Below are 72,089 nucleotides of genomic sequence, written 5' to 3'. Positions count from 1 at the left end.
AACAGTTCCTTCCTCACACGAAGGGGCACTGTATTCAGAGGGGCACGGGCAGGCAGGTAGGTTCTGGCAGCTGGGATATCACAAGGAGTGGGTTTGGGGCCAGGGCTGGGAGTCTAGTCCTGCCTTTGACAGGGAATTTGTCTGGAACCTCCAGAAACCAAATTAGGGCAAAATTAAGCCTAGCTGATGTCACTGGCATTGTACTAACAGCATGAGGAGGAGCACGCTCACCCACCAGGGAAATATATAGAATCACAGAATGGTAGGACTGGAAGGGACCTTGAGAGGTCATCTAGTCCAGTCCCCTGCACTCATGGCAGTACTGAGTATTATCTAGACCATCCCTGACAGGTGTTTGTCCAACCTGCTCTTAAAAATCTCCAATGACAGAGATTCCACAACCTCCCTGGGAAATTTATTCCAGTGCTTAACCACCCTGACAGTGAGGAAAATTTTCCTAATGTCCAAACTAAACTGCCCTTGCTGCAATTTAAGCCCATTGCTTCTTGTCCTAGCCTCAGAGGTTAAGGAGAAGAATTTTACTCCTCCCTCCTTGTAACAACTTTTTATGTACTTGAAAACTGTTCTCATGTCCCCTCTCAGTCTTCTCTTCTCCAGACTAAACAACCCAGTTTTTTCAATCTTCCCTCCTAGGTCATGTTCTCTAGACCTTGAATCATTTTTGTTGCTCTTCTCTGGCCTTTCTCCAATTTGTCCACATCTTTCCTGAAATGCGGCACCCAGAACTGGACACAATACTCCAGTTGAGTCCTAAACAGTGCAGAGTAGAGCGGAAGAATTACTTCTCGTGTCTTGCTTACAACACTCCTGCTTATACATTGCAAAATGATGTTTGCTTTTTTTGCCACAGCGTTACACTGCTGACTTATATTTAGTCTGTGATCCACTGTGACCCCCAGATCCCTTTCCGCAGTACTCCTTCCTAGGCAGTCATTTCCCATTTTGTATGTGTGGAAAATGCAAAATGGGAAATATAGATTGGAATAACAAACAGTCCCCTGTACAAAGCTGTACGCTTCTGGGCATTAATTAATTAATATGAACATAAAGCTACAGTCAATTAAAAATGATGAATTATTAAAATGAATCATGTCTGATTACATGTATAATAATCATTAATAAAATTCAGCCAGGAGCTCTGTCAGTCAGCCAGCCAGAAAAAGGCAACCTCCCACCCCTTCCTTATTCTGAGAAGCACCCCCCAGCCCTTTCAGACAGGTGGCTTTTGCAGTGTGCCCGGCATACCAGATCTTGACTATTTCAGACTGGGGGGAGGGGTTGGGGGGGACACAACTGTGCTTCTTCACTAGCTCCCAGACCAGAGATACAGGTTTGCTGTGGCTGCTTTGTGTGGCGAGAGCAGCCAAAAGCAATCACTGCACCCCAGTGCATCAGATCCAATGGTCCTTCATGGGCAGATGCCAAGTGGGGTTATTACAGCGACCTGTTAGCACCTTGGCACCCACTAGAGCAACTGCTGATGCCCATCTGGTGGGACACAGCTGATCAGACACAGACACCCTCTGCTAACTCCAGCTGATGGCTACACTGGAAGACTCTGACCTCCAGGTGAGGTGGCTTCCCAAACTGTTTCTCAGAGATTACAATCTCCAGCCAGGCTCTGGAAATAACACCTGTCAGTGATGGTCACTGGGCAAGATCCTCACTTGGTGCAAACCAGCATCAACTACAATGAGCCGCACCGATTGACACTGGCTGGGAATCCTGGCCCAGTCTCTGCCCTGTGGGAGCATGCTCCAAAGGCACCACTCAGGATCGGGGCCCCACTGTGCCAGGCGCTGTGCAAACACACACGCTGAGAGACAGTCACTGCGTGGAAATGTTCCCAATCTCCCGCTTTCAACCCAGAGGTGCCATTTCACACTGGCATTCAATTCTTAGCCGGGGGCCCGATGCTGCTGCCGACACCCTGTGGTTTCTCACCTTCTCCCTGTCTATTTCCCTCTCTCCCCCGGGACCGAAGAGCTGTCATACTCACAGGACAGCATCAAGCGGCCTCTTGGGGAGCAGGCCGGGGATCCCCCAGTTAAAATAGGCAGCTAGCCGCACAGCCCCGGCCACGGGTCACTGATTTCCAGAAGTAGTGATAGGCTGTTAATGGGTGGGGGCGGAGGAGGGGAGCGGGTAGAGTGGACAGCCTGTGAGTGTCCCTGGGCGTTTCCACGAGGCACGCTGCTCTCCGTCCAGGGCGAATGATGCCTGCCGGCAGCAGGAGTTTGTGGCACGGCCCCTTCCATCCTAGGACCCTCTGACACGCTCATGGGAACAGCTCAGCTGTTTGCCAGGTCTCTCCCTGCTGCCTGCCAGCTACAGCCCGGGGGGCAGCAGGTATCAGGGCTTTGCCTCAGGCGTGTGATTGTGTAGCATGGTGACACACGATGCTGCAGCATCGTGCTTTGGAGCCCTGGAGCGAACTGCTAACGATGGGGACGTACTGTGCTCGGTGTGGGGGAGGATGTGCATGCAATGAGCTGCGGGGTCTATGACTGGAGGGCGCGGGTGTCTGTGTGGCTTGAGAGAAGAGACCACCTGTGCAAGAGTGAGAGACAGGGCTAAAATCCTCCTCGGAGTTAGTGAGCTGCTGATTGATCTTGGCGCATCAGTCTCTCTTGGGTGCCCATCACCATGGCCTCCAGCTGCCATGCTGGGTTCATGCTATTCAGTTTGCATCAATATCATCAGCCCCTGTTGTCCCCTAAACCGATTCACCGCTTCCCTCGCAAAGCCTGATTAGCCAGAACTACTTTCCTGCTGGGCGTGTTCTCCACACCCGTCCCCCAGCTGCCACGCTTTCTCTGGTGCTGCTCCCACTTTACTGCACACCTGGCAGACTTGGGGGTGGGGGGTTGCAGCGCGGAGAATTGAGGGAAAATGCTCACGAAATAGAGCTGGAAAAATCCCTCCCTTGCACAAAAGCCCCCCGCGCTCATATCATAGAGTGGCTGCTTGTTAGTCTAGTTATGAGCCAGGACCTTGCTGGTTGGACTTCAGGATCCTGCCCTGTTGCGAAGCATTTATAATGGTCCCCTGGGTGGGCCAGGGCCCAGGACTGACCTAGGGACCTGAGGATAAGCCTCCACTGCCTGAGCTAACAGGTCAGCTCCATCAGCTGGGAGCAGTAGTGGCTCCGCTCTGTGGACCTGCCATTAGGTGGCAAGCAACTCCAACACTGTTGCTGCTTATTCTCAATCCCCAACCCTGCCCGGCGCCGGGCCCACATCTCTCCCACTGCAGTCAGCACTGGGTAGCAATACAAGTCCCCCAGTCAGTCAGTCACTCATGTGGTCCTTCGGCCACCCTTGGTACAACCCCTGGGTGTAGAGGGTGCCCAGATTGGCGGCCACCTCCGAGCCACCCATCTCGTCCGCCCTTTCCCAGAACTTGATGACTTGCGGGTAGTTGTGCTCAAAGATCTGGTAATACCAGCCCAGGGCGGTGACGGCAGGCACGAAACTCTGGGCCAAGTGAAGGATGGGAGGGAAAGGAATGGCAGAGATGAGGGGGTGAGCAGCGAGCTGCTAAGAACCACTTTCAGGCTACTCTTTGGGAAGATCCCCCACCCCTGGTTACTTTCGGCACCAATGACGAGATTCCCGAGCCAAAGCCAGCATGGGGCAGGTCAGAGGTGTCAAGGGGGAGCATAAATTACCAAGGGCAAAATCGGGCCTATTTATGCTCCACCAAACTAGCCCCCAGCCTGCAGAGGGGCCAGCGACCATCTTGTCTGGAGTCTGCTGCTTGGTGCATAGCTGGGCTTTCCCAGCCCGCAGCACACCATCTCAACCCCTTGTGTCTTCTCATTACTGGGATTTGGGACAGGTGCTGCCCATCCAGCACCCAGCACCATGGGGACATGATCAGCCCCCTGGAGGATACTGTGGCATGTGGTCACTTTATAGTGGAGCTGTCTGTGTTCATTAGATGCTTCAGGGATAGTGCCAGGGGTGACCCAGATGGGAACAGAAGTCCTGAAGCAACTTTCACTGGTTCTTGGTCTAGTCCTGACCCAAATCTAGTCCCCGGGACTCCCCATCCCACTCCTCCCCGGCCCTCCCCACTTTCCTGGGTCTTCAGACTGCCCCGTAGATTTGATCTACCTGCTATTCTGAGCTCCTGCCCTCCTTGCTTGCCTCTCCCTGCTCTGTCCCAGTTCTATAGAGGTCTCTCACTCTCCCCCACTCTGCTCCATCTATCTGGTGCTCTCTCCTGTGTGAGACAGTGATTCGTTTCTTGTCTCTAAATTTCACCTTAAAAGCACTTTTCTCCTCTTCAGCCCATGATGGGCTCTGTCTCTGCAGCATTGGATGTGCTAAGAACGATGCTATCTATGAATATAAAACACCACCATGAACGGTGTGCATATTTCACCGCTGCCCTCTACTGGCTGGAATCTGAACTGCTCCCCACATGTCACAGGCCCTACACTGCTAACTGGAGAGTCTCCTTCACTCAAGCAGCCTGTGTTTCTGGAGGAGGAGGAGCTGAGTGTTCCCCTTGCTGATACCGCGAAGTTCTCGCTGCACTGTGACAACTGCAAAATTTGCTCCATTTCTGACACTGCACTGAGCCATGCTGGTACCAGTGAAATGATGCCCGGTTGGCTCAAACACTTACTCCCCTGCTGCAGCGTCTGGTACCTGCTCAGCAGCCTTGCTCAGGAACTCCAGGGCTTTGGGATATCCTGCTTCACTCCTTGGCCCTTCCAACAGTACACAGACTGTCACCAGATGAATCCCACCTGCAGCTGCCCTGCGCGCTAAGCGACCTCACCAGTATCAGGGAACGTAGACCCCACTTTGCTGACAGCTCTCCTGCTGCTGCTGCTCCCAGGCAAGGAACAGCCAGGGCTTTTGGGAACCCAAAATGCATTTTCTGCTCGGGAGAAACAGCAGCCGGGGCAAATAAGGCCTCAACAGCAGCCATAATAAAAATGTGTATAGCATCTTCCACTCCAAAGAGGTTCAATAAGTAGCCCAGACCACCCAAGGATCAGCTTTCCGTGCAGCTACTTCTGATGTGGAACACAGCTGCCATTTGGAAACCCTGACTACACACAGTTGGGTTGGGAGGGTTCAGGTGGCTGGACTGGAACTTGGCTGGGACACTGCAGCAAACAGCCAGATATACGTGCAAGAGCACAGGGATCTAAGGGTCACACAGTGACCCTGGCACCTCCGCTTCACACAGCCTGCCAGCAGCAGGCTAGGGCACAGGTCAGCTCAGATATGGGGGCAGGGGTCCCATGATGACAGAGGCAGTGTGGCCTAGTGGATAGAGCACTGGGCAGGGACTCAGAAGATCTGGGGTCTGTTCCTGGCTCTGCTGCTGGGTGAACCCTAGGCAAATCCCTGCTTCAGTTTCCCCATCTGTAAAATGGGGCTAGCGATACTGACCTCCTCTGTAAAGTGGACTGTGGATGTGAGTGAGTGGGGTTATTATTGCCATCGGTACCTAACTCCTCTCTCTCTCAGTCCTCTCTCACATGGCGTACTGGACAGCTGGTTTTATTTTAGCTGTCACATTCTTCCTGGTCGGACTCTTCCCTGAATATATGCTGATCGACGAGCATCTGGCCTCACCTGAGCATCCCAGAAACAGGAGCACGAGGTGCCCAGGCCAAGAGAACTCTCCCTTCCTGTCCCAGACTGTGGGCAGTCACATCAGAGGTGGCTGCATGTCAGTGGTGATCCCTAGATGTCTATTTGGTAACCAGCCTGCAAAGCACGACGGGGTGGGAGGTAAGTGGGAAGCCATTGTCCTCACTAGCATGGGCTAGTGACCTCTGACCCACAATGCACCTATGCCCCCTGTCTTGGGCGCCGGGGGGGTGGGTCTGGGGACCCCATCGTGGGCTGGCTCGACTCAGCGCCCATGCGACCAAGGGGCAGCGAGGAGATGCCTGGCTCTCACCCGGAGAGGCACCACCATGCTCTGGGGACTGGTGGGCCGCGCACACTGGCCATGGGTTACAAATGTTCTCCACGATGATGGTCCTGGCCCCGGGCAGCTCCAGCCTGGGGTCCTACCTGAGCCTCCGCCATGCCTTGCCGTGCCTGGAACCTCAGGAAGATGTTGTCGTTGTCCTTGGCCTGCACTTTGAGGGCATCCTCATCGAACAGCCAGACGGGCTCCACAAAGGCCTGTGGGGGAGGGGGAACAGGGAGGGACACCTGGAGCATGGGGCTGCGTCCCTGACCATCTTGGCTAATAGCCATTGGTGGACCTATCCTCCATGGACTTACCTAGTTGTTTTTTAAACCCACTTGTACTTTTTCCCTTCACAACATTTCCTGGCAAGGAGTTCCACAGGTTGACAGTGTGCTGTGTGAAGAAGTACTTCCTCATGTTTGTTTTAAACCTTCTCACCAGAGAAGCTTGGGGCTCATCTGCCTGCCCCACCTTCTCCCTTTGTGGCTTCCCTGACTATCGGCGCCCCTGTCCCCCCCCACAAACCTCACTCCAGGATGGGAAAGCAGGCCCTGTGCTAGGCCAGCCCAACCTGTGTGGAGGGGGTGCGGAGCGGGCAGGGCAGTGACCCACGCCGTGGCTCTGAGCAGTCCTGCTGCCCCATACGAGGTCACCCACCTCCCCCTCCAGCAGACAGACCCCAGAGGAATTGTGGCCATCACACTGGGCTCCTCCCTCCCCCCTCCAGTGGATCTCTGCCCTTCCTGTAGTGTCCGTAGGCCATAACACAGGGACGGGGATGCTGACCAGCTCCTCCCAGGGCTGTTCCCGATCGGCCAAGGTTTGCACAGCGACATTAGTGTAATAGGCATAGGAGAGGCCGTGATCCACCGGGAACCCATCCACCTCCAGGTGGTGCTTGTGGCCCAGCAGCATCCCTGAAAGACACCCGTCCTGCTGGCCCAAGATGAGGCTGAACTTCAGGGCCTGCGGGGCGAGCTCAGAGAGTGACCGCAGTGCCAGGGGCCACGTCGGGCCTCCCACGCGCCCCTGTCGCTCCCGCTAGCCTCAGGCAGTCTGAATTCAGATCAGGGTAGCCCGATGGGCTCCCTCCTTAGTCCCCAGTTTTCGAAGTAGAATGGTCCCTTTAATTTCCCCCATGTGTGGAGGGACCAGGCCAGAAGGCATGCTTACCCAGAGGCCATGCCTGCACCTTCTCTCAGGATTATGTGCCTGGTCCAGATCCTGCTTGGAGTAACCTGGTGTAAACTCGCTTTCTTGATTTCAGTGGAGTGACTCCAGATTCACACTGGTGTAACTCAGAGCAGACTCCCCCCCCCACCCCCTCATTGGACTGTGTGCCTCTCCGGAACGGGGCTGAGCACAGGGGCACAGCAGAATCCGTAGCCTTCCCCAGCGAGCCCATCACAGCTCACCCCAGTGAGATCACAGCCCCTTGGCCAAGGCACTCAGCCTGGATCCACAGAATGGGAATCGTGTGTGTGTGTGTGAGAGAGAGAGAGAGAGAGAGAGAGAGAGGACCTATGCATGTGTGGAGGGGGTGCTGGGTAAACGTGCATGTATGCATGTGGGCAGGTATGTAATACAACTAAACTGTGTGCTACTCCCCCCTTTAGTGGCTGGTTCATATAAAGGGTAACAGCCCACTACTCCTGCCAGCAAGTCCTTTAACTATAGGTCTGTGCTCTGGTGCTGAGGTCCTAGGCTCATCCCCTGTGGCGGGGGCCATTACGGGTGCCCAAGAATATTGTAGGGAGGGGAAGAACATAGCTTCTCTCCAAACCAACTGCTTCATGACCTCAGTTTCTCTTGTTAGAAACATCTGATAGAGCAGAGAGGAGAGATGGGGAGCCGTGATTCTGCTCCAGAGCCTGCCTGACCTATACCAGCTTAGGATCAAGGTCAGGGGCTTGGTACCTGACCCTTTGGCCCCCATAAGTGCACGTGCTCTGGGCCACACATGGCAGCTGTCTCTAAAACCCAAGGCACTCTGATCGGTAGGAAGATAATAGAATCATACAATCGTAGGACTGGAAGGGATCTCGAGAACTCATCTAGTCCAATCTCCTGCACTCATGGAAGGACCCCTAAGCAATTTATTCCAGTGCTTAACCACCCTGTCAGTTAGGAATTTTTTCCTAATGTCGAACCTAAACAGTCCTTGCTGCAATTTAAGCCCATTGCTTCTTGTCCTATCCTCAGAGGTTAAAGAAAACAAATTTCCTCCCTCTTCCTTGTAACAACCTTTTAGGTACTTGAAAACTGTTATGTCCCCTCTCAGTCTTCTCTTTTCCAGACTAAACAAACCCAGTTTTTTCAATCTTCCCTCACAGATCATGTTTTCTAGACCTTTCATCATTTTTGTTACTCTTCTCTTGACTTTCTCCAATTTGTCCACATCTTTCCTTAAATGTAGCATCCAGAACTGGACACAACTATTGACTCATATTTAGCTTGCGATCCACTATGACCCCCAGATCCCTTTCCGCAGTACTCCTTCCTAGGCAGTCATTTCCCATTTTGTATGTATGCAACTGATTGTTCCTTCCTAAGTGGAGTACTTTGCATTTGTCCTTATTGAACTTCATCCTATTTACTTCAGACCATTTCTCCAGTTTGCCCAGATCATTTTGAATCTTAATCCTATCCTCCAAAGCACTTGAAACCCCTCCCAGCTTGGTATCATCCACAAACTTTATCAGTGTACTCTCTAGGCCATTATCTAAATCATTGATAAAGATGTGGAAGTAGGACGTGAGAGAAAGAGATTTAAGTGTAGCCACCTTGGTTCTGTTAGAAACAGAGCAAAAGTTAGGCTAACTATGACCCTAATAACTCTAATAACGTGAGACTTGCAAAGGCAGGACTGGGGAAAGCGTATGGAAAATTGCTGAGTTGTCTGATCTTGTTTTTAGACAAAATAGAATGTAGTGGTAGCAGAAAATGATTAATAATAATTAGATATCAGGAAGGAAAATGTATGAACAAAGTGCAATTGCTATTCATCAATGCATGTAACGAAAACTATAAATATTTGTGATAAACCACTTGTTGTTCGGAGACTTGTCTAAGGCCAGGGTAACTCCTGCCTTGCAGTCTCCCCCTGCAATTGCTTGAAATAAAAATTGTCTCTGACATACTGCATCCAAACAGAGAGAGAGGATTTGATTTCTTCCACAAAGATGTTGAACAGAACTGGAACCAGGACTGATCCTTTCTGCACCCACCTTGTAGTAGCTCCATCTAGGTTGTATTTCCCTAGTTTGTTTATGAGAAGGTCATGCGAGACATATCAAAAGCCTTAGTAAAGTCAAGATATATCATGTCTACCACGTCCCCCCATTCACAAGGCTTGTTACCCTGTCAAAGAAAGCAAAGAAAGATAAAGAGAGTTGGAACACTAGAACCTTGCTGGGGTGTGACTTCATCCCCAATCCAGTCTGGTGGAGGCCAGAGGCCAGGTAGAGAGCACGGGGACAACCCAGGCAGCCAGCCTGCAGCAGCAGGGGCAACTAATGCCTGAGGCTGGAGAGGCCTCCTGTCATAACCATAAGGGTAGCCTAAAATTCCTTCTTACCTGTAATGGGTTAGGAAGCTCAAATAACCTGGTTGGCACCTGACCAAAGGAACCAATGGGGACAAAAGATACTTTCAAATCTGGTGGTGGGGGGAGAAGAGGCTTTGTTTTGGATTCTTTGTTTCTGTGTTCGTTCGCTCTTGGGACTAAGAGGGACCAGACATCAATCCATGTCCTCCAAACCATTCTGAACCAGTCTCTCATATTACAGAAATTGTAAGTACAGCCAGGCAAGGTGTATTAGTTTATCTTTGTCTTCTCAACTTGTGAATTTTCCTTTTGCTGGAGGGAGGTTTATCCCTGTTTTGTTGTAACTTTGAAACTAAGGCTAGAGGGGGTTCCTCTGTGTTTTCTGCATCTTTTGTTACCCTGTAAAGTTACAGAGTTACAGATTTTACAGAGGGGATTTTTACCTTTTCTTTCTTTTTTTAATAAAATTGTTCTTTTAAGAACCGATTGATTTTTTTTTCAGTGTCCAAAGATCCAGGGATTTGAGTCTGTGTTCACTTTGTAACCAATTGGTGAGGATGTTATTCTCAAGCATCCCCAGGAAAGGGGGTGTAAGGGCTTGGGGGGATATTTTAGGGAACAGGAACTCCAAGTGGTCCTTTCCCTGATTCTTTGTCTAAATCACTTGGTGGTGGCAGCATACAGTTCAAGGACAAGGTGGAATTTGTGCCTTGGGAAAGTTTTTAACCTAAGCTGGTAAAAATAAGCTTAGGGGGTCTTGCATGTGGGTCCACATATCTCTACCCTAGAGTTCAGAGTGGGTAAGGAACCCTGACAGCATTCATCAAGGCCTGCAGCCTGGGGTTTTGCCAGGCTGTAGCTTCCCAGCTCTCTTGCCCCTGCCCCTTGCCCCTGCCCCTTGCCCTGCTCTAGATACCTCACTCTCAGGCAACTAGCCCTTCCCTCTTTAGGGCTAGAGTGATACTCCCCTTCTCCTCCTGGCTCACAGTCATCTTATAAAGGCCAGCTGGGCCCTGATTGAGCTATCCACAGCTTTGGTCAGCTACATAGTCAGCTTCCCCCAGCTGTTCTTAATCTCTTTTCCAAGCCACAACCCTCTCCAGGGCTGCTTTTACTATTGGCTCCCCCAAGCAGCCCTCTTCCAGGGCTGTTTTAATTCTTTCAGAGCCGGAGAGGGGTGACCATACAAGCAATTTCCTCAGATACTCCAGTTTCCTTGTAACACCACCAGTGCCATTCCTTATGGGGACGAATGGTTATGAAAACTAATACCCCAGTAAAAGAAAAAAGGTTCTCCTGATCCCAAAGGACCAAGCGCCAGACCCAGGTAAATATACATGTTAGATCTTACCCACAAATAACGCTGTTGTCAATCCTTTAGAATCTAAAATCTAAAGGTTTATTTATAAAAAGAAAGAAATCTAGATGAGAGTTAAAATTGGTTAAATAGAATCAAATACATACAACAATTACAAAGTTCTTAGTTCAAGCTTGCATCAGACTTGATGAGATTACTGCTGATTTAAACCAATCAAGTTTCTGTAGTACAAACATCCCATCCTGGATGGGTTGTTCAGTCCTTTGTTCAGAGCTTCAGTTTCAAGCACAGTTCCTCCAGAGGACAGAGCAGGATTGAAGACAAAATGGAGGTGATTCCAGGGCCTTTTTATATCCTCCACCATGTGGAAGTACCCCTTTGTCCTTACTGTGGAAAATCACAGCAGCAAGATGGAGTTTGGAGTCAAATGGGCAAGTCACATGTCCATGAATGACTCAATTTGCAGGCGGCAGCCATTGCTCATATGCCGTCTTGAACGTTCCCAGGAAGGCTCCTCAGATGTGGATTGGAGTCTCCCAAGCTCCATTGTCAGTTAAGTGTTTCTTCATTGGGCACTTACTTAGAATAGTCCTTTCTCAAGAAGCTGACCAAATGCTTCACTGAAGCTACTTAGAATCAAACACATTGAGATACAAGTACATAGCCAATATTCATAACTTCAAATACAAAAATGATACACACATACAGACAGCATAATCATAACCAGCAAATAACAACCTTTTCATAGACACCTTACTTGACCTTTGTTCAAGGTTTGGTGCCACTAGAGGATTTTGGCTGCAACAATGATCTATACAGTCACAAGTTCATGTCAATAACGTCACCCTCCTTCAGTAGAGATCTCAGTCTAAGGCGATATTTGGGGTCTTGGTATACCCAATGAGGTAAGGAAGTAAGAGGGATTTATATGTTGGCCAGCCCTCTGCGGAGCTGCTTCCCAACTCCAGGGTTATGCCCATGGAAATAATCCACCACTCACCTTGGACTTTCCCTGTGATCCCCTCTCCCAGCACTGGGACCTTCCCCTCCTCCTTTCCAAGAAGATTTTGATCTGTGCTCTCTGGGCTAAGAGGTGTGTCATTTCACAGCTGCTTTCTGTGTCTTCCCATCCCTGGGAATTTCCTCCTCTCCTCTGTCAGTTGGGTCATTAGCATTTCCACAGACAACCATTGATTCAGTTGGAGCTACATCCTGTCTTCAAGAGACAGAGTTAGTTTTCACAAGCAATGTCAGGAACAAAGTCCTGAAAAATCAGGACCTGGATTGGGGTTCCCTCCATCACCCCTCTTTGTATCCCCAAGAGGTCAGTTGTGTGACTGCTCCCCTCCGGCAGGTGAGTTACACAGTTCCCTCTCACAGCTTGAGCCACAGCTTGGGTGCCTGGGAGCACAAATGCTGAATCATCCATTCTGTCCTGTACATCCTCCCTCATGTGATCAGAGAGGAGACATTCCTGTACTCCCACTATTCCTCCCCCAGTTTCCTCTTCTGAGCCCCACCTAGGACACGTACCCCTATGCTCTCTAGAGTGGGATCTATCCCCTCTGCAGCTGTGAAGAGCTCACAGCTAACAGCCTGGACAATTGTCTCAGTGGCAGGCTCTATACCCCCCTTTCTTCCTGAGGTGGTGTTGCATCCTGCTGCAGTGTTAAAGGAACCCAAACCCACCTCCTCAGTGGTTTCTATGATTCTATCACCCTTCTCTGGGTTCCCCTCTGGGACACATCTCCCTGTGCTCCCTAGCATTGGGTTTGTCCGTGTTTAGCTGCAACATGGACATTTTTCTCCATGAGGTGATGCTGCCTTCAGCTGCAGGGCAGGAGCTGGTCTCAACGAGTCCCATCCCTGGAAGCATGCAGATTCCCACTGCTGCAGGGAATCAAGGAGACACTCATTCCTTCAGCAGATCCTAGCACTTTCCTCTTTCCCTCTCAGGTCCCAGCAGAACACTCCTTCTTGCTGCAGGCAGACACTTTCACAGCCTGAGCTACATGGAAGAAATCATTGCCAATTAGCATATCAATAGGGTTATCATCTACTATTTCCACTGATAAGACATATTCCAAACCCTCGATTTCTATGTGCACTTTAGCCAGAGGCAGAAGGATTTTGTAACCACCAAATAATAAAAGCTCTGCCATCTGTCCTGTCAGTATGTTACCTTGTTGCACTATACTCCTCCTAACCAACTGAAATTTCTGCTCCTGTATCTTCCCACCTGAGGTGTTCCCCGCCATTCAGTGCTTCATGCCTAGTTGTGCAGAGGCTAATTTTACAAACCTAGTATGATAAGTGACAGGTGCCTGAGGGGCTTCTGTGCTCAGAATCGCAGTATTCATATGGGCTATCTGTTGCCTGCTTCCTCTGAGCACAGGGCCTTTATTCCTCAGGTGATCAGTGGAATTACAATGATAGCACCTCCTGGACTCTTCTGTTTTTACAGGAGATTAGGGTTGTGGATTAGAGGAATGTGGTAAAATAGGACTATCCTTCCCACCAACTGTAAACCCTTCCGTCTGTAGTTTATTCACCATAGATGCTTTTGTCTGCTCAAAATCATCAGTTAGAGAAGCCATCTCGTCCACAGTTTTCACCTTTTTGTCCCATAGACACTGTTTCACATCATCTTTACCTATGTTTAAGAAGCGCTCCTGAGAAACAAGGTGAAACATTGCTTCAAAGCTTGTAAAACCTGTGCCCCTTGCCCACTTTCCCATCAGCTTTCTCATTTTGTTTACATATTCCATGTTACATACCAGTACCCCTCTTAAGATTCCTAAATTTCACTCTATATGTTTCGGGGGTAATCTGAAATTGTTTTAAAACCATTTCTTTGAATTTACAATAATCTAAAAAGCACCATCAATTGGCATTTTATTGACTATATCCAGAGCTTTACCAGTTAAACTACCAACTACAGTGGGCAACTTCTGGTCATCAGGAATCTTTTGAATCACACACAGCCTCTCAAAGGTAGTGAAGCATTCAGCAATATCCCCTGCCTCTTTGTATGCAGGACACAGCTTTTCCCATTTGAGGATTTTTGGAGAGGTGGGAATCAGTGGAGTGGGAAGGTTCTGGTTCTGCTTTTCTAGAAAGTCCAATTGGTGACTCCGCTCTCTCTCTTTCTCCTCAGTTTCTTGTTGTTTTAACTCCATAGCCCTTCTGTGTTCAACCCTCTCTCTGGCAGCCTCTGCCTGCTTTAGCTGCAAAATTCTCCTATGTTCTTTATCTTTTTCTACTTCCTGCAGTCTGAACAACTCCAATTTCACACTAATTTCACTGTTTGCACTTATCTTGCTACTTTTCTGTCCCTACTTCCCTTTCCTGAAATAAGCAAACAGAAAATAACAAACTGGTAACCTCTTTGACTGATCTCCTGCCATCACACTTAAAATCTTACTTAAAATATCTAATCAGTGTATGAAGTGCAAATCTCACTCAGAACAGTCACACATTTTAACCTGCTCGCTGTGCCACTGTAATGGACTTCCCCGGGTGCAACACACTCACACAAACATTCACAGGAAAGGACACACCCGGCTGAGTTACATGCTTTCACCAGCCACTCATGAACCAACAATAGAGAGGCTCCAGCCAATTCCCCCCAGCTCCCCAGCCTAGGACCCCAGAGCTGTACCGTCTTGCCCTGGTCAGAAGCCCGACCAGTGTAAGTTTATTACCCAGTCCGCCCCTCCCTCAGTGTGGGGAGGACAATGCACCAGCCCCTTTTCCTGAGCAGATTTCCCTTTACAGTTCAAACAGAACACTGTTTTAGGTAAAAAACATAAATCAGATTTATTAACTACAGAAAGATAGATGTTAAGTGATTATAACTAATAAGCGTACTGATCAAAGTAGATTAACTAAAATTTCTCCTTTCCAGCCTGGGAACACCTCCCCAGTCAAAATCTTTCTCCTCTACCCGTGTTTTGAGGTTTTGAGTTGTGGGGGGAGTGAGGCCAAGTGATGATGTCACTTCCCCCCATTTATAGCTTCTGCCATGTGCAGAGAACTTCATTGTCACAAATGAAACCCACAGCACAGTTAGTGGGAAAGTACAGGCACAAGATGGAGTCCAGTGTCACATGAGCTGGTCACATGCCCTTGCATGCTTCAGTGAGTCATAGCAGGGGCCATTTCCCATGTTCTGGCAACAATGTCTACAGTAAAGTCCATCAGATGGGGATACGCTTCTTCCATGGCCCATTGTGCTCATTGATGTGTCAACAACTTGAGTAATCCATTCACAAAGTGCTGGATCGACTGGATGTAAACTACCTTGTGGGAATTACCACAGAAGCAAATACATTTGAAATACAGGTACATAGTCAATATTGATAACTTCAGATACAAAAATGAGAAATGCATACAAATAGGATAGATCATTTTCAGCAAAACATAGCTTCTCCAGTAACACCTCACATGACATAGTTTGTACAAGATTTGTGGCAACTATATAACAGTGGTGAATATAGGGGTGCAAGAGTGTTGCTTTGGGGTACAGCATGTTACAGCAATATATCTATCAAACTAGAGCTCTCTAAGATCTAATTTTGTGTTTTTATATAAGACATACATCCATGTCCTGAAGAAGACTACATTCTGGTCTGTACCACAAGAGAAAAGCAAGCTGAGGTACAGAGCAAAGGAAAATGAAATAGTGTTTTCCCCACTACCCATCACACATGCAATATGTGACCAACTGCAAATGTCCCTCTCACTTTCATTGTTCAGCGAGTGTCACCTGCACTTTCTGTTTGTCAGACCTCAGTCTCACACACATTACTCGATCAACAGATCTTTTGCCACAGTATCTGGGGAGCCATTCGTCCATCAGGCATCATCATCAACTTCATGGCAAATCTCAAAGGAACGTAGGCTTCTTGCAAACCGAGTGCTGCCTGGATTAATATCTGGGAAGGTGTTTAAGGGGTCAATTTGTATATTCACACAGCGACTGGTCAGTTGTGCCACCAAAGCTTTTGGCACCCAGGTGATCACTGGCCAAATCGTGGCATTCCTCGGTATGCCCACTTCAGAATTAGCTGGTCTTTCATTCTAGCAGTGTGTCCTGAGCAAGAAAGCTGCCAAAACTGACACAGTGCTGATGGGGGCAGTTGTGGGTTCAAAATATCCTCACTCCTGATCTTGTGCTGCTGATCTCAATATGGAGAAGCTGCTGGAGACAACGAGCACTGAAAACGTCAGCCTGAAGTTCCTCAGCCCCCCACATTTCACTTCCATCCACTGGAGCTGGGGTACCCATTGTTCTATTGATCTGCAGCTTTGTAGCCGTGTGCAGCCATGACATCCCCACAAGGGCTGCACTGTATGAGTGGAGCGTCCACATCTTTCAAGCAGCTTCTAACCCTGTCTGTGAAGCTGCCATCTGCCCAGCAATCCCTCTAGACAGGTTAATATTGAGCTAGTTTCAGTTTGCAGTTGCATTCTGGCTTAAGAATTCTATTCCTAGCCCAATGTATAGTTATGTCCGGTTACTGCAGGATGGAGGGAGGCATCGGGTCATTAACCGGGGCCGCCTCCTACCCGCAGGCAGGCTCCTTGTCAGGCTGCAGCAGCTCCCGTCCCAGCTCCGGAGCAGAGGTAGCCCAGCTGAGGGGGCTGGCTGGGAGATAGAGTTTGTGACGGGATATACCCCCAGAGTGAAGCCTGGAAGCTATTGGAACCGCTGTGCCCCCAAACCATTCAGCTGGGTTGGCCTCTTCCCCCTGCTCTGCTGGTGATACACAGCCAGCCCAGCTGGGCCCTGTTATCACCCAACTTAGTTACCTGAGTTCTTTACTTAAGCCACTCATGGACCAACAATGGAGGCATCAGCCAATTTCCCAGCTCCCCAGCCTTGCACCCCTGCAAGCAGTATCTCACCCTGATGGTATAAACAGTTCATCAATCTTCCGTACATGGGCTGGGATTTCTCCTTTTTAGCCTGGGACCAGCTCCCCAGTTAAAATCTTTTTCCTCTAGCTGTGTTTTGAGGTGTTGAGTTGTGGGGGGGAGTGAGGCCAAGTGATGATGTCACTTCCTCCCATTTATAGCTTCTGCCATGTTCAGGGAACTTCACTGTCACAAACGAAGCCCCCAGCACAGTTAGTGGGAAAGTACAGGCACAAGATGGAGTCCAGTGTCACATGAGCTGGTCACATGCCCTTTCATGCTTCAGTGAAGCATGCTTCATGCTTTAGCCATTACCCATATTCTGGCTAAAACGTCTACAGGAAAGTCCATCAGGTGGGGATAAGCTTCTCCCATGGCCCGTTATGCTCACTAATGGGCCATCAACTTGAATAGTCCATTCACAAAGTGCTGGCTCGACTGGATGTAAACTACCTTGTGGGCGTTACTACAGGAGGAAACACATTTGAAATACAGGTACATAGTCAATATTAATAACTTCAGATACAAAAATGAGACATGCATACAAATAGGATAGATCATGTTCAGCAAACCATAGCTTCTCCAGCAATACCTCACACGACATAGTTTGTACAAGATTTGTGGCAACTATATAACAGTTGTGAATATGGGGGTACCAGGGTGTTGTTTCGGGGTACAAACTAGAAGCTGTTGGAAGTGCTGTTCCCCAAACCATGCAGCTGGGTTGGCTTTTCCCCCTTCTCTGCTGGTGACACACAGCCATCCCCTCTGGGCCCTCTTATCACCCAACAAAACAGAAGGTGGCACCACATCCCCAATGGTGTTACCTGAGTGCTTTACCTGAACCACTCATTGACCAACAATGGAGGCACCAGACAATTTCCCAGCTCCCCAGCCCGGCACCCCTACTGGATCATAAACCCAGAATTAGACCGTCTTTCACTGCACAGGGATGTGTATAGCATGAACTCAATTAGTTTGCTGCACCCTTGACGGGGGAAGATATGCACCAGCCTTTATTAACAGAGCTAAGATTCTCACACACTCCACTCAAAAACACACTGGTTAAGATAAAACATAAATCAGGTTTATTAACTACAGAAGGATAGGTGTTACATAATTATAAGTGATAGTAAACAGATCAAAGAAAGTTACTTAGGAAATCAAACAAACTTGCAATCTAAGACTTGTGCACACTAGGTAGGAGTTGAATCAGAATATCTCACCCTGACTGATGATATAAGTAGGCTTACAGATTCTTGAGGCACACGCTGTATCTGCTTTGCAGCCTGGGGTCCCCTCCCCCATTCAAAGTCCTTGGTCTTCCTGAGCTTCTTGCAGGTGTTGAGTTGCGGGGGAGTGAAGACAAAAGATGATTTCACTCCCCATGCTTTATAGTTTCTTCCAGCTTGCTGGAAAGTCTATGTATGTGACATGGGGAGTCCACCCCCATTGGCCAAACATTCTCCATTGTCTCTGCACTCCCTCCAAGGAGGCTTCCTCATACAGAGTCCCTGTGTTAGTGGATACTTCCCTGGATGGGTGTTGACAATAGCAATTAACAGAGTCTGGCTACTACTTTGACATACTTGAAAGGCTGGTTTTGGGTGTTTCCAGCCTCACAACACAATTTAGTAACTTACACATAGCAAGATTTCATAACTTCACACACAACTCAAGGAGATATTAATGTTTAGCAGATTGAGACTTTTAGAATACCTCAGAGGGCATACTTTGTACAAAAAATACCATAATTACATTAAAATGGTAAATATGGGGTGCTTTGTAGTGCAGAGTATTATAGGGATGATCCAGAGAGTAACAGGGGGTGTGGAGGAGAGGAGAGAGTGAGGGGCGTGGCCTTGAGGTGAAGAGGGAGAGCAGGGGTAGAACCTGGGGGAAGAGGCAGGGCCTCAGGCTTCCAGTTACCAGCAATTAGAAAGGTGTCAACCCTATGAGTTGTACATAGACAGATTCCCCAGTTTGTCACGCTGAAACAGCACAGTAAGGTCAGGAAAGGATTTAATGTCTCTTTGACTGGCTAATCAGTGATTCAGGGAAGAGGGCCCAGCACCATGTCAGCAGCCACCTCTGCATGGAGCGCGGTCTGAGAACCAGAGCACCAAGAGAAAATTTTAGGTCCCTTTCTGAGTAAAGAGCTGGAGCAGCCTATCCCAGATCTGCTGGGTCTTTGCCCCATAGATGATGGGGTTTAGCATGGGGGGCACCAGGAGGTACATGTTGGACATGAGAACACGCAAATGTAGGGCCACATTGTGCCCAAACCGTTGCGTGAGGGCGGCGAAGAGATGTGGCATGTAAAAGGTTAAGATGACACAGAGGTGGGAGCCACAGGTCCCAAAAGTCTTCAGGCGGGCGTCCTTTGTTGGGAGGCTGAAGATGGCCCTGAGGATCTGGGTGTAGGATACGGCAATAAAAAACACATCCATACCGATCACCAAGAATGCCACAGAGAGGCTGTAATAACTACTGACGTTGATGTCGGTGCAGGCCAGCTTCACCACAGCTATGTGCTCACAGTACGTGTTTGGAATGATGTTAGTTCTGCAATATGGCCACCTCCTTGCCAGGAAGGGATAGGGCAGTATGAGCATGACGCCGCGCAGCACCACGGCCAGGCCAATTTTGGCGACCACAGGGTTTGTCAGAGTGGTTGAATGTCTCAGGGGATGACAGATGGCCACGTAGCGATCAAAAGCCATGGCCACGAGGATCCCAGACCCTATCAAAAAGAAGCTGAGAATGAAGTACATCTGGGTGAGGCAGGCACTGAAATTGATCTCCCTGGAATTGAACCAGAAGATGCTCAGCATTTTGGGCAGAATGGATGTAGACAGGACCAGGTCGGTGATGGCCAGCATGCAGAGGAAATAGTACATGGGTCCATGGAGTCTCGGCTCCATCTTTATGATGAACAGGATGGTGAAGTTCCCCAAGATGGCTATGATGTACATGGTGCAGAAAGGGATGGAGATCCAGACATGGGCTTCTTCCAGGCCAGGAATGCCCAGCAGCATGAAGGTGGAGGGGTTGGTGAAGTCAGTTGAGTTGGAATCTGACACGGAGTAGGAGAGAAGATGTCCAACGCTGAGGTACAACGGTGTCTCCTGCATGTACCGAACGTTCCCCTGACTTCCTATATGTGCCCACGGTCTAGGGTGATGGTCGCAGGACAAATACCTGGATTTAGAGACAATGTTAATATGAGACACTTTATGCACTACTGGAGGCTGTTCTCACGGATGAAACAGATTGGTCACTCTTCACAGACTGAAATATTGCATTTTCTTTATTCAGATAAATTAATTATGAACAACTGACCCTACTAATGCCAATTCCATATTTTATGGTGCTCCCTGCGTCAATAATTCTTACACATCGTGGTGTGGGAATCCTTAATAGGCACCAGCAGGAAACACCAGTGGATACCGGTTATCCTTTATTGTTCCCTAGGCCTTCTCTAGACTGCCACATTTTTTTGCCAAAAGGCAGCATTTGTTGAAGAAACAGTAGAGGTTTAAATACTGCAAACCCAGTTTCGATGGCAGAACTCCTCATTTCAGTGACGTAATAAAGTTGCAAGAGTTGTAAGGTTTTTACACAACATTTTTGTCACCAAAGTGCCAGTGTAGACATCGTGCTTGATTTTATCACTGTAATTAGCCCATTGCTTTTCTCCCACATCCAACATCTCCCACCCCTGGGAACACTCACCATGCTTTTAATGTTCATCAGCATGTGTGCTTGTCAAGGGTCAGCGGGAAAGGGATAGGTGTGTTACCAGCAGTGTATTTTAATGTATCATTTGAATGCTTTACATATAGTTAACAATAATGCTTTTGTTTATTGTTACTTGTGCTTCATCAGATATGTCCTTGAAAGGAGGCACCCCTTCCACTCCAGCCGAGTGTCTCCGCCGGATAAGAAAGCACCCAAGATGGAGCAAGGAAGGTTCTGGGAGGTGCTGCAGTACTCTGATTCAGACTGGACAGAATTCAGGCAGTGGAGGGAAAGCGAGAAGCAGAAAAGAAAAGAAAATGAGGCATACACTAGGGATGCAATGGAGAGGCTGATAAAAGTTTTGGAGTGGCAAACCATCATGCTGCAGCCCTCCTGATGCTCCAGACTGAGCCGATGGGTGCCCGCCCTTCCCTTCAGCACATTCAGAACTCTTTCCCATGTCCTCCCCAAGCTCCACTCACACATTCCTTTCCGTTTTCTGGGACGTCTCACTTTACAGTTCACTGCACCTCCACAGACGCTTTTTAAAATGAAAGCTGGACTTATGCTCAGCTGTGTGTGTGTGTGCATGGTGTTGTGGGGTTTTTGGCAATAAAAGCAAAGTTATTTGAATAAGAACCACTCTTTATTTGTTTCCATTGACGTTATGATAGCAGATGGCATCAGCAAACAAGCAAGCAGTTTTATCATATCCTTACATTGAACCCTGGGCCTGAACAATCACAACTGCTTCCTACCCTACCAAAACTCATCTTCATTATCCATTACAATCCCAAGCATAGCAATAAACATTACTCATTCTCATTTTCAAAGTGTTGCCGCAAAATCTTCCTGATTCGAATTGCCCCCATTCTGTCCTCTAATAGCCTTGGTATCTGGCTGCTTAAAATCAGCAGTCACATGTTCTATCTCAGCAGAGCACCCCTGAGCAAACTTTTTGCCCTTATCTTCACAAATATTATACAAGGTGCAACACATGGCTACAACCATGAGAATATTTTCCTCATTGAGGTCTAACCTGTCAAAAAGGCATCACCAGTGCACTGGTGCATTTGGTAATCACCAAATGCACATTCCACGGTCATCCTGCTTCTACTCAGCCTATTGTTGAAATGCTCCTTACTGCTATCCAGGTTTCCCATGTACGACTTGATGAGCCCTGGGATTGGGGGGTATGCCAGGTCTCGTACTGGTCTGGAAAGGAAGCTCCAGCTTTTAGGTTTCTGTAAAGGCTGGTGTTCCTAAAGATTCATGCATCATGCACTTTTCTGGACCACTCTGCACTGATGTCAATGAAACGCCCATGGTGATCCTCGAGTGCCTGCAACACCATGGAGAAGTACTCCTGCCGATTGATATATTCCATTGCAAGGCATCCAGTGCCAAAATTGGAATATGCGTGCCATCTATCGCCCCTCCTCAGTTGGAGAAACCCATTCTGCAAAGCAATGGCCACTACGTCCCTCGACCCGCACAGCTTTCAGCAGCTCCCATTGGCCTGGAGCAGCGAACCGCAGCCACTGGGAGCCGTGATCAGCCAAACCTGCGGACGTGGCAGGTAAACAAACTGGCCCAGCTTGATAGGGGCTTTCCCTGCAGAAGCGGTGGAACAAGTTTGGGAACCACTATCACACACATTGCCAAGAGTTACGGTCCTGCACAGCAGTATGGGATTAATGGCCCTACTATAGAGTCATGCTGTAGAGAGTTTCCCATTCACCTAGTTACTGAAAATCTGAGAGTGGGGAAAAAACACCTTTGCCAAGACATGTGCTGGGGGAAACATACCAACTAGAACACTCCTCAGGGAAACGACTTGGGAATCATTGATAGCAGCTCCACGGAAACACCTATTCATTTGCAGTAGTGGCCACAACAAAGACAATGTTCAGATGCGTAAGGAATGGGAGGGAGAATATCCTGCTTTGGAGATGCACTCAATTTTGGTCACCCAGTCTCTATAAAGGATATAGCAGATAAAAAGGGGATTTCTCAGGCAGGCTGTGAGAATGGGGGAGGCTGCTATATGCGGATAGACTGAAAAGTCTGGGACTGGTTAGTTTAGAGAAGAGACAATTAAGGGGGCATACGATAGAAGAGAACAAAATAAAAGAATGGAACTGATTACATTGAAATGGACAAACAGAGAACAGCTCCCAGCCAGTAATAGCTATCTACAGATACCCTTCAAAAGGGCTAATTCCCCAAGGATGAGGCAAATTATCAGCAAAACTGATTGGGAGGAAAAATTTAGACAGAAAAATGGGAGTTCTTTAAGAAGAGTTCATGAGAGAGCCAAAAAGCCATGATTCCACAATCAAGAAGGTGGAGAACTTTGGTTAAAAACCCAGTTCAGAAGCAAAGTGAAGGCAGCAATTGAGGGGGGAAAGCAATATATAACAAATGGGGAAAAGGGAAAATAGATAGCAAGCAATACAAATGGGAAGTTATGAAAATTGATACATGATGTTACAGACATCAGGGGGAAATCCATGCTTTTTAGGGCTAAGGATAACAAAAAGGAGGTTATTAATTATATTAAGACCAAAAGAAACCCTAGAAAATGTATAGGACAATTCCGAGAGGGAGAAAGGAAACTTGTTAATGTTGGAGAAAATATAGATGTGTTCAAGAAATAGTTTTGTTCTGCATTCAGAAAGGAGCAGTATCAGGTATTCAGGTCACATACAGTCATGAAATACTTTCCAGTCCATTAGCAGTCAAGGAGGATGTTAAACAGCATCTACAGGAGAACCTCAGAGTTACAAAAACCAGAGTTACGAATTGACCGATCACCAAACATGTCATTCCGAATCAGAAGTAGGCAGTCGGGCATCAACAGACCCACCCCCCCATCTCCCACCCAAAGGAAATAAAGGACAGTTCTGCATTAAACCTAAACTATTAAAAAAAATAAAGGGAAAGTTTAAGAAAAAAGATTTCACAAGTTTAAGAAACAATGAAAAAGCTGATATGGGATAAATTAAAAAAAATCTAGGAGTATAATTTATGCCAGTCAACTATATGGTTTAAGGAAACAGGTCTTGTCAAATAAATCCGATTTCATCCTTTAATGAGAGTACACATTTGGTTGGTCAAGGGAACCAAACAGATGCAACAGACTTCAATTTCTCTGAGGCATTTGATTTAGTAGGGGAAAACATTTAGTTAAAAATATGAACACTATACAATGTCAGTAGAGCACATGTTAAATGGAGTAAAAACTGGCTAACCTACAGATCTCAGAAAGCAGTTGTGAATGGGTCATTGTCAGGGAATGGGGATATTTCTAGTGGGGTTCTGCAGGGATCAGTTCTAGGCCAGAAGCTATTCAGTATTTTCATCAATGATCTGGAAGCAAATAGAAAATCATTGCAGGTAAAATCTACGGACGACCCAAAAATTGGCAGAGTGGTTACAATGAGGCAGCCAGGGCAGGCATACCGATTGATCTGGAGTATTTGTTGAGTTGGGCCCATGCAAACAAAATGTATTAGTACAGTCAAATGACAGGTTTCAGAGTAGCAGCCGTGTTAGTCTGTATTCGCAAAAAGAAAAGGAGTACTTGTGGCACCTTAGAGACTAACAAATTTATTAGAGCATAAGCTTTCGTGAGCTACAGCTCACAAATGCATCTGATGAAGTGAGCTGTAGCTCACGAAAGCTTATGCTCTAATAAATTTGTTAGTCTCTAAGGTGCCACAAGTACTCCTTTTCTTTTTACAGTCAAATGCAAAGTAATACTCTTGGAATAAGGAATGCAAGCCCCACCCACAATCTAGGGTACCATATTATGGAACGCAGGGACCCTGAAAAGGATTTAGGGGTCATTGTGGACAACGAAATCATCATAAGCTCCTAGTACAATTATCATAAATATAAAGGGAAGGATAACCACCTTTCTGTATAGAGTACTATAAAATCCCTCCTGTCCAGAGGCAAAATCCTTTCACCTGTAAAGGGTTAAGAAACTAAGATAACCTCTCTGGCACCTGACCCAAAATGACCAATGAGGGGACAGATACTTTCAAATCTGGAGGGGCGGGGGAAAGGCTTTTGTCTGTCTTTGTGACAACTTTGCTGGGAACAGATGAAGGATACAAGCCTCCAGGTCCTGTAAAGTTAGTAAGTAATCTAGCTAGAAAATGCATTAGGTTTTCTTTGTTTTGACTTGTACATTTGCTGTGCTGGAGGGAATGTGTATTCCTGTTTTTTTTTTGTCTTTTTGTTACTTAAGGTTTTGCCTAGAGATTTTGCATTTCTCTTTGTTTGGAATCCGACTGTCTGTGAGATTATCTTCCATTCTAATTTTACAGAATGTTTCTTTTATCTTTGTTTTGGTCTTCTAATAAAGTTCTGTTTTTTAAGAATCCCATTGGGTTTCTAGGGTTATAAGAAACCCAAGCTGGTCTGGACTCAACTTGTTTATTCTCAAGCCTCCCCTGGAAAGGGGGTGTAAGGGCTTGGGGGGATTTCTGGGGGAAGAGAAACTCCAAGTGGTCCTTTTCCCTGGTTCTTTGTTAAAGTGCTTGGTGGTGGCAGCATACTGTTCAAGAACAAGGCAAAGTTTGTGCCTTGGGAAAGTTTTTAACCTAAGCTGGTAAAAATAAGCTTAGGGGGTCTTCCATGTGGGTCCCTACATCTGTACCCTAGAGTTCAGAGTGGGGAGGGAACCTTGAAAGCAATGTTATGGCCAAAAGGGCTCATGCGATCCTTGGATGCATAAACGGGGGAGTAGTGAGTTGGAGCAGGGGAAGGATTTTTTCTCTGCACATGTCATTGATGAAACTGACCATGTCCAGTTCTTCAGTCCACATTTCAAAAAGGATGTTGAAAACTGGAAAGGATGCAGAAAAAAACCCCACAAAAATGTTTGGAGACTTGAGAAATGCCTGATAAAGAGAGAGATTTAAAGAGCTTCATCTATTTGTCTCATCTAAAAAGAACATCAAGCAGAGACTTCCATGGGGAGAAAACCATGGGTACTAACAGGCTCTGTAATCTAGTTTAGAAAGGCAGAGAAAGACCCAATGGCTGGAAGCTGAAGCCAGACAAATTCCAATTGGAAATAAGGGCCAAATGATTAGCACTTGGGGTGATTAATTGTTGGAACAAACTGCAAAGGGAAGTGGTGGATTCTCTTACTCTCCATGTCTGCAGATCCAGACTGGTTGCTTTTCTGGAAGATCTGCATGAGGTTTTGTCTACACTTAAAACACTACTGAGGCACTGCAAAGTGCTTCAGTGTGGACACGACTTACAGGGATGGCCTGTGTACTCCCGTCCACCTCATTCTCTCTACATCGGGGTTAGGTTGATAAAGTGACAGCTCTCGGGGTGTGGATTTTTTTGCTGTTGCAAAAAAAGCAAATGCAATTTTGGGTTGCATTAACAGAGGCATAGCATGCAAATCATGGTAGGTGATAGTACCACTCTACTCAGCACTGGTTAGGTCTCAGTTGGAGTGCTGTGTGTAATTTTGGTCACAGCTATCTAGAAAGGATGTAGAGAAACTGGAAAGGATTCAGAGGTGAGCAAGAAAGATGATCCAAGGGATGGAATGCAAACCATATGCACAAAGGCTGAAGGAACTGGGTGCGTTTAGTTTAGAAACGATTTAGGAGGGACATCAATGCAAGGGGTCTAGGTAACAAAATGGAGGAACTAGAGCTACTGGTGCTGGAAGTGAAACCATATATTATAGGGATAACAGAAACATGGTGGAATAGTAGTAATGACTGGACTATAGGTATTGAAGGGTATGTGCTGTTTAGGAAGGACAGAAATAAAGGTAAAGGTGGTGGAGTAGCATTGTATATCAGTGATGAGATAGAATGCAAAGAAATAGAAAGTGACGGAATGGATAAGACAGAGTCTGTCTGGGGAAAAATCACATTGGGGAAGAAAGCTACGAGAGCCCTCCCTATGATAGTGCTTGGGGTGTGCTATAGACCGCCAGGATCTAATTTGGATATGGATAGAGCCCTCTTTAATGTTTTTAATGAAGTAAATACTAATGGAAACTGTGTGATCATGGGAGACTTTAACTTCCCAGATACAGACTGGAGGACAAGTGCTAGTAATAATAATATGGCTCAGATTTTCCTAGATGCAATAGCTGATGGTATCAAGTAGCTGCTGAGCCAACAAGAGGGGATGCCGTTTAGATTTGGTTTTGGTGAGTAGTGAGGACCTCATAGAAGAAATGGTTGTAGGGGGACAAACTTGGTTCAAGTGATCATGAGCTAATTCAGTTCAAACTGAATGGAAGGATAAACAAAAATAAATCTGCAACTAGGTTTTTGATTTCAAAAGGGCGGACTTTCAAAAATTAAGGAAATCAGTTAGGGAAGTGGATTGGACTGAAGAATTTATGGATGTAAAGGTGGAGGAAGCCTGGGATTACTTCAAGTCAAAGTTGCAGAAGCTGTCAGAAGCCTGCATCCCAAGAAAGGGGAAAAAATTCATAGGCAGGAGTTGTAGACCAAGCTGGATGAGCAAGTATCTCAGAGAAGTGATTAAGAAAAAGCAGAAAGCCTACAGGGTTTGAAAGGTTGGGGGGTTGGGGGGGATCATCAAGGAAAGCTACCTTATTGAGGTAAGAACATGTAGGCATAAAGTGAGGCAGGCTAAAAGTCGAGTAGAGTTGGACCTTGCAAAGCGAATTAAAATCAATAGTAAAAGGTTCTATAGCCATATAAATAAGAAGAAAACAAAGAAAGAAGAAGTGGGACTGCTAAACACTGAGGATGGAGTGGAGGTTAAGGATAATCTAGGCATGGCCCAATATCTAAACAAATACTTGCCTCAGTTTTTAATGAGGCTAATGAGGATCTTAGGGATAATGTTAGCATGACAAATGGGAATGAGGACATGGAGGTAGATATTATCATATCTGAGGTAGAAGCGAAACTCGAACAGTTTAATGGGAGTGAATCGGGGGAGGGCCAGATAATCTTCATCCAAGACTATTAAAGGAATTGGCACATTAAATTAGCAAGAATTTTTAATGAATCTGTAAACTTAGGGGTTGTACCGTATGACTGGAGAATTGCTAACATAGTTCCTATTTTTAAGAAAGGGGAAAAACGTGATCTGGGTAACTATAGGCCTGTTAGTTTGACTTCTGTAGTATGCAAGGTCTTGGAAAAAATTTTGAAGGAGAAAGTAGTTAAGGACATTGAGGTCAATGGTAAATGGGACAAAATACAACATGGTTTTACAAAAGGTAGATCATGCCAAACCAACCTGATCTCCTTCTTTGAGAAAGTAACAAATTTTTTAGACAAAGGAAATGCATTGGATCTAATTTTCCTAGATTTCAGTAAGGCATTTGATATTGTGCCACATGGGGAATTATTAGTTAAACTGGAAAAGATGGGGATCAATATGAAAATTGAAAGGTGGATAAGGAATTGGTTAAAGGGGAGACTACAGCGGGTCATACTGAAAAGTGAACTGTCAGGCTGGAGGGAGGTTACCAGTGGAGTTCCTCAGGGATCGGTTTGGAGACCAATCTTATTTAATCTTTTTATTACTGACCTCGCCACAAAAAGTGGGAGTGTGCTAATAAAGTTTGAAGACGATACAAAGCTGGGAGGAATTGCCAATTTGGAGAATTTTGGAGACTGGGATATCATACAGGAGGATCCGGATGACTTTGTAAACTGGAATAATAGTAAAAGGATGAAATTTAATAGTGAGAAGTGTAAGGTCATGCATTTAGGGATTAATAGCAATAATTTTAATTATAAGCTGGGGACGCATCAATTAGAAGTAACGGAGGAGGAGAAGGACCTTGGAGTATTGGTTGACCACAGGCTGACTATGAGCTGCCAATGTGATATGGCCGTGAAAAAAGCTAATGCGGTCTTGGAATGCATCAGGCGAGTTATTTCCAGTAGAGATAAAGAGGTGTTAGTACTGTTATACAAGGCACTGGTGAGACCTCACCTGGAATACTGTGTGCAGTTCTGGTCTCCCATGTTTAAGAAGGATAAATTCAAACTGGAACAGGTACAGAAAAGGGCTACTAGGATGATCCGAGGAATGGAAAACCTGTCTTATGACAGGAGACTCAAGGAGCTTGGCTTGTTTAGCCTAACCAAAAGAAGGCTGAGGGGAGATATGATTGCTCTCTATAAATATATCAGAGGGATAAATACCAGGGAGGGAGAGGAATTATTTAAGCTCAGTACCAATGTGGACACAAGAACAAATGGATATAAACTGGCCATCAGGAAGTTTTGACTTGAAATTAAACGAAGGTTTCTAACCATCAGAGGAGTGGAGTTCTGGAATAGCCTTCCAAGGGAAGCAGTGGGGGCAAAAGACCTATCTGGCTTCAAGATTAAACTCAATAAGTTTATGGAGGAGAAGGTATGATGGTATAACATGATTTGGGCAATTAATTGATCTTTAACTATTCATGGTAAATAGGCCCAATGGTCTGTGATGGGATGTTAGATGGGGTGGGATCTGAGTTATTACAGAGAATTCTTTCCTGGGTATCTGGCTGGTGAATCTTGCTCACATGCTCAGGGTTCAGCTGATCGCCATATTTGGGGTCGGGAAAGAATTTTCCTCCAGGGAAGATTGTAAGAGGCCCTGGGGGTTTTTCGCCTTCCTCTGTAGCATGGGACACAGGTCACTTGCTGGAAGATTCTCTGCACCTTGAAGTCCTTAAATCATGATTTGAGGACTTCAATAGCTCAGACATAGGTGAGAGGTTTATTGCATGAGTGGATGGGTGAGATTCGGTGGCCTGCATTGTGCAGGAGGTCAGACCAGATGATCATAATGGTCCCTTCTGACCTTCGTATCTATGAATCTATGACATGATAATTGTCTTCAAGTATTTGAAAGGCTGCCATAAAAAAGATGGAGAAAAATTATTCTTTTTTGACAAAAATCAGGACAAAAGGCAATTGGTTCAAAGGTCAGCAGAGCAGATTTAGATTCAATCTCAGGAAAAACTCCCTAACTATAAGAACAGAAGGACAATGGAACAGTCGCTTAGGCAGGTTGTGAAAGCTTCTTCACTAGGTTTTCCAAAGGAGGCTGGAGCCATCTGTCTAGGATGGTTGAGACACAACAAATGCTACATTTTGGCAGGGGGTTAGACTAGCTGACCTTTGAAGGTCCCTTCTCACCCTGTGGCTCTATGATTCTACAATGTAAAATCCTACTGTAGACTGGGTCTTAGTCAAACACAAGTTTTGGAGCTCAATACAGGGGCAACTGGGTGAAATTTAATGGCTTTTGTTATATCGGAGGTCAGATAGGATGATCTAATTGTCCCTTCTGATCTTAAACCCTATGTATCTATTGATAAAGAAAGTAGGTCAAGCATTTATATTTACTCTGTCTCATAACACAGGAACAAGGGACTATTCAATTACATTGAAAGTCTGAATATATAACATTGAGAAAGGAAAATTGTTTACCTAATCCATATTTGGCCTGAGTAACTCCTTGCCACAGACATTATTAGAGCAAAGAGCATAGCTGAATGGGATTCACAAATGGATTGGCCATTGTAGGTGGTGCTGGTGACACCATGGTTAGTTAACGCTGTCTGACACATTCAATTAGGAGATCTCATTTTCATTTGGTTATAAGTTTGCCAAACTTTAACCGTTTGGACTGAAATTTCCCACACTGGGTTTCTGCTTCTAGCTGAATTGTTTCAGAAAGTTTCAGGCATAACAGCTCAGTAAAATTCTCGAATGAAGCCAGAATAAAAGAGGTCTTGCCCATGTTCAAAAATTCATATATTTATTCCAGTAAGGAGACCTAGCCCCTCCATGCTTTCTATCAGAAAGTCAGGTGATAGTCCCGCAGTTAACAGCCAGAGCCCTGAAATGCAAGAGGAGGAGGTGAGAGTCCCTGTGCATTAACTGGTTTCAGAGTAGCAGCTGTGTTAGTCTGTATTCACAAAAAGAAAAGGAGTACTTGTGGCACCTTAGAGACTAACAAATTTATTTGAGCATAAGCTTTCATGAGCTACAGCTCACTTCATCGGATGCATTTGGTGGAACAAAAAAACTTAAAAAACAGACTCCGAGAGACTGCTGAATTGGAATTAATTTGCAAACTGGATACAATTAACTTAGGCTTGAATAGAGACTGGGAATGGATGAGTCATTACACAAAGTAAAACTATTTCCCCATGTTATTTCTCCCCCCCACCTCACCCCCCACTGTTCCTCAGATGTTCTTGTTAACTGCTGGAAATAGCCTACCTTGCTTGTCACCATGAAAGGTTTTCCTCCTTCCCCCCGCCCCCTCCCCCGCTGCTGGTGATGGCTCATCTTAAGTGATCACTCTCCTTACAATGTGTATGATAAAACCCATGGTTTCATGTTCTCTGTGTGTGTATATAAATCTCCCCTCTGTATTTTCCACCAAATGCATCCGATGAAGCGAGCTGTAGCTCACGAAAGCTTATGCTCAAATAAATTTGTTAGTCTTTAAGGTGCCACAAGTACTCCTTTTCTTTTTGTGCATTAACTGACATACAGCTGGCTCCTGAGGTCTTTACTCAATTCTTACTCCAAGGGGAGTTTTGCTTCTGTGGGGTCTGAGAACATATGGGCCAAGGCCTCAGAATTTGGCCTTGTATTCTACATCTAGTAAAATCTTTCATTCTGAAGCATCTCCTTTGCCACTGAAATACAGCCATCTCAGGGCTGGAGCCCATTAGCCAGGAGCAGAGAAAAGGGGATGTTTTGGCCAGTGATATTGGAGCAAACTCATCCCCTGTGGCAAGGGCCCCAGCATGTTTAATGGCTGCACAGAGCGGAAAGGACCACAGACCTATCTCTATCCCATCACACCCACATTGCACTGGGTTTGTCGAGCAGGTGAGCGCCTCAGGAAGAGACGGGTACCTGTGAATTCTGAGCCAGACGTGTCTTCCCTGAGAATCTCCCGCAGGCAGCTGTGTTCCACACTTCTCTCAACCCAGCATCTACAGCAGCATTGCACACCAAGAGCTGACACAGGGCTGTGCACCATTTATAATATAGATGTGCACAATCCCAGGGGGGTTCGCTCAGCCTCTGGGGGAGAAGCGGCATATGGATGGAAATAGGCTGGAAACCGAAGACACTCTAGCCAATGTCTCTCTTTCAATGCCTGTGCTTCTTTGTTCTTTATCCAGGTTTAGAAGTAAACAGTAATTAAGGGACCTTCCCAAAGGGAGATGAGAACTCTTGGGCTCTCCACTGAGTCAGAGAGGAATTGGCTGCTCTGTGTATTTGTGTGTATTTAAAAAGTGGAGTTGATTAGTAAGAATACTAGGGATAATGGCCAGCTCTCCATAGGGTCTGATACCCTGTAAATGCCCAGTATTAATGGGTAGATAGTAGACAGAGAGATCTGGAGAAAGGTGACTATATGACTATAAGGGGGTTTAAAAGAGACCTGGATAAATTCATGGAGGTTAAGTCCATTAATGGCTATTAGCCAGGATGGGTAAGGAATGGTGTCCTTAGCCTCTGTTTGTCAGAGGGGAGTGATGGATGGCAGGAGAGAGATCACTTGATCATTACCTGTTAGGTTCACACACTCCAGGGCACCTGGCATTGGCCACTGTCAGTAGACAGGATACTGGGCTGGATGGACCTTTGGTCTGACCCAGTACGGCCATGCTTATGTTCTTAAGGTAACTGAGGAGAGATACGAACACTTTCTGCAGGCACACGGGGCTATCACGAAGGAATCAGAGATCAGTAATTCTCATCAGTAACTATCATCATACTAAGAAAAGGAGTACTTGTGGCACCTTAGAGACTAACAAATTTATTAGAGCATAAGCTTTCGTGAGCTACAGCTCACTTCTGATAACACCTTTCATTGAAGGATCTTCAAAACACCTAGTAAAGGAAAGTCACTGTGAACATATCATAGAATCATAGAATCATAGAATATCAGGGTTGGAAGGGACCCCAGAAGGTCATCTAGTCCAACCCCCTGCTCAAAGCAGGACCAAGTCCCAGTTAAATCATCCCAGCCAGGGCTTTGTCAAGCCTGACCTTAAAAACCTCTAAGGAAGGAGATTCTACCACCTCCCTAGGTAACGCATTCCAGTGTTTCACCACCCTCTTAGTGAAAAAGTTTTTCCTAATATCCAATCTAAACCTCCCCCATTGCAACTTGAGACCATTACTCCTCGTTCTGTCATCTGCTACCATTGAGAACAGTCTAGAGCCATCCTCTTTGAAACCCCCTTTCAGGTAGTTGAAAGCAGCTATCAAATCCCCCCTCATTCTTCTCTTCTGCAGACTAAACAATCCCAGCTCCCTCAGCCTCTCCTCATAAGTCATGTGCTCTAGACCCCTAAATCATTTTCGTTGCCCTTCGTTGTACTCTTTCCAATTTATCCACATCCTTCCTGTAGTGTGGGGCCCAAAACTGGACACAGTACTCCAGATGAGGCCTCACCAGTGTCGAATAGAGGGGAACGATCACGTCCCTCGATCTGCTCGCTATGCCCCTACTTATACATCCCAAAATGCCATTGGCCTTCTTGGCAACAAGGGCACACTGCTGACTCATATCCAGCTTCTCGTCCACTGTCACCCCTAGGTCCTTTTCCGCAGAACTGCTGCCGAGCCATTCGGTCCCTAGTCTGTAGCGGTGCATTGGATTCTTCTATCCTAAGTGCAGGACCCTGCACTTATCCTTATTGAACCTCATTAGATTTCTTTTGGCCCAATCCTCCAATTTGTCTAGGTCCTTCTGTATCCTATCCCTCCCCTCCAGCGTATCTACCACTCCTCCCAGTTTAGTATCATCCGCAAATTTGCTGAGAGTGCAATCCACACCATCCTCCAGATCATTTATGAAGATATTGAACAAAACGGGCCCCAGGACCGACCCCTGGGGCACTCCACTTGACACCGGCTGCCAACTAGACATGGAGCCATTGATCACTACCCGTTGAGCCCGACAATCTAGCCAGCTTTCTACCCACCTTATAGTGCATTCATCCAGCCCATACTTCCTTAACTTGCTGACAAGAATGCTGTGGGAGACCGTGTCAAAAGCTTTGCTAAAGTCAAGAAACAATACATCCACTGCTTTCCCTTCATCCACAGAACCAGTAATCTCATCATAAAAGGCGATTAGATTAGTCAGGCATGACCTTCCCTTGGTGAATCCATGCTGACTGTTCCTGATCACTTTCCTCTCCTCTAAGTGCTTCAGGATTGATTCTTTGAGGACCTGCTCCATGATTTTTCCAGGGACTCAGGTGAGGCTGACCGGCCTGTAGTTCCCAGGATCCTCCTTCTTCCCTTTTTTAAAGATGGGCACTACATTAGCCTTTTTCCAGTCATCCGGGACTTCCCCCGTTCGCCACGAGTTTTCAAAGATAATGGCCAAGGGCTCTGCAATCACAGCCGCCAATTCCTTCAGCACTCTCGGATGCAATTCGTCCGGCCCCATGGACTTGTGCACGTCCAGCTTTTCTAAATAGTCCCTAACCACCTCTATCTCTACAGAGGGCTGGCCATCTCTTCCCCATTTTGTGTTGCCCAGCACAGCAGTCTGGGAGCTGACCTTGTTAGTGAAAACAGAAGCAAAAAAAGCATTGAGTACATTAGCTTTTTCCACATCCTCTGTCACTAGCTTGCCTCCCTCATTCAGTAAGGGGCCCACACTTTCCTTGGCTTTCTTCTTGTTGCCAACATACCTGAAGAAACCCTTCTTGTTACTCTTGACATCTCTTGCTAGCTGCAGCTCCAGGTGCGATTTGGCCCTCCTGATATCTTTCCTACATGCCCGAGCAATATTTTTATACTCTTCCCTGGTCATATGTCCAACCTTCCACTTCTTGTAAGCTTCTTTTTTATGTTTAAGATCCGCTAGGATTTCACCATTAAGCCAAGCTGGTCGCCTGCCATATTTACTATTCTTTCGACTCATCGGGATGGTTTGTCCCTGTAACCTCAACAGGGATTCCTTGAAAAATATCGTCATTATACTGATAGGTAAACTTAGGCAAAGGGAGATGTGACATGGTGAAGGTCACACAGAGAATGACAGACAGAACCCAGGAGTCGTGACTTCCCTGCTGGAACTATCGTCTCTCCATTACTAACTGAGCACATGTCAAGAAGGAAATGGACTCATGGTCCAGCAGGGCTTGTTCATTAGGTGAGCATGACAGATTTGCCCAGGACGCAACCTGGAAAGGGGGTATCGCTGAGCCCTCTGGCATACCAACCTGGGCTCCCTTTCACACTTTGAGGATGTGACAAGCTGTAATCCTCTCCAGGTTTTGGACTCTTACAGACAGACACAACTGCATCCAGCTGCAGTTACATGAATGCTTTCACTACACACTTATGAACCAACAATAGAGAGGCTCCAACCAACTCCCCCTCTCCCCCACAGGTCCCCAGTCTAGGACCCCAGAGCTGTACCATCTTATCCTGGTCAGAAGCATGGAGAGGGTAAGTTTATTACCCAGTCCACCCCTCCCTCAATGTGGAGAGGACAATATACTAGCCCCTGTTCCTGAGCACATTTCTCTTTTGCATTTCAAACAACACACTGTATTAGGTAAAAAAAAAATATAAAACTGAATTATTAACTACAGAAGGATAGATTTTAAATGATTATAAGTAATGAGTGTACAGAACAAAGGAGATGACCTAAGAAATAAAGCAAAATGACAATCTAAGTTCAAAAACTTGACAGGATTTGAATCATGCAGTGTGTCACCCTGATGGTACATGCAGTCCACCTGTCCTCCATGCACAGGCTAGAAATGCCTTCAGCCTAGGACCAAATCCCCAGTTCGGTCCTTGTTCCTAAGGATTTTCCAGATGTTGAATTATGGAGGGGAGTGAGGCTAAGCGATTTTGTTACTTCCACCTTTTATGGCTTCTGTCATTTGGAGGGATCTTCATTTTTCCAAGCAGAAGCCCCCAGCACAGTTAGCAGAAAAGTACAGGCACAAATGGAGTCCAGTGTCACATGAGCTGCTCCTTTGCCCTCACGTGCTTTCAGAATTTTTGGTACAAAAATGAGACATGCATACAAATAGGGTAATCATATTCAGCAAATCATAACTTTTTCACTGATACCATTGATACCTGTTGCTTTGGCGGCACAGAATGTCACCCCTCCCGCCTTAGTTTACTGCAGAAGTGTTAGTCACTGACTAGTTTGGAAGGAGTGTGCCCAAGGCCTTCTTAAGGTATGGAACACACAATGCCCAAGTGTTGCAAACTTTGGAGTGTGATCCACATGTGTTTTTACAAAGTTGTGTGTGCCTTCTATTTGTCACTAGAAAACCTGTCTTTGTATATGTGCAGGATTGTCAACCCTTATGCTTTTCCAACTTGTGATAACTCAATACAGATAGTCATCAATGCCATGCAGTGGTTTGGCTCAGTTTCCCCTTCCCCACAGCAGACCAGGTTTATTATGCTTTCCCTGCTGTAACAAGCTTTGAGCCTGTTTAGAGGTGTTAGCTGAGAAGCAGTATTCCCATAGGGCTTCTTGTTTACTATTTGTAGCATGTCCAAAAGCTTTTCCCAAAAATCATGCATATTACACCTTTTCATAGGATTTACCATCAGTATCAAATTCTTTGTTATACGATTTATCATTAGCAACAAACATTGCATCATGAGATGGAACAATAACTTTGTATTTGGGTACCCTCCGTCCCCCTTCTCTCTATCCGTGCAAAGTCAGTTGTGTGACTGCTCCCCTCTGGCAGGTCAATTACACAGTTCCCTGTCAAAGCTGGAGCCACAGGTTGGGTGCCTGGAAGCACAGATGCTGAATCATAGAATCATAGAATATCAGGGTTGGAAGGGACCCCAGAAGGTCATCTAGTCCAACCCCCTGCTCAAAGCAGGACCAAGTCCCAGTTAAATCATCCTAGCCAGGGCTTTGTCAAGCCTGACCTTAAAAACCTCTAAGGAATCAGCCATTCTGGCCTGGGCATCGTCCCCCAGGTGATCAGTGAGGAGACATTCCTGTACTCCCACTGTTCCTCCCCCATTTTCCTCCTCTGGGCCCCCCTCTAGGACACATACCCTGTGCTGTCTAGAGTGGGAACTATCCCCTGTTCAGCCGTGAAGGACTCACAGCTAAGAGCCAGGACAGAGGTCTCAGTGGCAGGCTCCAATTCCCTCTCCCTTTCTCAGGTGGCATTGCCTCCTGCTGCTTTGTTAAAGAAAACCATAACCACCTCTTCAGTAGTTTCTATGATTCTATCACCCTTCTCTGGGATCCTGTAGCAGGGTGAAAACCCCACTCTGGCCCTGAAGGGGTTAAAAGAGCCCTGGGAGAGGGCTGCCCTGGGGAGCCAATAGTAAAAGCAGCCCTGCAGAGGGCTGGGGCTGGGGAAAAGGGGTGAAAGCAGCAAACCTAGTTGATTGGGGAAGCAGCCACAGCTGTGGCCAGCTCAATCAGGGTCCAGCTGGCCCTTAGAAGAGGCCAGGAGCTGGGAGGAGACCCTGTCTCTCCAGCCTGGAGGGAGAAGGACCTGGCTACCTGAGAGAAGGGGTACCTGAGGCAGAGTCATGCTGGGAAAAGGCAAAAGGAGCTGGGGAGCTCCAGCCTGGCAACTCCCCAGGCTGCAGGCCTTGAGCAAGGCCTAGGGAGGTATTGGGGCTGCAGAGGGGCAGCCCAGGAATAGGCAGAGGCAACTGGTCCCAACTTCCTTGCCAATGATGAGTGGTTTTTACAGACTGCAGTCTGCCCCAGTGAACGGGGACTAGATGATTGGCAGTAGCCATGGAGGCAAGGTGGGGATAGAGGGTTGGGTGGGTTTCCCTGGGAGGGGAAACCCAGAGTAAGGGGGTACTGCTGGGGGCAGAACCCTGATGTTAAAGGGCACTGGGGTCCAGGAGGTACATGATGCCTGAAGCAGGCGGGACACTGGCCAGAAAGAGGCGCTCCAGACCTGGAAAGAGCTAACTCCCAGGATGACCAGCAGGAGGTGCTGCACCAGTGAATGTTTGCTTCACTACAGCTTCCCCCTGGAACACATCTCCCTGTGCTCCCTAGCATTGGGGTTGCCCCTTGTTTAGCTTCAACACTGACATTTTTTTCCCTAAGGCAACGCTGTCTTCAGCTACAGGCCAGGAGCTGGTCTCAACCACCCCCACCCCTGGAAACATGCAGCTTCCCCCCATACTGCAGAGGAATCAAGGAGACCTCTCATTCTTTGAGCAGTTCCTGGGACTTTCCCCTTTCCCTCTGAGATCCCAGCAGAAAGCACCTTCTTGCTGAAGGTGGACACTTTAACAGCCTGAGCTACATGGAAGAAATCATTGCCAATTAGCATATCAATAGGATTATTGTCGACTACCCCCACTGATAATACAGCTTCCAAGCCCTTGGTTTCTATGTGCACTTTAGCCAAAGGCAAAAGGATTTTGTAACCGCAAAATAATCAAATAATAAAAGTTCTGCCATCTGCCCTGTCAGTATGTCTTCTAGTTGCACTTTACCTCTCCTAACCACAGAAATTTCTGCCCTTGTATCGTCCCACCTGAGTTGTTCCCTGCTATTAATAAAAAGAAAAGGAGTACTTGTGGCACCTTAGAGACTAACAAATTTATTTGAGCATAAGCTTTCGTGAGCTACAGCTCACTTCATCGGATGCATTTGGTGGAAAATACAGAGGGGAGATTTATATACACACACAGAGAACATGAAACAATGGGTTTTATCATACACATTGTAAGGAGAGTTTCAGGTTGGGGGGCTGTCTGTAAGCAAGGACTGGCCTGTCTCCCAAGATCTGTGAGAGTGATGGGTCGTCCTTCAGGATAGGTTGTAGATCCTTGATGATGCGTTGGAGAGGTTTTAGTTGGCAGCTGAAGGTGATGGCTAGTGGCTTGTAGTCCATCTTTGTGTGGAATGTTGAAAGCAAACAGGGAAAGATTAAGAATGAGCTCTCAAAACTGGATACTCTCTTAAAGAACCAACCTTCCACACAAACTTCCTCGTGGCTGGACTTTACAAACACTCGACAAGCCATTTACAACACACACTTTGCTTCTCTACAAAAGAAAAAGGACACTAAACTATCTAAACTACTACATGCCACAAGGGGCCACAACAGTGGTTCCCGTAACCCACCCAGCAATATTGTTAATCTATTCAACTATACTCTTAGCCCAGCAGAAGAATCTGTCCTATCTCGGGGCCTCTCCTTTTGCCCCTCCACCCCCACGAACATGATACAGTTCTGTGGTGACCTAGAATTCTATTTTCGACGTCTCCAACTCAAGGAATATTTCCAACCCACCTCTGACCAACATATTAACCCACAGAGACCTTCCTACCAACACTACAAAAAGAAGGATTCTCGGTGGACTCTCCGGAAGGTCAAAACAGCAGACTAGACTTCTACATAGAGTGCTTCCACCGACGTGCATGGGCTGAAATTGTGGAAAAGCAGCATCACTTGCCCCATAACCTCAGCCATGCAGAACACAATGCCATCCACAGCCTCAGAAACAACTCTGACATCATAATCCAAAAGGATGACAAAGGAGGTGCTGTCATCTTCATGAATAGGTCGGAATATGAACAAGAGGCTACTAGACAGCTCTCCAACACCGCTTTCTACGAGCCATTACCCTCTGATCCCACTGAAAGTTACCAAAAGAAACTACAGCATTTGCTCAAGAAACTCCCTGAAAAAGCACAAGAACAAGTCTGCACAGACACACTCCTAGAATCCCAACCTGGGGTATTTTATCTGCTACCCAAGATCCATAAACCTGGAAATCCTGGACGCCCCATCATCTCAGGCATTGGCACCCTGACAGCAGGATTGTCTGGCTATGTAGACTTCCTCCTCAGGCCCTACGTTACCAGCACTCCCAGCTATCTTCGAGACATTACTGACTTCCTGAGGAAACTACAATCCATTAGTGATCTTCCTAAAAACCTCACCCTGGCCACTATGGCTGTAGAAGCCTCTCCACCAACATTCCACACAAAGATGGACTACAAGCCGTCAGGAACAGTATCCCCGAAAACGTCACGGCTAACCTGGTGGCTGAACTTTGTGACTTTGTCCTCACCCATAACTATTTCACATTTGGGGACAATGTATACCTTCAAATCAGCGGCACTGCGATGGGTATCCGCATGGCCCCACTGTATGCCAACATTTTTATGGCTGACTTAGAACAACGCTTCCTCATCTCTCGTCCCCTAATGCCCCTACTCTACTTTCACTACATTGATGACATCTTCATCATCTGGACCCATGGAAAAGGACCCCTTGAGGAATTCCACCAGGATTTCAACAATGTCCATCCCACCATCAACCTCAGCCTGGACCAGTCCACACAAGAGATCCACTTCCTGGACACTACGGTGCTAATACGCGATGGTCACATAAACACCACCCTATATCGGAAACCTACTGACCGCTATTCCTACCTACATGCCTCCAGCTTTCATCCAGATCATACCACATGATCCATTGTCTAAAGCCAAGCTCTACGATATAACCGCATTTGCTCCAACCCCTCAGACAGAGACAAACACCTACAAGATCTCTATCATGCATTCTTACAACTACAATACCCACCTGCTGAAGTGAAGAAACAGATTGACAGAGCCAGAAGTCACCTACTACAGGACAGGTCCAACAAAGAAAATAACAGAGGTAATACTAATTGTGTGTGTTTATTTATATCTTGTTAGATGTTAACCATGTAAACAGATGGTTTCTGTCTGTTGGTATATCTGTTGATTCAAAGATCAAAAGAAAATATTAACATTTAAATTAAACTTGGGTGTAATAATTTCATTGTCTATACTTCTATATGATGTTTGTAGTTATCTACCTATGCACGCTTAATGGATAATTAAAGGAGGTGTAGCAGTTTGGAGGGATATTTTGGGGGAGATAGGGCTCCAAGTGACCTTCCCTGAATGTTTGTTTAAATCACTTAGTGGTGGCAGCGATACCAAGGGCAAGGAAGAAATTGTGCCTTGGGGAAGTTTTTAATCTAAGCTGGTAGCAATAAGCTTAGGGGGTCTTTCATGCAGATCCCCACATCTGTACCCCAGAGTTCAGAGTGGGGAGGGAACTCTGACACATCTAATTCTCTTACAATACAGGTTTGCATTTCAAAGCTCAAGTTCATTTCCCATGGCTATGTTGCTATTTATCAGAAGTGATCCTAATGACCATTTATACACTTCTCTAATATGTCTTTAAAGGTTGAATTTTAGTCAATTAGCGTGCTAGTTGTATAAACCTTTCTGACCATGTCACACCTATTTACTCACATTTGATTATAGGAACCATCTGTATCCTTATGTCTTGGGGCTTTTACTGTACTCTTCACTCATGCTCCTTGTACTCAGAGGTAGGAGGCTTGGGTGGACAGAAGAAAAGATTTTAGATAAAATCCATTTTCTCCAGCTTCTCTGCTGATGGGTGGGCTCGGAAGGAATGGAACCTCCCCAGAAGAGGGACCAGAGAGAGGCAGTATTGCTCCAGCTCTTTACAAACACAGAGATTGGATGAGTCAGAAGAAGCTGGGGTAGGAGAGAGGCATGATGGCAGCAGAAGGGACTCTTTGGTTTCAGAGCTATGGCTGCAGCAGAGGGACAGACTCCAGATGAAGGAGAAGCCAGGAGGTGGCCTCTGGACACCTTAGAGGGCTCTGACGAATCCCAAAGAATGCTCCAGGGCAGTGAGGACACTGAGGTGGGAATGGTGTGCAGGTGTTGTATTGTGTTTAACTGGATCCGGGTATCTCTTGTGCTGTGTAAAGTAGAGGAATTGGTTTAGCAATCCCTTTTGCAAGGCCTGGATCTGTTTGCTTTAACGATCCTGTGCCCTGAAAGAGAGAAACTGAAAACAGTTTGCCCTAGGGCCGGGGGGGGGGGAGCTCTGGGAAAGTGTGTTGAAGGAATTGGAGAGTCTGGGGGGAGCGAAGCCAAATCTAGTCTCAGGGCCCTGGTGCTTGACATGCAGCTCTCTGTATAACCCACACACCTCCTGGGTGTGGTGTTCTGTCCCATCTAGTGGTACTGACACCACTTAAAGAGAGAGATTAAATGAGTCTGCTTGACAGCCTTAACTAATAGGCAGTTGGCTTTTACCTCATGTGGTAGAGGCTCATGTACTAAGCTCCAAAGGTACAAGATTCGATCCCGCCCACTGACAACTAAGGTCTGTCGGTGTTACAAGTGGGGGGATCGTCCGGGATTTCAACTGAGAAATCTTCAGTGCTACCGAGGTAGTTTGATTCCTGTTTTTGTAACTGTGAAGATGAAGCTAGAGGGGAATCCTCTTTCTTTTAAATCTTTTTATTACCCTGTAAAGTTACCTTCCATCTGGATTTTGCAGGTATAATTCTTTTACTTTTTTCTTTATAATAAAGTTCTTCTTTTAAAAACCTGATAAATTTCAGTGTCCTGAAGGCAAAGGGTCTAGTCTGTGCACACATTGCTAAGGCAATTAGTTGGTCTATTATTCTCAAGCCTCCCCAGGAAAGGGGGTGAAGGAGCTTGGAGGGATATTTTGGGGGAATAGGGATTCCAAGTGATCCTTCCCTGAATTTTTGATTAAATCACTTGGTGGTGGCAGCAGTACCATCCAAGGACAAGGAAAGGAATTTGTGCCTTGGGGAAGTTTTAACCTAAACTGGTAGAATATAAGCTTAGGGGGTCTTTCATGTGGATCCCCACATCTGTACCCCAGAGTTCAGAGTTTGTGGGGGGGAACCCTGACAGTCTCTCCCTTGGAAAGTGCTCCGCAGAATGGAAGAGGCAGGGAGTCCCTGTTCTCATGGATTTTGTCCCATCTCATTCTCTCTATCCATGAATTTTGGTTCCTTTTCTCTCCCTTTCCTTTCTAACTCCTCACACACACACATCCCTCCCTCTCTCTGCCACTTCTAATGCTAATCCCACCCTAGGTGCCAGTTACAAACACTCAAGGCTCTGTAATTCCATCCACTTCAATGGAAATAGCAGGTGTTGCACTGTGAGTTGCTGCAGCTGAGCACTGATCTGGCTGGGCATGAAGCAGTGCGCGTTAGTCTGGTTAATAATCCACGTAACCTTAAGTCCTTCGTCATTACCATCAAGCAGCCTGCAACTGCAAACTGCAACGAGCTCAGTATTAACCTGTCTAGAGGCTCAGTATTAACCTGTTGGGCAGAAGGCAGCTTCTTAGATAGGGTTGGATGCTGCTAGAAAGATGTGGGGGCTCCGCTCTTACAGTGCAGCATTTGTGGGGATGTCATGGCTGCAGGCTTGCTACAAAGCAAGAGATTTATAGAACAATGGGTACCCCAGCTCCAGTGGATGGAAGCAAAATGTGGGGGGCTGAGGAACTCCAGGTTGATGTTTTCAATGCTCACAGTCTCCAGCAGCTGCTCCATCTCAAGATCTACAGCAGCACAAGAACAAGCGTGAGGAATTCTTGAACCCACAATCGTGCCCATCAGCGCTGTGCCAGTCTTGGCAGCTTTCTTGCTGGGGACACACAGCTAGAGTGAAAGACCAGCATATTCTGAAGTGGGCATACCAAGGAATATCACAATATTGCCAGTGATCACCTGGGTGCCAAAAGTTTAGGTTGCACAACAGACCTGCCACTGCATGAATATATAACCTGATCCCCTTAAACACCTTCCCAGAGGATAATCGGGGCAGCACTCGATTTGCAAGGAGGCTATGTTCCTTTGGGATTTGCCATGAAGATAATGGTGATGCCTGATGGGACGAACGGCTCCCCAGATACTATGGCAAAAGGTCTGTTTCTCCAGTAATGTGTGTGAGGCTGAGGTCTGATAAACAGAAAGTGCAGGAGACGCTCACTGAACAATGAAAGTAAGAGGGACATTTTCAGGGGGTCACATATTGCACATGTGATAGGTAACGGGGAAAACACTCTTTCAATTTCCTTTGCTCTGAACCATGGCTTGCTTTTCTCCTGTAGTACAGAACAGAATGTTGTTTTTTTCAGGACATGGATGTATGGCTTAGATTAAAACACAAAATTAGACCTTAGAGAGCTCTAGTTTGATAGATATATTGCTGTGACACGCTGTACCCCAAAGCAACACCCTGGAACCCCCATATTAACCACTGTTATATAGTTGCCACAAATCCTGTACAAACTATGTCATGTGAGGTGTCAATGCAAAAGCTATGGTTTGCTGAATATGATTATCCTATTTGTATGCATGTCTCATTTTTGTATCTGAAGATATGAATATTTACAATTTACCTGTATTTCAAATGTGTTTGTTCCTGTGGTAACTCCCACATGGTAGTTTACATCTAGTCGAGCCAGCACATTATGAAAGGACAAGTAGGCATGAAGCACTTAAAGGCTATCAGTATTAGGGGGCTTATTTCTTCACCCGCTTACTTCCCTGGTCCTTCTCGCATGAACAGAGAGCAACAATACCCGAAGTCCAAAGGTGCAAACAATTCGATGTGTATTGGGGTGAACTTCCAGCAAGCATGATTCCAGTTTCCTTCTTTAGTGTCCACCTACCCCGCTCTGACACCACAGAGCCTTACCTGTGTCCCTGTTCCCATTCTCCCCCCCCTTTACTTCCTGATTGACTGCAGACTATATAGTAAAACTTGAGTTCTGCTTAGCTATACCTTAACCAATCATTTTACTGAAATTTAACCAACCAATCCTAACATATTGTAACATGATTATGTAACCAATTATATCCCACCACCTTAATTAGTTTACACCCAGCAAAATTAATTTATACAGCAGACAGAAATGATCACAGAACCAGACAGAGATTATACAGACAAACAATAGGGAAATGGGGACTACAGTGATAGAACAACACAGAAATGAGGATTTCACATCCCAGCTATTGATAAGTGAGTTCTTGCCAGACAGGATGCTGTCAAACTAAGTTTCCTTTTACATTTTCTAGGCCCTTCCCTTTCTCTGGAGGCGATGGGCATTATCAGGACAGGACTGTATTCCTAGCAGCCCAATAGCACCTGATTTCAATGTGACTAGTTTGGAATGTGAGAACGTGACTGTTTGCTTCCCAGCTTATGGCTGCCTCTTAGCCTAAGCACAGGGCCTCAGACTGTCACAGTCAGAGAAGGCCCTTACACCGGCAGACAGTGATTTTGATTTCTTTTATACCTCTATAACTAGCTAAGTGATAAGAATACACCTACATTCTTAAAGTATAAGCCTTTACAGACAGGCCTGAATATCTATATCCTAACAGTCAGCATTAATAGCAGGTTTCAGAGTAGCAGCTGTGTTAGTCTGTATTTCCAAAAAGAAAAGGAGTACTTGTGGCACCTTAGAGACTAAAAAATTTATTTGTAACGGATAATTACCTTATGCTGATGAATGGAAGAGTTACCAGTGTATTCACAGGAAATAGGTAATTCTATTTCAAAGCAACAGTTCTTCATTATCATAGCCTGCAAATGGTCTTTAAAAGAATACTTGGGTCCTGATCCTGTCATCTCAAATCCGCTTAAGCTTCGTCAGGAGAAGCGCAAGTCACAAGACTGAGGTCTACAGTTCCATTCTGGATCACCCTGATACTGAACATTGGACTGCAAGCTAAGGATTAATTCTGAAAGAATTCTGCAACTCTAAAGCTCACCATCTCGATCATGAAACTGACTTAAGAATTCTATTCATATCTCTATGTATAACTATGTCCAGTCACTGCAGGGCGGAGGGAGGCATTGGGTCATTAACTGGGGCTGCCTCCTACCCGCAGGCAGGCTCCTTGTCAGGCTGCAGCAGCTCCCGTGCCATCCCCAGAGCAGAGGGAGCCCAGCTGGGGGGAGGGCAGGGTGGGAGGAGGACGTGATGGGATGTACCTCTGGGAGAAGCCTGGAAGCTGTTGGAACCGCTGTGCACACAAACCATTCAGCTGGGTTGGCCTCTCCCCCTGCTCTGCTGGTGTCACACAGCCAGCCCCTCCGGGCCCTGTTATCACCCAACATGACAGCAGGTATTGCCACACACTCAACTAAGTTACCTGAGTGCTTTACCTAAGCTACTCATGGACCATCAGCCAATATCCCGGCTCCCCAGCCTTACACCCCTCCTGGAGCATAGCATAGAATCAGAATTACACCTTCTTGCACCAGTCTTTGCTAACGGAGCTAAGAGTCCCAAACACTTCACTCAAAAACACACTAGTTAAGATGAAACATAAATCAGGTTTATTAACTACAGAAGGATAGATGATAAGTGATTATAAGTGATAAAAAACAGATCAAAGCAGGTTACTCAGGAAATGAAACAAACTTGCAGTGTAAGACTTGTATATGCTTGATAGGATTTGAATCAGCAATATCTCACCCTGACTGATGGTACAAGCAGGCTTACAGATTCCTGAGGAACAGGCTGTATCTGCTTTGAAGCCTGGGTTCCCCTCCCTGATTCAAACTCCTTTGTCTTCCTGAGCTTCTTGCAGGTGTTGAGTTGTGGGGGAGTGAAGACAAGAGATGATTTCACTCCCCACCTTTTATAGTTTCTTCCAGTTTTCTGGAAAGTCTATGTATGTGACGTGTTGGGTCCACCCCCATTGGCCAAACATTCTCCGTTGTCTCCATACTCCCTCCGCAGAGGCTTTCTTATACAGAGTCCCTGTGCTAGTGGATTTACGACAGCAATTAACAGTGTCTGGCTACTCCTTTGACATACCTGAAAGGTTGGTTTTGGATGTTTCCAGCCTCATATCACACTTTAGTAACTCACACCTAGCAAAATTTCATAGCTTCATATAAAATACAACCCAAGGGGATATCAATGTTTAGCAGATTAAGACTTTTAGAATGATACCTCAGAGGGCATACTTTGTACAAAGCATACCATAATTACATCACCATGGTAAATATGGGGTGCTATAGGGTGCAGAGTATCATAGGAATGATACAGAGAGTGACAGGGGGTGGGGAGGAGAGCAGCAAGTGATGGGCGGGGCCTTGATGGGAAGAGTTTTACACACAGATGGATTCCCCTGTTTGTCACCCTGTCACAGCACAGTAAGGTCAGGGAAAGGTTTAATGTCTCTTTGACTGGCCAGTCAGTGATTCAGGGAAGAGGGCACAGCAGCCAGCTCTGCGTGGAGCTCAGCCTGAGAGCCAGAGCACCAGGAGAACGCTTTAGATCCCTTTATGAGAAAAGAGCTGGAGCAGCCTATCCCGAATCTGTTGAGTCCTCATCCCATAGATGATGGGGTTTAACATGGGGGGCACCAGGAGATACACATTGTCCATGAGAACATGGAAATGCAGGGCCATATTGTGCCCAAACCGTTCCGTGAGGGCGGAGAAGAGATGTGTGGTGTAAGAAGCTAAGATGACACACAGGTGGGAGCCACAGGTCCCAAAAGTCTTGAGGCGGGCATCCTTTGTTGGGAGGCTGAAGATGGCCCTGAGGATCTGGGTATAGGACACAGCAATAAAAAATACATCCAGACCGATCACCAAGAATGCCACAGAGAGGATGTAGTAACTAATGATGCTGATGTCGGCACAGGCCAGCTTCAATACAGCTATGTGCTTGCAATATGTATAGGGAATGATATTGTTTCTACAATATGGCCACCTCCTTGCTAGGAAGAGATAGGGCAGTATGAGCATGACACCACGCAGCACTACAGCCAGGCCAAGTTTGGCCACCACAGGGTTTGTCAGAGTGGTGGAATGTCTCAGGGGATCACAGATGGCCACGTAGCGATCAAAAGCCATGGCCACGAGGATCCCAGAATGCATCACAGAGAAGCTGAGAAGGAAGAACATCTGAGTGAGGCAGGCACTGAAATTGATCTCCCTGGAATTGAACCAGAAGATGCTCAGCATTTTGGGTAGGACGGCCGTAGACAGGACCAGGTCGGTGACAACCAGCATGCAGAGGAAATAGTACATGGGCCCATGGAGGCTCGGCTCCCTCTTCACGATGAACAGGATGGTGAAGTTCCCCAAGATGGCTATGGCATACATGGCACAAAAGGGGATGGAGATCCAGACATGGGCTGCCTGCAGGCCAGAAATGCCCAGCAGGATGAAGGTGGAGGGGTTGGTGAAGTCGGTTGAGTTGGAATCTGACATGGAGTAGGAGAGAAGGTGTCCAACGCTGAGGCACAACGGTGTTTCATGCATGTACCATACGTTCCCCTGACTTCCTTTATTTGCTCAGGGTCTAGGGTGATAGTCACAGGACAAATGCCTGAATGGAGAGAAAATGTTAATATTAGACACTACATACGCAGCTGGAGGCTTGTCTCATGGATGTAGCAGGTTGGTTGCTCTTCACACACTGAAAAATGACATTTTAATGATTAAGATAAATGAATTATGAACAATTGATCCTGCTAATGTCAGTTCCATATTTTATGGTGCTCCTTTCGTCAATAATTCCTACATATCATTGTCAAGGTTCCTTTCCCACTCTGAACTCTAGGGTACAGATGTGGAGACCTGCATGAAAACCTCCTAAGCTTACTTTTACCAGCTTAGGTTAAAACTTCCCCAAGGTACAAACTATTTTACCTTTTGCCCTTGGACTTCCACTGCCACCACCAAACATCTGGGTTTATTTTTGAGAAAGTGTTGTTTGGAAACGTTTTTCCCCGCAAAATCCTCACCAAAACTTTGCACCCCCCAGCCTGGGGAAGGCATGATAAAAATCCTCACCAATTTGCATAGGTGACCACAGACCCAAACCCTTGGATCTTAAGAAAAATAAAAAAAGCATTCAATTTCTTACAAGAAGAATTTTAATATAGGAAAAGGTAAAAAGAATCACCTCTGTAAAATCAGGATGCTAAATACCTTACAGGGTAATTAGATTCAAAACATAGAGAATCCCTTTAGGGAAAACCTTAAGTTACAAAAGACACAAAGACAAGAATATTCATTCTATTCAGCACAGTCTAATTTCCAGCCATTTAAAGAAACCATAATCTAAAGCATATCTAGCTAGATAACTTACTAAATTCTAAGATTCTATTCCTGTTCTGTCCCCGGCAAAAGCATCACACAGACAGACCCTTTGTTTTTCCCTCCCTCCAGCTTTGAAAGTATCTTGTCTCCTCATTGGTCATTGTGGTCAGGTGCCAAGGAGGTAATCCTAGCTTCGTAACCCTTTACAGGTGAAAGGATTTTTCCTCTGGCCAGGATGGATTTTAAAGGTGTTTACCCTTCCCTAAATGAATTATGAACAATTGATCCTACTAATGTCAGTTCCATATTTTATGGTGCTCCATTTATCAATAATTCCTACACATCGTGGTGTGGGAAACCTTAATTGGCACCAGCAGGAAACACGAGTGGATACTGGTTTTCCCTCATTGTTCCTTAGGCCTTATCTGCACTGGCAAGTTTTTTTGCCAAGAGGCAGCATTTGGTGAAGAAATAGTGGAGGTGTAAACACTACAAATATGCTTTTGAAGACAGAACTCCTCAGTGTCAGTGAAGTAATAAGAGCACCTTAATGAGAAGTGTAAGGGTTTGCAAGAACGATTTCTTTTAAAGGCTTTTTGGTCATTGACCAAACTTTCAGCGAAAAAAATCTGCCAATTTACACATAGGCTTAATATAATGAAACCCAGGCTACAGAGTCATGCTGTAAGGAGTTTCCCATTCACCTAGTTACTGAAAATCTGAGAGTGGGAAAAAAACACCTTTGCCAAGACATGTGCTGGGGGATATATCCCAACTAGAACGCACCTCAGGGAAAAGACTTGGGCATCATTGATAGCAGCTCCATGGAAACACCAGCTCATTTACGGTAGTGGCCACAACAAAGACAATGTTCAGATGCGTAAGGAATGGGAGGGAGAATATCCTGCTTTGGAGATGCACTCAATTTTGGTCACCCAGTCTCTATAAAGGATATAGCAGATAGAAAGGGGATTTTCCAGGCAGGCTGTGAGAATGGGGGAGGCTGGCGTATGCGGATAGACTGAAAAGTCTGGGACTGGTTAGTTTAAAGAAGAGACAATTAAGGGGGCATACAATAGAGGAGAACAAAATAAAAGAATGGAACTGATTACATTGAAATGGACAAACAGAGAACAGCTCCCAGCCAGTAATAGCTATCTACAGATACCCTTCAAAAGGGCCAGTTCCCCAAGGATGAGGCAAATTATCAGCAAAACTGATTGGGAGGAAAAATTTAGACAGAAAAATGGGAATGAAAAATGGAAGTTCTTTAAGAAGAGTTTATGAGAGAGATAAAAAGTTATGATTCCACAATCAAGAAAGTGGAAAACTTTGGTTAAAAACCCAGTTCAGAAGCAAAGTGAAGGCAACAATTGAGGGGGGAAAGGCAATATATAACAAATGGGAAAAAGGGAAAATAGATAGCAAGCAATACAAATTGGAAGTTATGAAAATTGATACAGGATGTTACAGAGATCAGGGGAAATCCATGCTTTCCAGGGCTAAGCATAACAAAAAGGAGGTTATTAATTATATTAAGACCAAAAGAAACCCTAAAAAATGTATAGGCCAATTCCGAGAGGGAGAAAGGAAACTTGTTAATGTTGGAGAAAATGTAGAGGTGTTCAAGAAATAGTTTTGTTCTGCATTCAGAAAGGAGCAGTATCAGGTATTCAGGTCATATACGGTCATGAAATACTTTCCAGTCCATTAGCAGTCAAGGAGGATGTTAAACAGCATCTAGAGGAGAACCTCAGAGTTACAAAAACCAGAGTTACGAACTGACCGATCACCAAACATCTCATTCCGAATCAGAAGTAGGCAGTCGGGCATCAACAGACCCTCCACCCCAAAGGAAATAAAGGACAGTTCTGCATTAAACCTAAACTATTAAAAAATAAAAGGAAAGTTTTTTAAAAAAGATTTGACAAGATTAAGAAACAATAGAAAAGCTGATCTGGGATAAGTTAAAAAAAAATCTAGGAGTCTAATTAATGCCAGTCAACAATATGGTTTTATGGAAACAGGTCTTGTCAAATAAATCCAATTTCATCCTTTCATGAGAGTACACATTTGGTTGATCAAGCGAACCAAACAGATGCAACAGACTTCAATTTCTCTGAAGCATTTGATTTAGTCAGGGAAAACATTCAATTAAAAAAATGAACTATATACAATGTCAGTAGAGCACAAGTTAAATGGAGTAAAAACGAGTTCAGTGACAGATCTCAGAAAGCTGTTGTGAATGGGCCATTGCCAGCGAAAGGGGGTGTTTGTAGTGGGGTTCTGCAGGGATCAGTTCTAGGCCAGATGTTATTCAGTATTTTCATCAGTGATCTGGAAACAAATGGAAAATTATTGCAGGTAAAATCTACGGACGACCCAAAGATTGGCAGAGTGGTTAGAATGAGGCAGCCAGGGCAGGCATACTGATTGATCTGGAGTGTTTGTTGAGTTGTGCCCATGCAAACAAAATGTTTCAATACAGTCAAATGCAAAGTGATCCTCTTGGAAGAATGGAATGCAGGCCCCACAACTATGCTGGGGCACTGTATTATGGAACACAGGAACCCTGAAAAGGATTTAGGGGTCATTGTGGACAACCAACTTATTGTAAGCTCCCAATGCAATGCTGGGACCAAAACGGTTCACGCGATCCTTGGATGCATAAACGGGGGAGTGGTGAGTTGGAGCAGGGGAAGGGTTTTATCTCTGCACATGGCATTGATGAAACTGACCGTGTCCAGTTCTTCAGTCCACATTTCAAAAAGGATGTTGAAAAACTGGAGAGGGTGCAGAAAAAAACCCCACAAAAATGTTTGGAGACTGGAGAAAATGCCTGACAAAGAGAGAGATTTAAAGAGTTTCATCTATTTGTCTCATCTAAAAAGAACATCAAGCAGAGACTTCCATGGGGAGAAAACCATGGGTACTAACGGTCTCTGTAATCTAGTTTAGAAAGGCAGAGGAAGATCCAATGGCTGGAAGCTGAAGCCAGACAAATTCCAATCGGAAATATGGGCCAAATGATTAGCACTCGGGGTGATTAATTGTTGGGACAAAGTGCAAAGGGAAGTGGTGGATTCTCTAACTCCCCATGTCTGCAGATCCAGACTGGATGCTTTTCTGGTAGATCTGCATGAGATTTTGTCTACACTTAAAATAATACTGAGGCACTGCAAAATGCTTCAGTGTAGACACAACTTACAGGGATGGCCTTTGTATTTCCGTCAGCGAGGATAATTCACCTCCCTGAGAGATGGCAGTGAGGTTAATGGAAGAGTTGTTCCATCGACTTCATTCTCTCTACATCGGGATTAGGTTGATATAGCAACAGCTCTCAGGGATGTGGATTCTTTTGCTGTTGCAAAAAAAGCAAATGCAGTTTTGGGTTGCATTAACAGAGGCATAGCATGCAAATCATGGTAGGTGATTATACCGCTCTATTCAGCACTGGTTAGGTGCTGTGTGCAACTCTGGTCTCCGCTGTCTAGAAAGGATGTAGAGAAACTTGAAAGGATCCAGAGGTGAGCGACAAAGATGATCCAAGGTATGGAATGCAAACCATATGCGCAAAGGCTGAAGGAAGTGGGTGTGTTTAGCTGAAAAAAGATTAAGGAGGGACATGAGAGTGGTCTTCAAGTATTTGAAAGGCTGACATAAAAAAGATGGAGAAAAACTTGTCCTTTTGAGACAAAGGGCAGGACAAAAGGCAATTGGTTCGAAGTACAGCACAGCAGATTTAGATTCAATTTCAGGAAAAACTCCCTAACTATAAGAACAGAAGGACAATGGAACAGTCGCCTCGGCAGGTTATGGAAGCTCCTTCACTGGAGGTTTTCTAAAGGAGGCTGGAGCCATCTGTCTAGGATGGTTTAGACACAACAAATCCTACCTCTTGGCAGAAGGTTGGACTAGCTGACCCTTGAAGGTCCCTTCTCACCCTGAGGCTCTATGATTCTACAATGTAAAATCCTACTGTAGACCAGGTCTTAGTCAAACACAAGTTTTGGAGCTCAGTGCAGGGGTAACTGAGTTAAATTTAATGGCTTTTGTTATACCGGAGTTCAGACAGGATGATCTAATTGTCCCTTCTGATCTTAAACCTATGAATCTATCAATAAAGAAAGTAGGTCAAGCATTTATATTTACTCTGTCTCATAACACAGGAACAAAGGAACATTCAATTACACTGAAAGTCTGAATATATAACATTGAGAAAGGAAAATTGTTTACCTAATCCATATTTGGCCTGTGGAACTCCTTGCCACAGACATTATTAGAGTAAAGAGCATAGCTGAATGGGATTCACAAATGGATTGGCCATTGTAGGTGGTGCTGGTGACACCATGGTTAGTTAACGCTGTCTGACACATTCAATTAGGAGACCTCATTTTCAGTTGGTTATAAGTTTGCCAAATTTTAACCGTTTGGACTGAAATTTCCCACACTGGGTTTCTGCTTCTTACTGAATTGTTTTTGAAAGTTTCAGGCATAACAGTTCAGCCAACTTCTCAAAAGAAGCCAGGAGAAAAGAGGTCTTGCCCATGGTGAAAAATTCATATATTATTCCAGTGAGGAGCCCTAGCTCCTCCATGCTTTCCATCACAAAGTCAGGTGAGAGCCACCCCTGTTAACCGCCAGAGCCCTGAAATGCAAGAGGAGGAGGTGAGAGTCCCTGTGGATTAATTGACACACAGCTGGCTCCTGAGGTCTTTACTCAATTCTTACTCCAAGGGGAGTTTTGCTTCTGTTGGACCCAAGAAGGTTTGGGCCACAGCCTCAGAAATTTGGTCTTGTATTCTACATCTACAAAAACCTTTCATTCTGAAGCATCCCCTGTGCCACTGAAATGCAGCCACCTCCGGGCTGGGGCCCATCAGCCAGGGGCAGAGCAAAGGGGATATTCTGGCCACTGGTATTGGAGCAAACTCATCCCCTATAGCAAGGGCACCAGCATGTTTAACGGTTGTGCAGAAGGGAAAGGACCACAGACCTATCTCTATCCCATCACGCCCACATTGCACTGGGTTTGTCGAGCAGGTGAGCTCCTCAGGAAGAGACGGGTACCTGTGAATTCTGAGCCAGACGTGTCTATCCTGGGAATCCCCCACAGGCAGCCGTGTTCCACACTTCTCTCAACCCAGCATCTGCAGCAGCATCCCACGCCAAGAGCTGATAGAGGGGTGTGCACCATTTATAATATAGCTGTGTGCAATCCCAGAAGGGTTCGCTCAGCCTCTGGGGAGAAGTGGCCTCTGGATGGAAATAGGCTGGAAACCGAAGACACTCTAGCCAATGTCTCTCTTTCAATGTCTGTGCTTCTGTGTTCTTTGTCCAGGTTTAGAAGTAAACAGTAATTAAGGGACCTTCCCAAAGGGAGATGAGAATACTTGGGCTCTCCACTGAGTCAGAAAGAAGTTGGCTGCTCTGTGTATTTGTGTATATTTAAAAAGTAGAGTTGATTAGTAAGAAAACTAGGGATAATGGCCAGCTCTCCATAGGGTCTGATACCCTGTAAATGCCAGTATTAATGGGTAGATAGTAGACAGAGAAATCTGAAGAAAGGTGACTATATGACTATAAGGGGGTTTAAAAGAGACCTGGATAAATTCATGGAGGTTAAGTCCATTAATGGCTATTAGCCAGGATGGGTAAGGAATGGTGTCCTTAGCCTCTGTTTGTCAGAGGGGAATGATGGATGGCAGGAGAGAGATCACTTGATCTTTATCTTTTAGGTTCACTCACTCCAGGGCACCTGGCATTGGTCACTGTCGGTAGACAGGATAGGACCTTTGGTCTGGATGGACCTTTGGTCTGACCCAGTACGGCCATACTTATGTTCTTAAGGTAACTGAGGAGAGATATGAACACTTTCTGCAGGAACATGGGGCTATCGCAAAGGGATCAGAGATCAGTAATTCTCATCAGTAACTATCATCATACTGTATAACACCTTTAATTGAAGGATCTTCAAAACACCTAGTAAAGGAAAAAGAAAAGGAGTACCTGTGGCATCTTAGAGACTAACAAATTTTTGGAGCATAAGCTTTTGTGAGCTACAGCTCACTTCATCGGATGCATTCAGTGGAAAATACAGTGGGGAGATTTATATACACGCACAGAGAACATGAAACAATGGGTTTTATCATACACACTGTAAGGAGAGTGATCACTTAAGATGAGCTATTACCAGCAGAAAGGTGGGGAGGGGGAAGGAGGAAAACCTTTTATGGTGATAATCAAGGTGGGCCATTTCCAGCAGTTAACAAGAATGTCTGAGGAACAGTGGGGGGGTGGGGGTGGGGAGGGGAGAAATAACATGGGGAAATAGTTTTACTTTGTGTAATGACCCATCCACTCCCAATCTCTATTCAAGCCTAAATTAATTGTATCCAGTTTGAAAATTAATTCCAATTCAGTAGTCTCTTGTTGGAGTCTGTCTTTGAAGTTTTTTTTGTTGAAGGATAGTCACTCTCAGGTCAGTAATCGAGTGACCGGAGAGATTGAAGTGTTCTCCGACTGATTTTTGAATGTTATAATTCTTGACATCTGATTTGTGTCCGTTTACTCTCAAAATGCAAACAGATGGACAACATACCAAAAGGACTGAAGGTAAAACATCCATTACAATCTACATACCACACAGACTATGCTGACACCTTTTGCCACACGCTCTCAAAGAAACTGCGGAACCACCTGATAAAAATCCTCTACAGCAAACAGGGAAAGATTAAGAATGAGCTCTCCAAACTGGATACTCTCTTAAAGAACCAACCTTCCACACAAACTTCCTCATGGCTGGACTTTACAAAAACTAGACAAGCCATTTACAACACACACTTTGCTCCTCTACAAAAGAAAAAGGACACTAAACTATCTAAACTACTACATGCCACAAGGGGCCTCCACAGTGGATCCCTTTACCCACCCAGCAATATTGTTAATCTATCCAACTATACTCTTAGCCCAGCAGAAGAATCTGTCCTATCTCGGGGCCTCTCCTTTTGCCTCTCCACCCCCATGAACATGATACAGTTCTGTGGTGACCTAGAATCCTATTTTCGACATCTCCGACTCAAGGAATATTTCCAACCCACCTCTGACCAACATATTAACGCATAGAGACTTTCCTACCAACACTACAAAAAGAAGGATTCTGGGTGGACTCTTCCTGAAGGTAAAAACAACAGACTGGACTTCTACATAGAGTGCTTCCTCCGACATGCACGGGCTGAAATTGTGGAAAAGCATCATCACTTGCCCCATAACCTCAGCCGTGCAGAACACAATGCCATCCACAGCCTCAGAAACAACTCTGACATCATAATCAAAAAGGTTGACAAAGGAGGTGCTGTCATCTTCATGAATAGGTCGGAGTATGAACAAGAGGCTACTAGGCAGCTCTCCAACACCACTTTCTACAAGCCATTACCCTCTGATCCCACTGAAAGTTACCAAAAGAAACTACAGCATTTGCTCAAGAAACTCCCTGAAAAAGCACAAGAACAAGTCTGCACAGATACACCCCTAGAATCCTGACCTGGGGTATTCTATCTGCTACCCAAGATCCATAAACCTGGAAATCCTGGATGCCTCATCATCTCAGGCATTGGCACCCTGAGAACAGGATTGTCTGGCTATGTAGACTCCCTCCTCAGGTCCTACGCTACCAGTACTCCCAGCTATCTTCGAGACATCAATGACTTCCTGAGGAAACTACAGTCCATTGGTGATCTTCCTAAAAACACCATCCTGGCCACTATGGATGTAGAAGCCTCTACACCAACATTCCACACAAAGATGGACTACAAGCTGTCAGGAACAGTATCCCCGATAATGTCACGGCTAACCTGGTAGCTGAACTTTGTGACTCTGTTCTCACCCATAACTATTTCACATTTGGGGACAATGTATACCTTCAAATCAGCGGCACTGCGATGGGTACCCACATGGCCCCACTGTATGCCAACATTTTTATGGCTGACTTAGAACAACGCTTCCTCAGCTCTCTTGTCTCCTTATGCCCCTACTCTACTTGCGCTACATTGATGACATCTTCATCATCTGGACCCATGGAAAAGAACCCCTTGAGGAATTCCACCAGGATTTCAACAATGTCCATCCCACCATCAACCTCAGCCTGGACCAGTCCACACAAGAGATCCACTTCCTGGACACTATGGTGCTAATAAGTGATGGTCACATAAACACCACCCTATATCGGAAACCTACTGACCGCTATTCCTACCTACTTACCTCTAGCTTTCATCCAGATCATACCACTCGATCCATTGTCTACAGCCAAGCGCTACGATATAACCGCATTTGCTCCAACCCCTCAGACAGAGACAAACACCTACAAGATCTCTATCATGCATTCTTACAACTACAATACCCACCTGCTGAAGTGAAGAAACAGATTGACAGAGCCAGAAAAGTACCCAGAAGTCACTACTACAGGACAGGCCCAACAAAGAAAATAACAGAACGCCACTAGCCATCACCTTCAGCCCCCAACTAAAACCTCTCCAATGCATCATCAAGGATCTACAACCTATCCTGAAGGACGACCCATCACTCTCACAGATCTTGAGAGACAGACCAGTCCTTGCTTACAGACAGCCCCCCAACCTGAAACAAATACTCACCAGCAACCACACAACAGAACCACTAACCCAGGAACCTATCCTTGCAACAAAGCCTGTTGCCAACTCTTTCCACATATCTATGCAGGGGACACCATCATATGGCCTAATCACATCAACCACACTATCAGAGGCTTGTTCACCTGCGCATCTACCAATGTGATATATGCCATCATGTGCCAGCAATGCCCCTCTGCCATGTACATTGGTCAAACTGGACAGTCTCTACATAAAAGAATAAAAAGGGTACAAATCAGACATTAAGAATTATAACATTCAAAAACCAGTCGGAGAACACTTCAATCTCTCTGGTCACTCGATTACAGACCTGAGAGTGGCTATCCTTCAACAAAAAAACTTCAAAAACAGACTCCAATGAGAGACTGCTGAATTGGAATTAATTTGCAAACTGGATTCAATTAACTTAGGCTTCAATAGAGACTGGGAGTGGATGGGTCACTACACAAAGTAAAACTATTTCCCCATGTTATTTCTCCCCCCCACCCCACCCCCCACTGTTCCTCACATGTTCTTGTTAACTGCTGGAAATGGCCTACCTTGATAATCACCATAAAAGGTTTTCTTCCTCCCCCCCAATTCCTGCTGGTAGTAACTCGTCTTAAGTGATCACTCTCCTTACAGTGTGTATGATAAAACCCATTGTTTCATGTTCTCTGTGTGTGTATATAAATCTCCCCACCGTATTTTCCACAGAATGCATCCAATGAAGTGAGCTGTAGCTCACGAAAGATTATGCTCAAATAAATTTGTTAGTCTCTAAGGTGCCACAAGTACTCCTTTTCTTTTTGCGAATACAGACTAACATGGCTGCTACTCTGAAACCTGTCATTAGTAAAGGAAAGTCACTATGAACATATCGTCATTATACTGATAGGTAAACTGAGGCAAAGGGAGACGTGACTTGATGAAGGTCACACAGAGAATGACAGACAGAACCCAGGAGTCGTGACTTCCCTGCTGGAAGTATCGTCTCTCCATTACTAACTGAGCACATGTCAAGAAGGAAATGGACTCACGGTCCAACGGGCCTTGTTCGTTAGGTGGACGTGACAGACTAGCCTAGGATGCAACCTGGAAAAGGGATACCGCTGAGCCCTCTGGCATACCAACCTGGGCTCCCTTTCACACTTCGAGGATGTGACAAGATGAAATTCTCTCCAGGTTTGGACTCTTTCAGCCAGACACAGCCAGAAACAACTGCACCCAGCTGCAATTACATGAATGCTTTCACTACACACATATGAACCAATAATAGAGAGGCTCCAACCAATTCCCCCTCCCCCCACAGCTCCCCAGTCTAGGACCCCAGAGCTGTACCGTCTTATCCTGGTCAGAAGCATGGAGAGGGTAAGTTTATTACCCAGTCCACCACTCCCTCAATGTGGAGAGGACAATACACCAGCCCCTGTTCCTGAGCAGGTTTTCCTTTTGCATTTCAAACGACACACTGTATTAGGTAAAAAATATATAAAACCGAGTTATTAACTACAAAAGGATAGATTTGAAATGATTATAAGTAATAAGTGTACAGATCAAAGGAGATGACCTAAGAAATAAAGCAAAATGACAATCTGAGTTCGAAAACTTGACACGATTTGAATCATGCAGTGTGTCACCCTGATGGTACACACAGTCCACCTGTCCTCCATGCACAGGCTAGAAATGCCTTCAGCCTAGGACCAAATCCCCAGTTCGGTCCTTGTTCCTAAGGTTTTTTTTCCAGGTGTTGAGTTATGGAGGGGAGTGAGAGGCTAAGCAATTTTGTTACTTCCACCTTTTATGGCTTCTGTCATTTGGAGGGACCTTCATTTTTCCAAGCAGAAGCCCCCAGCACAGTTAGCAGAAAAGTACAGGCACAAATGGAGTCCAGCATCACATGAGCTGCTCCTTTTCCCTCACATGCTTTCAGAATTTTTGGTACAAAAATGAGACATGCATACAAATAGGGTACTCATATTCAGCAAATCATAACTTTTTCACTGATACCATTGATACCTGTTGCTTTGGCGGCACAGAATGTCACCCCTCCCCTTTAGTTTACTGCAGAAGTGTTAGTCACTGACTAGTTTGGAAGGAGTGTGCCCAAGGCCTTCTTAAGGTTTGGAACATACAATGCCCAAGTGTTGCAAACCTTGGAGTGTGATCCACATGTGTTTTTACAAAGTTGTGTGTGCCTTCTATTTGTCACTAGAAAACCTGTCTTTGTATATGTGCAGGATTGTCAACCCTTATGCTTTTCCAACTTGTGATAACTCAATACAGATAGTCATCAATGCCATGCAGTGGTTTGGCTCAGTTTCCCCTTCCCCACAGCAGACCAGGTTTATTATGCTTTCCCTGCTGTAACAAGCTTTGAGCCTGTTTAGAGGTGTTAGCTGAGAAGCAGTATTCCCATAGGGCTTCTTAAAAAGAAAAGGAGTACCGGTGGCACCTTAGAGACTAACAAATTTATTAGAGCATAAGCTTTCGTGAGCTACAGCTCACTTCATCGGATGAAATGCATCCGATGAAGTGAGCTGTAGCTCATGAAAGCTTATGCTCTAATAAATTTGTTAGTCTCTAAGGTGCCACCGGTACTCCTTTTCTTTTTGCGAATACAGACTAACACGGCTGCTACTCTGAAACATAGGGCTTCTTGTTTACTATTTGTAGCATGTCCAAAAGCTTTTCCCAAAAATCATGCATATTACACCTTTTCATAGGATTTACCATCAGTACCAAATTCTTTGTTATACAATTTATCATTAGCAACAAACATTGCATCATGAGATGGAACAATAACTTTGTATTTGGGTACCCTCCGTCCCCCTTCTCTCTATCCGTGCAAAGTCAGTTGTTAAAGGAAGCCATAACCACATCTTCAATAGTTTCTATGATTCTATCTTTCTTCTCTGGGCTCCTGTAGCAAGGTGAAAACCCCACTCTGGCCCTGAAGGGGTTAAAACAGCCCTGGGAGAGGGCTGCCCTGGGGAGCCAATAGTAAAAGCAGCCCTGCAGGGGGCTGGGGAAAAGGGGTGAAAGCAGCAAACCTAGTTGATTGGGGAAGCAGCCACAGCTGTGGCCAGCTCAATCAGGGTCCAGCTGGCCCTTAGAAGAGGCCAGGAGCTGGGAGGAGACCCTGTCTCTCCAGCCTGGAGGAAGAAGGACCTGACTACCTGAGAGAAGGGGTACCTGAGGCAGAGTCATGCTGGGAAAAGGCAAAAGGAGCTGGGGAGCTCCAGCCTGGCAACTCTTCAGACTGCAGGCCTTGAGCAAGGCCTAGGGAGGTATTGGGGCTGCAGAGGGGCAGCCCAGGAATAGGCAGAGGCAACTGGTCCCAACTTCCTTGCCAATGACGAGGGGACTTTACAGACTGCAGTCTGCCCCAGTGAGAGGGGGCTAGATGATTACTGGCAGTAGCCACTGAGGCAAGGTGGGGATAGAGGGTTGGGGGGTTCCCCTGGGAGGGGAAACCCAGAGTAAGGAGGTACTGCTGGGTGCAGAATCCTGACGGTAAAGGGCACTGGGGTCCAGGAGGTATATGAGGCCTGAAGCAGATGAGACACTGACCAGAAGGAGGCGCTCCAGACCTGGAAAGAGCTAATTCCCAGGACAACCAGCAGGAGGTGCCACACCAGTGAATCTTTCCTTCACTACAGCTTCCCGCTGGAACACATCTCCCTGTGCTCCCTAGCATTGGGTTTGTCCCTTGTTTACCTTCAACATTGACATTTTTCCCCTAAGGCAATGCTGTCTTCAGGTACAGGGCAGGAGCTGGTCTCAACCACCCCCACCCCTGGAAACATGTAGCTTCCCCCTCCTGCAGAGGAATCAAGGAGACCTCTCATTCTTTGAGCAGTTCCTGGGACTTTCCCCTTTCCCTCTGAGGTCCCAGCAGAAAGCACCTTCTTGCTGAAGGTGGACACTTTCACAGCCTGAGCTACATGGAAGAAATCATTGCCAATTAGCATATCAACAGGATTATTGTCTACTACCCCCACTGATAATACAGCTTCAAAACCTTTGGTTTCTATATGCACTTTAGTCAAAGGCAAAAGGATTTTGTAACCGCAAAATAATAAAAGTTCTGCCATCTGTCTTGTCAGTATGTCTCCTTGTTGCACTATATCTCTCCTAACCACCAAAAATTTCTGCCCTTGTATCTTCCCACCCAAGTTGTTCTCTGCTATTAATGCTGACAGCCTTTAAGTGCTACATGCTTTGTTCAGCAGAGGCTAATTTTAGAAACCTTATGATAAATGACAGGTGCCCAAGGGGCTTCTGTGCTCAGAATCGCAGCATTCACATGAGCTGCCTGCTTTCTTTGAGCACAGGGCATTTATTCCTCAGGTGATCAGTGAAATTACAATGATAGCACCTCCTGGACTCTTCCATTTTCACAGGAGATTAGGGTTGGAAATTAGAAGAATGAGGTAAAATGGGACCATACTTCTCATCAAGTGTAAACCCCTCTGTCTGTGGTTTATTCACAATAAATGCTTGTCTTCTCAAAATCATCAGCTAGAGAAGTCATCTCATCAACAGTTTTCACATTTTTATCCCATAGACACTGTTTCACATCATCTTTACATGTGTTTAAAAAGTGTCCTGAGAAACAAGTTCATACATTCCTTCAAAGCTTGTAACACCTGTGCCCCTTACCCACTTTCCCATCTAGCCTGGGTCAGTAGCCTGACCAGTGTAAGTTTATTTTCCACTCCATCCCTCCCTCAATGTGGAGAGGACAATGCACCAGCACCCGTTCCTGAGCAGATTTCCCTTTACATTTCAAACAACAACTATTTTAGGTAAAAAATATTAAAATGATTTATTTACTACAGAAAGTGATTGTAACTAATAAGTGTACAGCTCAAAGTAGATGACCTAAAAATAAAGCAAAATCGCAATCTAAGTACTATAAAGTAGACAGGGTTTGAATCAAGCAGTATCTCACCCTGATGGGACAAACACCCTGATGGTACAATCGTCCATACACAGGCCAGGATTTCTCCTTTCCAGTCTGGGAACACCTCTCCAGTCAAAATCTTTTCCTCCAGCCATGTCTTATGGTGTTTAATTGTGGGGGGAGTGTGGCTAAGTGATGATGTCACTTCCCCGTTTTATAGCTTCTGCCATGTTCAGGGAACTTTATTGTTCCAAACCAAGCCCCCAGCACTGTCAGTGGGAAAGTACAGGTACAAGATGGAGTCTAGTGTCACATGACCTGGTCACATGTCCTTGCATCCTTCAATGAGTCATCACAGTGGCCATTACCCACATTCTGGCCAGACATCTACAGGAATGTCCACCAGGTGGGGAAAAGCTTCTTCCGTGGCCCATTGTGTGCTCATTGATGGGCCATCAACTTAAATAGTTATTTCATAATGTGCTGGCTTGACTAGATGTAAACTACCATGTGGGAGTTACCACAGGAGGAATCACATTTGAAATACAGGTACATAGTATATATTCATATTTGCACGCAAATAGGATAATCATATTCAGCAAACCATTGCTTTTCCACTGACACCTCACATGACACAGTTTGTACAAGATTTGTGGCAACTATATAACAGTGGTGAATATGGGGGTTCCAGGGTGTTGCTTTGGGGTACAGTGTGTCACAGAAATATATCTATCAAGCTCTCTAAGATCTAATTTTGTGTTTTAATATAAGCCATACATCCATGTCCTGAAACAGACAACATTTTGTTCTGTACTACAGGAGAAAAGCAAGCCATGGTTCAGAGCAAAGGAAATTGAAAGAGTATTTTCCCAGCTACCCATCACATGTGCAATATGTGACCCCCTCAAAATGTCCCTCTTACTTTCATTGTTCAGTGAGTGTCTCCTGCACTTTCTATTTGTCAGACCTCAGCCTCACACACATTACCGGATACACAGAAAAGGAAGGAATTTGTGCCTTGGGGAAGTTTTTACCCTAAGCTAGTAGAAATAAGCTTAGGGGGTCTTTCATGCGGGTCCCCACATCTGTCCCCAGAGTTCAGAGTGGGGAGTGAACCCTGACAAGGGCCCAGCACCATGTCACCAACCAGCTCTGCATGGAGCTCGGTCTGAGATCCAGAGCACCAGAAGAAAACTTTAGGTCCCTTTATGAGTAAAGTGCTGGAACAGCCTATCCCAGATCTCTTAGGTCCTCACCCAGTAGATGATGGGGTTTAGCCTGGCAGGCAGCAGGAAGTACATATTGGCCATGAGAATGTGGAAATGCAGGGCCACATTGTGCCCAGCTGGTGCGTGAGGAAGGAGAAGAGAGCTGGGATGTAAGAGGTTAAGGTGACACAAAAAGTTCCAAAAGTCTTGAGCCGAGTGTCCTTTGTTGGGAGGCTGAAGATGGTATTTGTCCTGCGACCATCACCCTGGGTCCTGGGCACATACAGGAAATCAGGGAATGTATGGTACAGGAGACACCGTTGTGCCCCAGGATAGGACACCTTCCCTCCTGCTCCATGTCAGATTCCAACTCAACCAATTTCACCAACACCTCCACCTTCATCCTGCTGGGCATTCCTGGCCTTCAGTCAGCCCATATCTGGATCTCTATACACTTCTGCACCATATACACCATAGCCATCTTGGGGAACTTCACCATCCTGTTCATCGTGAAGAGGGTGCAGAGCCTCTATGGACCCATGTACTATTTCCTCTGCATGCTGATTGTCACCGACCTGGTCCTGTCTACGTCTATCCTACCCAAAATGTTCAGCATCTTCTGATTCAATTCCAGGGAGATCAATTTCAGTGCCTGCCTCACTCAGATGTTCTTCCTTCTCAGCTTCTCTGTGATGCATTTTGGGATCCTCGTGGCCATGGCTTTTGATCGCTACGTGGCCATCTGTGATCCCCTGAGACATTGCACCACCCTGACAAATCCTGGGGTGGCCAAAATTGGCCTGGCCGTGGTGCTGCTTGGCTCCATGCTCCTACTGTCCACTCCCTTCCTGGCAAGGAGGTGGCCATATTGCAGAACGATCATCCTTCCCCACACCTACAGTGAGCACATCTCTGTGGTGAAGCTGGCCTGCGCTGACATCCACACTAGTAGTTACTACAGCCTCTCTGTGGCATTCTTGGTGATCAGTCTGGATGTGTTTTTTATTGCTGTGTCCTATACCCAATCATCAGGGCCATCTTAAGCCTCCCCACAAAGGACACCCGGCTCAAGACTTTTGGAACCTGTGGCTCCCACCTCTGTGCCATCTTAGCCTTTTACAACCCTTATCTCTTCGTCGCCATCACTCAACGATTTGGGAAAAATGTGCCCCTGCATTTGTGCGTTCTCATGGACAAGGTGTATCTCCTGGTACTCCCGATGCTAAACCCCATCATCTATGGGGAAAACACCCAACAGATCCAGGATAGGCTGCTCCAGCTCTTTACTCAGAAAGGGACCTAAAGTTTTTCCCTGGTGCTCTGGCACTCATACAGAGCTCCATGCAGAGGTGGCTGGTGACATGGTGCTCGGCCCTTTTCCCTGAATCACTGACTAGCCAGTCAAAGAGACATTAAATCCTTTCCTGACACTACTGTGCTGTGTCAGTGTGACAAACTGGGCAATCTGTCTATGAATAACTCATAGGGTTGCCACCTTTCTAACTGCTGGTAAGTGGAAGTATGAGGCCCCACCCTGTACCAGGCATCTTCCCCCAGGTTCTGCCCCTGCTCTGCCTCTTCACCTCAAGCACCTGTCCCTCACTCTCTCCTCTCCTCCCCACCCCCTTTCACTCTCTGGATCATCCCTGTGACACTCTGCTCTCCAAAGCACCCCATATTTACCATTCTGATGTAATTATGGTATGTTTTGTACAAAGTATGTCCTGTGAGGTATCATTCTAAAAGGCTTAATATGCTAAACATTGATATCTCCTTGGGTTGTATGTGAAGCTATGAAATTTTGCTATGTGTGAGTTACTAAAGTGTGATATGAGGCTGGAAACACCCAAAACCAGCCTTTCAGGTATATCAAAGGAATAGCCAGACAGTATTGATTGCTGTCATCAACACCCATCTAAGGAAGAATCCACTAGCACAGGAACTCTATATGAGGAAGCCTCCTTGGAGGGAATATGGACACAATGGACAATGTTTGGCCAATGGGGATGGACCCTCCATGTCACATACATAGACTTTCCAGCAAGCTGGAGGAAACTATAAAAGGTGGGGAGTGAAATCATCTCTTGTCTTCACTCCCCCACAACTCAACACCTGCAAGAAGCTCAGGAGGACCAAGGACTTTGAATGGGAGAGGGGACCCCAGGCTCCAAAGCAGATACAGCCTGTGCCTCAAGAATCTGTAAGCCTACTTATATCATCAGTCAGGGTGAGATATTCTGATTCAACTCCTACCTAGTGTGCACAAGTCTTAGATTGCAAGTTTGTTTGATTTCCAAAGTAACCTGCTTTGATCTGTTTACTATCATTTAGAATTATGTAACACCTATCCTTCTGTAGTTAGTAACCCTGATTTATGTTTTATCTTAACCAGTGTGTTTTTGAGTGAAGTGTTTGGGAATCGTAGCTCTATTAACAAAGGCTGGTGCATATCTTCCCCCATCAAGGGCGGAGCAGACTAACTAATGAGTTCACGCTGTACACATCCCTGTGCAGTGAAAGACGGTCTAATTCTGGGTTTATGCTCCAGTAGGGTTGCCAGGCTGGGGAGCTGGGAAATTGTCTTGTTCCTCCACTGTTGGTCTATGAGTGGCTTAGGTAAAGCACTCAGGTAACTCAGTTGGGTATGTGGCACCACTTTCTCTTGTGTTGGGTGATAACAGGGCCTAGAGGGGATGGCTGTGTATCACCAGAAGAGAAAGGGGAGAGGCCAACCCAGATGAATGGTTTGGGGGCACAGCAGTTCCAACAGCTTCCAGGCTCTACCACAAAACAACACCCTGGCACCCCTGTTTCACCACTTTTTATAATTGCCACAAATCTTGTACAAACTATGTCATGCGAAGTGTCAGTGGAAAAGCTATGGTTTGCTGAATATGATTATCCTCTTTGTATGCATGTCTCATTTTTGATTCTGAAGTTATGAATATTGACTATGTACCTGTATTTCAAATGTGTTTTTTCCTGTGGTAACTCCCACAAGGTAGTTTACATCCAGTCGAGCCAGCACTTTGTGAATGGACTATTCAAGTTGATGGCCCATCAATGAGCACAATGGACCATGGGATAAGCTTATCCCCACCGGATGGACTTTCCTGTAGACGCTGTAGCCAGAATATGGGTAATGGCCCCTGCTATGGCTCACTGAAGCACGCAAGGGCATGTGACCAGATCACCATCTATTCCTTGTACTTTCCCATTAACTGTGCATCTGACAGAAGTTCCCTGTACCTGGCAGAAGCTATAAAAGGGGAAAGGGATGTCATCACTTGACCTCACTCCCCCCACAACTCAACACCTCAAAACACAGCTAGAGGAAAAATATTTGGGGAGCTGGTCCCAAGCTGGAAAGGAGAAATCCTGGCATGTGTATAGAAGATTGGTGAACTGTTTGTATCATCAGGGTGAGACACTGCTTGATTTAAACCCTGTCTAGTTTGTAGAAGTCAGATTGTGATTTCGCTTTATGTCTTCAGTAATCTACTTTGATCTTAGAGGTGCCACAAGTACTCCTTTTCTTTTTGCGAATACAGACTAACACGGCTGCTACTCTGAAACCTACTTTGATCTGTACACTTATTACTTAAAATCACTTAAAATCTATCTTTCTGTAGTTAATAAATCGGTTTTATGTTTTTTTACCTAAAACAGTGTGTTGTTTGAAATGCAAAAGGGAAATCTGCTCAAGAAGAGGGGTTGGTGCATTGTCCTCTCCACATTGAGACTGGGCGAACCGGGTAATAAACTAACACTGGTTGGGCTTCTCACCAAGGCAAGATGGTACAGCTCTGGGGTCCTAAGCTGGGGAGCTGGGGGGAATTGGTTGGAGCCTCTCTATTGTTGGTTCATGAATGGCTGACGAAAGCATTCATGTAACTCAGCTGGGTGTGTCCCTGTCTGTGAATGTTTGTGTGAGTGCAGGACTTGGAGGGGTCTTCAGCTTGTCACATAATCACAGTGTGAGAAGGGACTCAGGTTAGTGCACCAGAGGGCTCAGTGGTACCCCAGTTCTGTGTTGCACTCCAGGGAAGTCTGGCATAGTGAGCAGGGTGAAATGCACCACTTGTTGTTCTGAGTGAGATTTGCACTTCATACACTGGTGTAGAAATTTTAAGTGAGATTTTGAGTGTGGTAGTTGGAGACCAATCAAAGAGGTGACCGGTTTCTTATTTTCTGTTTGCTTATTTTGGGGAATCGAAGTAGGAACAGAAAAGCAGCAAGATGAGTGAAAACAGTGAAAAGATTATGAAATTGGAGCTATTCAGACTGCAGGCAGCAGAAAAAGAAAAAGAACATAGGAGAATTTTGCAGCTAAAGCCGGCAGAGGCTGCCAGAGAGGAGACTGAACACAGAAAGGCTATGGAACTAAAACAACAAGAAAGTGAGAAGAAAGAGAGAGAGAGCAGAATCACTAATTGGACTTGCTGGAAAAGCTGAACTACAACCCTTCCACTCCACTGATTCCCACCTCTCCAAAAATCCTCAAATGGGAACAGCTGTGTCCTGCATACAACAAGGCAGGGGATATTGGTGATATCTTTGAGAGTCTGTGTGTGATACATAAGATTCCTGATGACCAGAAGCTGCCCACTTAGTTGCTAATTTATCTGGTAAAGCTCTGGATATAGTCAATAAAATGCCAACTGATCCTGCTTTAGATTATTGTAAATTCAAAGAAATGGTTTTGAAACAATTTCAGATTTCCCCCTGAAAGACATAGAGTGAAATTTAAGAATCTTAAGGGGGTGCTGGTATATAACATGGAATATGTTAAAAAAATTAAAGATATTATGGGAAAGTGGGTAAGGGGCACAGATGTTACAAGATTTGAAGGAATGTTTGACCTAGGTGTTGGTTAGGAGCACTTCTTAAACATATGTAAAGATGATGTGAAACAGTGTCTATGGGACAAAAAGGTGAAAACTGTGGATGAGATGACTGCTCTAGCTGATGACTTTGAGCAGACACAAGCATCTATTGTGAATAAACTACAGATGGAGGGTTTACACTTTCTGAGAAGCATGGTCCCATTTTATCCCTTTCTTCTAATCCCCAAGCCGAATCTCCTGTAAAAACAGAAGAGTCCAGGAGGTTCTGTCATCGTAATTCCACTGATCACCTGAGGAATAAATGCCTTGTGCTCAGACAAAGCGGGCAGCAGGTAGCTCATGCGAATACTGCGATTCAGAGCACAGAAGCCCCTCAGGCACCTGTCACTTATCATACTAGGTTTGTAAAATTAGCCTCTGCACAACTAGGCATGAAGCACTGAATGGCAGGGAACACCTCAGGTGGGAAGATACAGGGGCAGAAATTTTGGTGGTTAGGAGAAGTATAGTGCAACAAGGTGACATACTGACAGGACAGATGGCAGAGCTTTTATTGTTTGGCGGTTACAAGATCCCTGTGCCTTTGGCTAAAGTGCACATAGAAACCAAATGTTTGGAAGCTGTATTATCAGTGGGGGTAGTAGACGATACCCCTATTGATATGCTAATTGGCAATGATTTCTTCCATGTAGCTCAGGCTGTTAAAGTGTCCGCCTGCAGCAAGAAGGAGGTGTTCTGCTGGGACCTCAGAGGAAAAGGGGAAACTCCCAGGAAATGCTGAAAGAAAGAGACAGAGTCTCCTTGATTCCTCTGCAGGAGGAGGTAGCTGCATGTTTCCAGGGGTGGGGGTGGTTGAGACCAGCTCCTGCCCTTCAGCTAAAGGTAGCACTGCCTCAGGGAGAAAAATGTCCATGTTGCTGCCAAACACAGGACAAACCCAATCTAAGGGAGCATAGGAAGATGTATTCCAGAGGGGAGCCTAGAGAAGGGTGATAGAATCATAGAAACCACTGAGGAGGTGGGTTTGGGTTCCTTTAACACTGCAGCAGGAGGCAACACGAACTCAGGAAGAAAGGGGGGTGTAGAGCCTGCCACTGAGACAACTGTCCAGGCTGCTAGCTGTGAGCCCTTCACAGCTGACCAGGGGATAGTTCCGACTCTAGAGAGCATAGCGGTAGGTGTCCTAGAGGGGGCCATGAGGAGGAAACTGGGGGAGGAATAGTGGGATACAGGAATGTCTCCTCACTGATCACATGGGGTACAATGTGTAGGACAGAATGAATGATTCAGCTTTTTTGCTCCCAGGCACCCAACCTGTGGCTCAGGCTTCGAGAGGGAACTGTGTAACTGACCTGCCAGAAGGGAACCATCACACAACTTACCTCTCAGGGATAGAGAGAGGGGTGACGCAGGGTATTCCAATCCAAGTCACAATTTTTCAGGACTTTGTTCCTGACGTGCTTGTGAAAACTAACTCTGCCCCTTGAAGCGAGATCCAACTGAATCAATGGTTGTCCGTGGAAATGCTAATGACCCAACTGACAGAGGGGAGGAGGAAATTCCCAGGGTTGGGAAGACATAGAAAGCAGCTGTGAAAAGACATAACTTTTAGCCCAGAGAGCACAGATCCCAACCCTCTAGGAAAGGGGGAGGGGAAGGTCTCAGTGCTGGGAGTGGGGATCACAGGGAAAGTGCAAGGTGGAGGGGGGGTGGATTATTTCCATGGGCATATGTCATAAATATAAAGGGAAGGGTAAACACCTTTAAAATCCATCCTGGCCAGAGGAAAAATCCTTTCATCTCTAAAGGGTTAAGAAGCTAGGATAACCTCGCTGGCACCTGACCACAATGACCAATGCGGAGACAAGATACTTTCAAAGCTGGAGGGAGGGAAAAACAAAGGGTCTGTCTATCTGTGTGATGCTTTTGCCGGGGACAGAACAGGAACGGAGTCTTAGAATTTAGTAAGTAATCTAGCTAGAGATGCGTTAGATTATGATTTCTTTAAATGGCTGAGAAATTAGACTGTGCTGAATAGAATGAATATTCTTGTCTTTGTGTCTTTCTTGTAATTTAAGGTTTTGCCTAGAGAGAATCTCTGTGTTTTGAATCTAATTACCTTGTAAGGTATTTACCATCCTGATTTTACAGAGGAGATTCTTTTCACCTTTTCTTCTATTAAAATTCTTCTTGTAAGAAATTGAATGCTTATTTCATTGTTCTTAAGATCCAAGGGTTTGGGTCTGTGGTCACCTATGCAAATTGGTGAGGATTTTTATCCAGCCTTCCCCAGGCAGGGGGGTGCAAGGTTTTGGTGAGGATTTTGTGGGGAAAGACATTCCCAAACAACGTTTTCCCAGTAAACCAGTCAAATGTTTGGTGGTGGCAGTGGAAGTCCAAGGGCAAAAGGTAAAATAGTTTGTACCTTGGGGAAGTTTTAACCTAAGCTGTTAAAAGTAAGCTTAGGAGGTTTTCATGCAGGTCCCCACATCTGTACCCTAGAGTTCAGAGTGGGGAAGGAACCTTGACATGGTGGCAAAGCAGTGGGATCAACTTGAAATCATTTTGAGATGTTTTTGAACCAGAAGCACAGATTTGAAAAGGATTTTTTTTTCTTTGGGCTGCTTGAAAGCAGGTTAAACTGAAAACAGTTAGAGTTTTTTTCTCTTCTTTGGGACCGGAGCAGAGACAAAAGGGAATTGCCTTTTGTGAGCTGGAGTTTTCTCTACCTAAAGGCAGGATAGTTAACCTCCTGCAGGGAAATTCACAAGTCTTCACAGACCTGAAGTTTTTTTTTCCCTATTTGCCTGGAGCCAAAGGTGTTAGGGTTTTTTTTAGAATTTCTCTGTAGGTTGACAATCACTATCAGAGAATATAGGTATCATATTCAGCACAGAAAAATTTTACAAACCAAGTTTTTTTTTGTTTTGGTTTTCTGTCTAACTCTGGGGTGTAAAGTTAGTTAAAAACAGAGAGGTTAGGATGACAGACTCCACGGTTCAACAAAAGCTGGAGTTAGTCAGATTTGAGGCTGAGGAAAAACAAAAGGAACATGAAAGACAGGTAGAACTCCTGTGGAGAGAAATGGAGGCAAAGGACAAAGACAGGGAGGCAGTGAAAGAGGCAGAACAACACCAAGCGGCTGCCCACAGGAGAGCAATGGAGGCCAAGGACAAAGAACTGGAGGAGAAGGAAAAAGAGAGGAAGCATGTGGAAGAGGAGAAGGAAAAAGGGAGGAAGCATGTGGAGGAGGAGAAGGAAAAAGAGAGGAAGCATGCACTGGAGATGGAGAAAGCAAAGGCTCGGCAGAATATACCAACAAACCCTAGCAATCCTTCTCTGGGTACCACTTCCCATTCCAGAAAGTTCCCCACCTACAAGGCAGGTGATGATACTGAGGTCTTCTTAGAAAACTTTGAAAGGGCCTGCCTTGGGTACAGCATCTCTACAGACCAATACATGGTAGAGCTGAGGCCACAGCTCAGTGGACCCTCAGTTGAGGTGGTGGCTGAAATGCCTAAGAAACGCATGAACCAGTATGAACTGTTTAAAACCAAAGCAAGAGTCAGAATGGGGCTAATCCCCGAGCATTCCCGTAGGTGGTTTAGAGCCCTAAGGTGGAAACCAGACGTGTCATTTACCCGACATGCCTACCACATTGTGAAACATTGGGATGCCTGGATATCAGGAGCAAGTGTTAAATCTCCAGAAGATTTGCCCTTCCTAATGCCAATGGAGCAGTTCCTAGAGGGTGTTCCTGAAGAAATAGAAAGATACATCCTAGATGGGAAGCCCAAAACTGTAATTGAGGCAGGGGAGATTGGAGCCAAATGGGTGGAGGTGGCAGAGAAGAAAAAAACTGGTTGCAGTTGGAGTGGATACCAGAAGGGACAACCTCAGACCACACCCTACTATCGGGGGCCGCCCAAGGCCCCATATACCCCCCCAAGGAACCCTCCAGCCACCTTTTCGTCCCGCCACACCATTCTCCAGCAACCCACCTTGGCCCAGTGACCCATCAGCTGGACGATGTTTTA

The 72,089-nt window shown here is 45.8% G+C and overlaps 2 protein-coding genes, 1 long non-coding RNA gene and 1 pseudogene across 3 annotated transcripts; 2 read left to right on the top strand and 2 right to left on the bottom strand.

The window, feature by feature from the left end:
- Positions 1-18,889: 18,889 nt before the first annotated feature.
- LOC119860348 (olfactory receptor 52R1-like) lies at positions 18,890-31,535 on the bottom strand. The gene is made up of 2 exons (XM_043503982.1): positions 31,429-31,535; positions 18,890-19,955 (listed from the first exon to the last, which is right to left on the bottom strand). Exons 1-2 carry the CDS (start codon positions 31,533-31,535, stop codon positions 18,890-18,892), a joined length of 1,173 nt encoding a protein of 390 aa, XP_043359917.1.
- A 7,380-nt stretch (positions 31,536-38,915) lies between these two features.
- Positions 38,916-44,023, top strand: LOC122457568. The gene is made up of 3 exons (XR_006277175.1): positions 38,916-38,926; positions 41,503-41,508; positions 43,881-44,023. It is a non-coding gene; the product is annotated as an uncharacterized LOC122457568 (long non-coding RNA).
- Positions 44,024-46,556: 2,533 nt separating this feature from the next.
- LOC119860354 (olfactory receptor 52R1-like) lies at positions 46,557-47,711 on the bottom strand. Its single transcript, XM_038413960.2, has one exon. The coding sequence runs from the start codon at positions 47,658-47,660 to the stop codon at positions 46,662-46,664; it is 999 nt and encodes a 332-aa protein (XP_038269888.1). The 5' UTR covers positions 47,661-47,711; the 3' UTR covers positions 46,557-46,661.
- A 15,850-nt stretch (positions 47,712-63,561) lies between these two features.
- LOC119848645 lies at positions 63,562-64,508 on the top strand (annotated as a pseudogene).
- The last annotated feature ends 7,581 nt before the right edge of the window (positions 64,509-72,089 follow it).

This window comes from Dermochelys coriacea, chromosome 1 (genome assembly GCF_009764565.3).
Source record: "Dermochelys coriacea isolate rDerCor1 chromosome 1, rDerCor1.pri.v4, whole genome shotgun sequence".
NCBI lineage: Eukaryota > Metazoa > Chordata > Testudines > Dermochelyidae > Dermochelys > Dermochelys coriacea.
Note: the sequence above shows the minus strand (reverse complement) of the source record. Positions and strands in the feature narration are given on the sequence as shown.

Bases quoted from the DNA above. Each gene is read 5' to 3' on its own strand.
- LOC119860354 (XM_038413960.2), bottom strand. From the start codon at position 47,660: ATGCATGAAACACCGTTGTGCCTCAGCGTTGGACACCTTCTCTCCTAC.
- LOC119860348 (XM_043503982.1), bottom strand. From the start codon at position 31,535: ATGGTGCACAGCCCTGTGTCAGCTCTTGGTGTGCAATGCTGCTGTAGA. The intron at 19,956-31,428 runs GTCTGGCTCAGA...CTCTAAATCCAG, and splicing joins GAGATTCTCAGGGAAGACAC to GTATTTGTCCTGCGACCATC.